The 72,089-nt window shown below is 36.4% G+C and overlaps 1 protein-coding gene and 2 non-coding genes across 3 annotated transcripts; 2 read left to right on the top strand and 1 right to left on the bottom strand.

The window, feature by feature from the left end:
* Positions 1-32,934: 32,934 nt before the first annotated feature.
* Positions 32,935-33,038, top strand: LOC122478068. The gene has a single exon (XR_006295835.1). It is a non-coding gene; the product is annotated as a U6 spliceosomal RNA (small nuclear RNA).
* Positions 33,039-38,621: 5,583 nt separating this feature from the next.
* LOC122477984 (GTP-binding protein 10-like) lies at positions 38,622-39,833 on the bottom strand. Its single transcript, XM_043571587.1, is given in 2 exon segments — positions 38,622-39,167; positions 39,170-39,833. Coding segments are annotated over 2 exon segments (1,149 nt in total). The 5' UTR covers positions 39,801-39,833; the 3' UTR covers positions 38,622-38,649.
* Positions 39,834-67,420: 27,587 nt separating this feature from the next.
* Positions 67,421-67,530, top strand: LOC122478090. The gene has a single exon (XR_006295854.1). It is a non-coding gene; the product is annotated as a U6 spliceosomal RNA (small nuclear RNA).
* The last annotated feature ends 4,559 nt before the right edge of the window (positions 67,531-72,089 follow it).

The following is a 72,089-nucleotide window of genomic DNA, read 5'->3' as shown; positions in this document are numbered from 1 at the left end:
GCAATCACACTACTGGGTATTTACCCAAAGAATATGAAAACACTAATTCATAGTGATACATGCACTATGCTTATGACAGCATTATCTACAATAGCCAAATTATGGAAGGTGACCAAGTGTCAATCAACTGACACATGGATAAAGAAGAGGTGGAATACACACACACACACACACACACACACACAGAGGAATATTATTCAGCCATAAAAAAGAAGGAAATCTTGCCATCACAACAACATAGATGGAGCTAGAGATTGTAATGCTAAGTGAAATAAGTCAGTCAAAGAAAGACAAATACCATGTGATTTCACACGTATGTAGAACTTGAGAAACAAAACAAATGAACAAAGGGAAAGAGAGAGAGAGAAATCAAGAAACATACTGTTCACTATAGAGAATGGACTGATGGTTACCAGAGGGGAGGGGATGGGGAGATGGGTTAAATAGGTGATGGGAATTAAGGAAGACGCTTGTCATAATGAGCACAGGGTGAAGTATGGAGTTGTTGAATCACAATATTGTACACCTGAAACTAATATAACACTGCATATGTTAACTAACTGGAATTAAAATAAAAAAACTTAAAAAAATAAATATTTAATTGCTAATGTGCAACTCTCCACCTCTCTTCTCTAGTTGCAGCAACTTGAGGAGACATTGTGTTGAGATGCTAGAGCTTCAAGTTTAAAGTAGCTTGATTATTCAGTCACCATATAGAGGGAAGATATTCTGGAGAGTTGCCTAAATTAACAGTGATGTAATTTCTGCAAGTCAGAAGCATGCTTTTGTTGTGTTAAACTACTGAGATTGTAGGACTGTTTGTTACTATAGCCTAGCTTAACCCACCTGATTAATAAAGAAGCTGGTATTAAAAGTGCATTATTGATATAATGAAAACCTGAAGTGTGACATCGGCTAAGTGGTTTTGTGGTAGGAGTTTTCAGTGATGAAAATTTGGTGAAATTATAACTTATAATAGACTTAGCACATATGATTGGGGAGTTTGCAGGTATAAGGGAAGTGTTTGGAAAACAATGCTAGTAGGGAAATATTATAGGGGAAGAGGCTAGAAAAAATGTAAGTACTGTTTATAGTAGTGATAGTGTTGGTTGATTGCTGCTGGTTTGACTGGTATGATGGCTCATTTTATGTGTCAACTGGACTGGGCTAAGGGATGCCCACTTAGCTGGTAAAACATTTTTTCTGGGTGTGTCTGTGAGGAAGTCTCCAGAAGAGATTAGCATTTGAATCAGTACACTGAGTAAATATTGCCCTCACCAATGTGGGTGGGAATCCATCAATCTGTTGAGGGCCTGAATGGAACGAAAAGGTGAAGAAAGGGTAATTCATTCTCTCTGCTTAGGCTGAGAGACACTCTTTTTCTCCTGTCCATGTATATCAGCCCACCTCGTTCCTGGGCTTTCAGATTCAGACTGGGAATTGCACCATCAGCCCCCGATTCTTAGGCCTTCAGATGCAGACTGAATTACACCACTGATTTTCCTGTTTTTCCAGCTTGCAGATGGCAGACTGAGGGACTTCTTGGCCTTCATAACAGCATGAGACAAGTCCTATAATAAGCCTCCTTTTATATATATATCTATAAATGCCCTATTGGCTTTGTTTCCCTGGTGAGCCTAGATTAGTATAATTGGCAAGAATAGTACAGGAAAGAGGTGAACTCAGTAAAGAATTAGGTGATTTGCAAACAGAAATAAAGGGGAATAGAAAGTATATGAATTTCAGATATTTTATGGTTGGAAAACTCAACTGGGTTTCAATGTCAAACTGTAAAGAAAAAAAGATTGAGAAAGCTTGTGATGGGCAATACCCATTAAGCGGTTTCAAATTATTAAAATGTACTGGGGGAAAATTAGACTAATGGTGTGACACCCTATAAAACTTTTCAAATAAATAAAATACTTAGGGTAAACATTATCTTAACGAGGTGGTCTTTTCACAGAAGACTGACAACCTCAAGTTAATCCACGTTAAAGAAACATGGAGATATGGGGGCAAGAAAGAAAAACACAAGCTATAGTAAATTGGAGAACTATGCCTGCAAAAGAAGTATGGGTGTAGTTACTGGTACATGTTGCTGACTGAAACGAAAGCTAAAGTTTTGAGACAATTGAACTGTTAAACAAATCATAATCCTGAATGAAGAAAGCCTGTGAAAAAGACTTAAACCAATCCTTGGGCCTTCAGAACTAAAACAGTCTAGGCCATCAAACTCAATTTAGGCCTTATGAATTAAAACAATCATTAGGCTACCAAAATTCTACAGACAAGAAGGCGGCTGAGGAAGATGCATACCCCCCAAGGAAGACATCTTCCGTAATGCTCACTTCAGATATAAAGGAGGAATAGAAAAGGAAGGTGAGGATGAATCATGTGGCCACAGAGAACAATTAACACAAAAACTGATACAGAGAAAAGAATCATGGCCTAATGAAGGAACACCTCCATTCTCCTGGGTAAGAGATATTCACAATACCTGCTATATATATGTGACTTCTTTTTGTCTCCCATTACTTGTCTCTGCAAAGGAGAGTATTTAGAATGGTTATTCTCTCCTTGTTCCACAATTGTATATTAGGATCAGGTAGAGGGCAGAAGACTTGACCTTTTAATTCATAGGTCTCAGGAGTAAGGGGAGCCACAGCTTGACCTGATGGAAGAAATACTGCAAATCATCTCCAGATTCTGGGCTTTCAAAATGTGCCTGAATGGGATTTGTAGTGTCTTCCTTGGAGAGGAGGTAAGTATGTTTTCCCCGTGGAAAGAAGAATGAAGCAAATATTTGGTAGACTGTGATGCAGATTATTAGTGCTTACCAATATCAATTTCTCCTCTACCTCTTGGGTACACAGAAGATCATATTTATCATCTTTTTGAATGTAAATAGGGCCATAAATAAATTTCAAAATAAATGTAGTAGATATTGTAGATTGTCCATTCTACCCTTCTAACTGCAATTAGAGCTCTGACAGTGAATTAGATTCTACTAATTAGATAGACTTGTTGGATTATTTGTGAGGTAGAAGTGAGGCTAGTAATGAGGACTAATGCTGGCCAATGGGCTATGAGGACAAGTGACATTCTCTTCTAGGCAGGAACATTTAATTGCTTTGTGTACTTTCCTCCCTTTTTGTGGCAAAAGAGAGGTCTTAGGTTGAGATAGCAGTGCCACAACTCAAAGACATTGAAGAGTTACCACTTGGAGGAGAACGGCCCTATGGAGCCATTTGATTATGTTGAGATGTTTGGGCTGTTTGTTACCATGGCCTATCCTATTCCTTTCACAGTTATGAAACAATTGTTATTATTATAAAAATATTAAGTATAGAAAGAAATTAGAAAGATTAAGTATCTCCCAAACATCTTCAAAGAATAGGTATCTCTTATGCTATACAAATAAATCCAGGCCCACACAAAGATATTAAATTAATTTTATGAAGACAGCAAAACCTTAACAAAAGCCTCGTAAAGATAACTAAAAATAATAGACTAATTGCACTTTTGAGTAGAAGTACATAAATTTTAAAATAAATGCAGTAGATAGTATGAATTGTCCATTCTACCCTTCTAATTGCAGTTAGAGTTCTGATAGTGATTTATTGCCTCATTCAAACAGAAAACAATCCTGTGTTGCAAAATGTATAATAATATTATACGACAAAGGACTATGAGAATAAACAAAATAAGTGATAAGTCTATATGCTGTATGCTGTTTGATAAGATCTTGCTCATATCTTGATATAGGTATCTAATATGTTATGCAGTCCAGATTATTTTTCTTTAGGGAATTCTGCCTCTTCTTAGATGTCTGGAAAGGATACAATGAGGTTATGCCTAGAAATTATAGTTTTGCTCCTGTTTTTATTATATTTATATTTTCACTGTGTGTGCTGGCTGATTTTTGTTTGTGGACAGGGGATCTATTGATTTTTGTGTATTTACTTTTTGCTATAATACCTTACTTCAATAGTCTTCTCATCATTTTCAGACTATTCTACTTGGATGATTACACTTACAGATTTTCTGAAATAGTTTTAAATAAACATTGTGCCCCATAATTTCATTGTTAAATGCTTTAAATCACAATACCAAAAAGATAAAATAGCACCCTCACTTTCAGACTTTGCCTTTCTAAGCAATACTCTACTCTCTTCTAACAGTTCATTTTATTCAGAGAACTGAGCTCCAAGAAGCATGATTTTGGAAGAACATTGTGTCCTTCTAATCCAGCTTTACCATGGGTTCTTCCAGAAGAACTAACATCTAGAAACCTTTGGGTATGGGAAAAAGGGAATTTTAACTCATATTAAAAATTCACAATTACTTACTTCTTTGCAGTTAGATAAGTAGGTTTCAAGTAGGAATTCAACCTATTCAAATGGAATTTAGTAGTTATGGAATTTATGGTTGTGATACTATGATTGCTTCTGCATTTCTATGGCTTTTCGGTTTCTAATGTATTTTCTACAAGCTTTCTCACTTAATTCTCATAAAAATATGAGCTGTAGAATTATTAGGTATCTCCTTGATGTTTTTGTTGTGAGTTTCAAATATGAAAATTCACATGAAATTCCAAAGTACAATATCTGGAAAGAAAATAATCACTCAGCAAAATTTCCTTTTTATTACTACTACTACTGCTGTATGACTAGATACCTATATCTAATTTTGTCTATCTTATTAAGTCTACAATGACTTTTTTTTAGTAATATAAAAAACATGTTTATCACTCCCAGGATATGATGGAAAACTTTTGTTTTACATATACATATATATATATACATATATATATATATGAGCATAATTTGCTTATTATTTTTCAATTTGCCTTTTTTTCTATGATACTTCATGGGTGCCCATGCAAAGATGGATGATTTTTTAATTATAATTCAAGCATCAGAGCCCTGCAGACACACGCAGGGAGAAAGTTAATGGTTGTCAATAATAAACTTTCTTGATTTTATTCATTTAGCATAATAAATAAATAAATAAATAAATAAGGGTATATCAGAATACAACCAAGTATGACATTGTTTTGGGATAACCTAGATTGAATGTGTACATATATGCATAGGTGCCTATACACATATGTGTATCAAAACAAGTCATCTTAAATTTCATTATTCTTTTTTTTAAATAATATAATTTGTCAAATTGGTTTCCATACAACACCCAGTGCTCATCCCAACAAGTGTCCTCCTCGATGCCCATCACCCACTGTCCCCTCTCCCCCATCCCCCATTAACCCGCAGTTTGTTCTCAGTATCCAAGAGTCTCTTATGGTTTACCTCCCTCTAAGAATTGCACAAGTGGTTGGTATTTTGCTTGTCAGGTGCCTCTGAAGTATGAGAATAACAAATGGGATGCAGAAGGTAAGAAATCTTCCAGGAATTTACAAACATGGCTTTGTGTTAAAGAATTACATCTTAGGGTGGGAGGTTGGGCAAAAGGGATGAAGGAGACAGGGAGATACAGTCTTCCAGTTATGGAATGAATAAGTCACAGGAGTAAAAGGCACAACATAAGAAATATAGTCAATGATATTGTAATATAGTGATGTAACAGGATAGATGGTAGCTACACTTGTGTTGAAAGACATTACACTTTATATTCTCTGTAAGTAACAAAGTGATTGTGATTGAATAAAATAGTGTTGCCCAGTGGGCATGCATTATGAAAGCTTTGGAAGATCTGAAGATACATCTGTGAATTTATTACATTCTATATCAAATAACTATAATTTGAACACCATAACTACTTATAACCCACCGTACCTATTAAAATTATACTCAAAACTGAATACAATTAACCATAAGTACAACCAACCATAATTACGTAATATCAAACATTACCTGTAACCAAAACTACCACCAATGATCTCCAGTGGTCACAACTAGTTACCACAAGTAGCTAGTAGTCATGTTTAATAGCCATGGCTAGGTAGCAGTCATGAATGGTGTCCATTGCTAATTGGTTGCCATAACTATTTACAATGAATAGTTAGCTATGGTGACTATGTTTGGCTAGAATTAACTAGAATTATTCACAACTAGGACCCACAACTATTTAGTAACTAAAAATAACTATATTAACTGCAATTACTTATAGATAACCATAAGTAGCTTAACTGTAACTATAACCATAACTTTATAACTATAGCTAACTATAGCAATAACTACAATGATAATAACAATGATAACTATTACTGACTATAATATAACCATATCTGAACAAAAAATGATGATATAGAAACTGACTACCAAAAGATCTCCTAAATTCTCTATAACTGCATTTGATATTGGGATGTAAGAATGCAGTAATGTGGGGAAGAAGGGAATGTTCGGTGCTTTGGGAAAGCTGGAGTGTGAAGAGAAAGTGTAGGTCCTGCTCTGAGGTTTATGCTCTTTTGGATGAGCTGCTGCCTGGATAAGACAAAAATAAGGTAGCCAACTTTGAGACTCTAATTGGCTGAGAGCTGTGGATTCCAACTGCCTAGTAGCATATAGGGCTAGAGGAGAATGAGTGACTGTCAATTCTAGGAATGAGGATTGGGATAGACGTTAGAACATGAATGCTAACTGACCAAGTGCATGAGTGTAATAGTTGTAAGGACTGGGTTGGTGAAGTAATACTATCAACTGAAAAGTATTTCCCAGTCCAAGAAGGCAGGAAAGGGTGCATAATTGAGAGTGTGTTGTTGAAAGGCTTTATTTAAATAATAATAATAATGATGATGGAAGAAGAGTGGTAAGTAAGAGTGAAGGGTTGATTGGATGTGAACATTATTTCTCTTTACGTAGAGCCACTTCTGATTTCACTGACTGTTCCTTTATTCTGGGAGCAGTTATGCAAACAGAAAAATGGCATATGACATCTTAATCATGCTGCAACAGAGATAATCAAAGACATTTTCTACCATTCAGTGAGGTCAAAGTGAGTTGGTGTCCACTCCAGGTTGATTGGTGTAGGGGTGACTTTGATAACTCCTCTAGAGAAGTTTTTCTGAATCTCTGGGAAGTCAGCTACCCAGTGACTTTTATCTGCATGACACTTCCTCTGTACCTTAGTTTTTCTGGAACATTCTCTCATCTATGTATATGGCTGGTAGGCTTAGTAACTTGGATAAAGTATTCTCATGCCCACTAACATGAGCTTGTAGCAGCAACTTTATTTTAGAGTGGGGTGGCAACTTTTTTTAAACCTCATGTCTTAATTCCATGTTATGGTGAGTTGGTATTGGACAATTGAATGGTATTTGGGGTGGTGCCAGATTTAGAGGTCACTAGTGGGTCACATGGGTAGTGGCTGGGTTATTCCAACTGTGCACCTGTAATAAGGGCTTGCAGACATGGTAAACCAATCATGAAACTGTAAACATTAGGCCTCTGATGGGTTTATCACAGGGACTTCCAACTGCTTGGTGACAGATGAAACATAGGAAAGATGAGTGACAGTCAATGATAAAACCGTGGTCTGGAGCAGGGGAACTATATTTGGAAGTGGGAGTGGGGAATATTTCTCAGTGATTACGTGTACTTAGTGGGGCTTTTTAAAAAAAAAACTATGTGTAATTGGGGATGGAGTGGTGAGATGGGACCAAAGCAGGGTCCTCCTAAACCTGGGTAGCTCCTGCCTGTGGGGGGATGTCATCATCCTTGCAGGTGCCACTCTTCAGAAGGCTCCAATATGGTAGAAGTTAAACAATGCAAGTTTTCCCAAAAATCAGAAGTATCTTTTGAATATCTGGCAGCATTTCTTTATATTGTGTGACCACAAAAGCAGAAATATGAATTAGGAGTAGGAATTTAGAGTGTACATGTATTCAACACAAGGCACTGTTAGGGCTTCTCTAGAAATGGAAATGACGGTTTTACACTGTGAGCTAACTGCCACTGCTAAGTGTTTAAGCAAAGACTAGACAAACCATTGTCAGGGATCCTGTAAATAGGATTAAGTGGTTGAATGGATGGCTTTTTCTATCCTTCTAACAAATAATCCTTAGGATGTATACCTGATGAAAAAAAATAAAGCAAAAGATCCACCAAAGCAGCCATATAACTAGCCACCAAACAGCATTCATATATCTACATCCCATAGTCCATTCTCATTATTCTGCTTACTTGATCTTTCATTAGCAGTGGACACAGTTGATCACACCCTGCTTCCTGACATACTATCTTCACCTGAATTCTTGGAAACCATACTTTCCTAGGTTTTCTCCTATCTTTCTGATGGCTCTTTCTTAGACCCCCTTGCTGGATTCTCCTCATCTCTACATCTTCTAAACACTGGAGGACAGCCTGTGGATGTCTTCTCTTTTCTACTTACAATCACTCCCTATATGATCTTGTCCTGGATTATGCTTTATGTATCACCTATCTTCTAGTGACCCCCAGGTTCATATATCCTGCCTAAACCCCTGTATTGAACTTTTAGTTTATATATCCAGTTGCCTTCTGAGCATCTCCAACTCTCTGTCCACTTCTGGGAAGATGGAGTAGATGTGATTTCCCATATTCCTTTCACTAGGTGCAACTAAAACCCCTTGACATTATATACAAAACACACACAAGAAGACTCTGAAATGTAGACAGAAACCAGATTGATTAGGGACCTCAGGACCCAAAGAACAACATAAGAGTGGGGTCTCTCTGGGTTTTCTTTTTGCTTTATGCATACCAGATATGGAAGCGAAGAAGCCAGCAACCCAGAAAATTCAACAGATGCAAACAGAAAAGCTCCAATAAAAGCCTGTTCTTTCCAGCCAAAGGAAAAAAAGAAAGAGACAGCCCAAAAGGACCAAATTGTTACACAATAACTGCTCTACTCCAGCCAAACATCATAGAAAAAAATTGTGCCCCATTTTCACCCATGCCAGCACCTAGATCTTCACTCTCCTGGGGCTATAACAAAACACCTCAAACCCCATTGGGATGGTGTCAAAGAAGACCAAGTAGAGAGCCTAGAATTTTCATCTTTGTTAGCCAGAAATTATCTAAATATACCAATTAAAAACGAATATTGGACAAATGGATTAGAAACATGACATAATTATATGTTGTCTGCAAGAAATTCACTTCACATATATAAGCATTCATCGGAGATATTGCAGTTATGGCTGTAGCTTGCTGTTGTCAGCGCAGAGCCCACTTCAGATCCTGTCCCCCGATCCCTCTCTCAAAAATAAATAAACATAAAAAAAATAAAAACAATATGTATACCTTAATTTATAAATACTTTATTGTTGAAAATTGCTAACTATGATTTGTGCTTTTGGTGAGATATAATCGTTTTGCTGGTAGAGGGTATTGCCTTGATGTTGATGGCTGCTGACTGATCAGGGTGGTGGTTGCTGAAATTGGGGTGGCTGTGGCAATTTTTAAAAATAGGACAATAAAGTCTGTCCCATTGATTGACTCTTCCTTTCACAAGTGATTTCTCTGTAGTATGTGATGTTGTTTGATAGCATTTTCCCCACAGTGGAACTTCTTTCAAATTGGAGGCAATCCTGTCAAGTCATGCACTGCTTTATCAACTAAGTTGATGCAATATTCTAAATCCTTTGTTGTCATTCCAACATTCTTCACAGCATCTTCGCTAGGAGTAGATTCCATTTCAAGAAGCCATTTTTTTTCCTCACTCATAAGAAGCAACTACTCATCCCTGGAAACTTTATCATGACATTGAAGAAATTCTATCACATCTTCAGGCTGTACTTCTAATTCTAGTTCTCTTGCTATTTCCCTTGCACATGGAGTTACTTCCTCCACTGAAGTTTTGAAACACTCAAAGTCATCCATGAAGGTTGGAATAAACTTCTTTTTAACTGTTAATGTTGATATTTTGACCTTTTCTCATGAATCACACATGTTCTTAATGTCATTTATAATGGTGAATCCTTTCCAGAAGGCTTTAAATTTATTTCACCCATTTCCATCAGAGGAATCACTATGTATGGCAGCTGTAACATTATGAAATGTATTTCTTCAATTGTAAGCCTTAAAAGTCAAAATTATTCCTTGATCCATGGGCTATGGAATGGATATTGTATTAGCAGACACGAAAACAACATTAATCTTTTACATCTCCATCAAGGCTCTGGGATGACCAGATGCATTGTCAATGAGCAGTAATATTATGAAAAAAACAAACAAACAACACAACACCTTTTTTTCTCTGAGCATTAGGTCCCAACAGTGAGGTTTAAATATTCAGTAAATCATGTTGTAAATAGATGAAATGTCATCCAGTCTTTGTTATTCCATTTATAGAGCACAAGCACAGTATATTTAGCATGATTCTTAAGGATCCCAGGATTTTTGGAATGGTAAATGAGCATTGGCTTCAACTTGAAGTCACCAGCTGCACTGGCCCCTAACAAGAGTGTGACCCTGCCCTTTGAAGCTTTGAAGTCAGGCATTGACTTTTCCTCTCTAGCTATGAAAGTCCTAGATGGCATCTTCTTCCAAAAGAAGATCATCTCATTTACATTGAAAATCTGTTGTTTAGGGGTGCCTGGGTGGCTCAGTTGGTTGAGCGTCCAACTCGGCTCAGGTCATGATCTTGCGGTGCGTGGGTTCGAGCCCCATGACAGGCTCTGTGCTGACAGCTTGGAACCTGGAGCCTGCTTCGGATTCTGTGTCTCTCCCTCTCTCTGCCCCTTCCATGCTCATGCTCTGTCTCTTTCTCTCGATAATAAATAAATGTTAAAAAATTAAAAAAAAGAAAATCTGTTGTTTAATGTAGCCACCTTCATTAATTATCTTAGCTAGATCTTCTGGACAACTTGCTACAGCTTCTACATCAGCACTTGTTGTTTCACCTTGCACTTTTACATCTTCTAGAGACGGTTTCTGTCTTTAAACCTCATGAACCAACCTCTCTCTGATAGCTTCTAACTCTTCTTCAGCAGCTTCCTCACCTCTCTCAGCCTTCACAGAATTGAAGAGACATAGGGCTCTGCTCTAGATTAGGCTTTGACTTAAGAGAATGTTGTAGCTGGTTTGATTGTCTATCTAGATGACTAAAACCTTCTCCATATCAGCAATAAGGGTGTTTTGCTTTCTTATCACTCATGTATTCACTGGAATAGCACTTTTAATTTCCTTAAAGAACTTTTACTTTGCATTCACAAATGCACTTCTTTGGTGCAAGAGGCCCAGCTTTTGGCTTATCTCAGCTTTTGTCATGCCTTCCTCACTAAGCTTAATCATTTTTAGCTTTTGATTTAAAGTGAGAGACATGTGACTCTTCCTTTCACTTGTACACTTAGAGGCCCTTGTAGGGTTATTAAGTGGCCTAATTTCAATATTTTTGTGTCTCAAGGAATAGGGAGGCCCAAGGGAAAAGAGAGAGATGAGGGAACAGTCAGTGGAGCAGTCAGAACATACACAACAGTTGGTGATTAAGTTCACTGTCTTATATGGTTGCAGTTTGTGGTGCCCCAAAACAATTACAAGAGTAACCTCAAAGGTCACTGGTCATAGATCACCATAACAAATATAATAATGAAAAATTTGAAATATTATGAGAATTACCAAAATATGATTTACAGACAGAAAGTGAGCAAATGTTGTTAGAAAAATGGTGCAACAGACTTGCTCAATGCAGTTGCCACAAACCTTCAGTTTGTAAAAAAAGGTGTCAATCTGCAAAGCACAATAAAGTGAAGTGCGATAAAATGGAAGTTTGCCTGTATATGTTTATAATCATTATATATCCTTGATGGATTGAACTTTTTATCCATATATAATGTCATTCTTTGTCTCTTGTAATAATATTGACCTAAATTCCCTTTTGTCTGATATTAATATAGCCATCTCAGCTCTTTTTTGGTTACCATTTGCATGGAATATCTTCTTCCATTCTTTTACTTTCAACTTATTTGCATCTTTGGATACAAAGTAAGTCTTATAAACAGTACACAGTGGGAGCATGTTATTTATTCATTCTGCCAATTTCTGACTTTTAGCTTAGAATTTAATCCTTTTACACTTAAAGTCATTATTTATAATGAATGAACTACTTTTGACATTTTGCTATTTGTTTTTTATATGTCATACTTATTTTATTCCTTAATTCCTTCATTTCTATCTTCATTTGTGTTTAACTGATTATAGTATATCACTTTAATTCTTTTCTCACTTATTTTCTTTATTTTTAAGTTATTTCTTAGTGGTTACTTTGGGGATTACAGTGGACATTTTAAACTAATAACAAACTAGTTGAATGAATATCAACTTTCCTTTAAAAGCATTAAAAAATATCTCCTTCTACAAATTGCTGTCACTCCTCCTTTATGTTATTTTCAGAAATTGCATTTTTCTATATTGTGTGCCCATTAATAATAGTTTATAATTTTAAATGCATTTGTTTTTTAAATCATATAGGAAAAATAGATGAGCTATGAACCAAAAACATAATAATACTGGCTTTTATATTTGCTTATGTTGTTACATTTTCTAGTGTTTATTTCTTTGTATGGAACTGAATTCATGTCTGCTGTCATTTCATTTCTATCTGAAAGACTCTTTAGCATTTCTTGTAGAGAAGATGCACTAGCAAGGAGCTTCCTCAGCTTTATTTTTTGTTTTTAATCTGGGAATGTTCTAATTTGTATTTAATTTTCAAAGGATAATTTTGCTGGTTATAGTGTACTTGGGAAACAATTTTTGTTTTTAATTTCAGCACTTAAAATATGTTATCCACTGCCTTTTGCCTTCCATGGTTTCTGATGAAATATTGGGTTACTGTGGTACCTGGGTGGCTCAGTTGGTTAAGCGTCTCTCGATTTTAGCTCAGGTCAAGATCTCACGGTTTGTGAGATCCAAGCCCTGCATTGGATTCTGTGCTGACAGTGCAGAGCCTTCTTGGGACTCTCTCTCTGCCCCTCCCCTGCTCATGCTCTCTCTGAAAAAACTAAATAAATTGGCTATTAATTTTATTGAGGATCCCCTGTGAACATTCCTTCTCTATTGCTGCTTTCATGTTTTTGTATTTGTCTTTTGACAGGCTGACTGAATGTGTCTTTATGTAGATCTCATTGAATGTATCCTGCTTAGAGGTATATGAAGTTTCCTGGATGTGTAGATTTGTGCCTTTTTTTCAAAGTTGAGAAGCTTTCAGTCTTTATATCTTCAGATACTCTTTCTGCTCTTATTTCTATCCCTTCTGAGGCCCCCATTTATAAATATGTTGGTCCACTTGATGATGTCACGCAAATCTCTTAGGTTCTGTTCATTTCTATCCTTTTAGTTTCTTTCTGCTCTTCAAACTTAATCTCAACTGACCTATTCAAATTTGCTGATATTTCTTCTGCCTGCTCAAATCTGATGTTGAACCTCTCTCATGAACTTTTCATTTTTTTTGTACCCTTGAGCTCCAGAAATTTTATTTTGTTCCATTTTATAATTTCCATCTTTTTATTAATATTCTCTATTTTGTAAGACTTCATTCTCTTAGTTTCCTTTATGCATTTGCCAATGTTTTCCCTTAGCTCTTTGAGCATATTTAAGACAGCTCATTTTTATAGTAAGTCTTAGCTCTAGTGAGTCCAATGTCTGTACTTCTGCACAGAAAATTTCTGTTAACTAATTTATTTTTTTTTCTCCTGTGATTGGGCCATACTTCTTGCTTCATTATACATCTCATAATTTTTTTGTTGAAAACTAGTCATTTTAAGTATTATGATGTGTTAACTTTGGAATTCAGATGCTTCATCCTCCTCAAGATTGTTGTTGCTTCTTGTGGGTTTTATTTGTTCACTATTAGTGTTTCTTCTGAGTGATTTTTTATAAAGACTGTACTTTGCCTTGTATTGTCTCTGAAGACTCTTGTTACTTTAGTGCTAAACTAAGCTAGTGGTTTGACAGAGATTTCCTTGAGTGCTGTGTTTCAGTGGCCTTTCTTCTAGTTAAATGTTTGTTTGCTGTTTAATATTTGACTATCTTATAGAGTTTAAAAAAGGTTGATTTTGACAGTTTTTGCCAGGTTATTAGGTATTTCTGGGAAGGAAAAGGCACCTGCAGTTCCTACTCTGCCATTTAAATGGATGTCAATGTAAAAAATCCATTTTTGAGTTTAAAAGGGAAAACGAGAAAAATCCATTTTTGAGTTTAAAAGGGAAAGCCTTTGCAAATAGTTCATTCAAATATGTATGTATGAAGAGAGTAAAAATTTTAAGTATATAAACCTAAGTGTTAACACAAAATGTCTGAGTATTTGTCTTACCTACAATTTTTATCATCTTTTAAAAATTTTCAGTTACCTTGGGGTGCCTGGGTGGCTTAGTCAGTTAAGCCTCCGACTTAGGCTCAGGTTATGATTTCACAGTTTGTGGGTTTGAGCCCCACATCAGGCTCTGTGCTGACAGCTCAGAGCCTGGAGCCTGCTTCAGATTCTGTGTCTCCCTCTCTCTATTTCCCTCCCCTGCTCGCACTCTGTGTTTCTCTCTCTCAAAGAGAAACATTAAGAAATTAAAAAAAATTTTTTCAGTTACCATTTTTATAACCAGAAAAATTGAGGTGAATATGGCATATCTCATTTTCTTACATTATGATCTCCCTTCCCCACTCCATGCACACATGAATGTGTCTTTAGGTAAGGATGGAATTTTCCACGGATCTGGAGGCTGTTAAATATGCACTTAATGTCACTAGCTGCCTGATTGCTTTGAGTGTTTTTCTCTTTCCATCTCACACCACAGTGCTGGCTCCTATAAGCAGGTAGCACTTATCTGTAGTTATATACAAGCTCAAAGGAGAGAGAGAAATTATTAAAATTTTTAAAAGAGGTAATGAATTATTATGTTGCATGATACATATGTCTGAATAATGGAATAGTAATGCAGCTGTTTAAAATAATGAGGTGGGAGAGGGGAAAGTGGGTGATGGGCACTGAGGAGGGCACTTGGGATGAGTACTGGGTGTTGTATGGAAACCAATTTGACAATAAATTATATTTAAAAAATAAAGTGGTGAAATTATTATGTGTACTACTTTAAAAAAATAAATAAAATAATGAGGTGGAACCTGAAGAAGTTACATACAATGATGTCAAGTTGTATGAAAATAGCAAATTGCAGAATAACATGAATGATCGAATTTCTAGAAAAAAAGAAACAATGTCTTTAGAAAATAAAGTAATCCCATATGTTACACCCCCATTCCCTTTTTCTTTATCTATAAAAGGTGAACTTTCTGTTCACATGGGAAATTTGTATACACACAGAGTCTATAGTTGGCAGGTGGTTCAGGTCTGCTTTTTTACAACCTTGAAATAAAGGCTGCAAGTATAGCTGGGATACTGATTTGTATTTTCTAACTTTTGAAGAGAATTAATATATTTTTTTTAGTTCTGAAATTTATTTACTTATTTTTAATTTTATTTTGTATTTTTTAAAATTTACATCCAAATGTCTATGGCCATACTACCCTGAACGCGCCCGATCTCATCTGATCTCGGAAGCTAAGCAGGGTTGGGCTTGGTTGGTACTTGGATGGGAGAATTAATATTTTGAAACACAGCTCATGAATTAGCCCTTAGCACAGTTAAGGGCCGTTTCCTGGACTCTACCACAAAAACTCAATTCTGTCTGTCTAGCCAGAAAAACCATACATGACAGAAAATGCTTTTATTTGAATACTCTGATGAAAAATTTATAGTTTTCATCAACTTTACTTAATTTTATTAAAAAAAAAATTTACTATAGGGGCGCCTGGGTGGCTCAGTCGGTTAAGCATCTGACTTCGGCTCAGGTCATGATCTCACAGTTTGTGAGTTCGAGACCCATGTCAGGCTCTGTGCTGACAGCTTAGAGCCTGGAACCTGCTTTGGATTATATGTCTCCTTCTCTCTCTGCCCCTCCCCCGCTTGCACTCTGTCTCTGTCTCTCTGTCAAAAATAAACATTAAAAAAATTTTTAAAAATTCACCATAATCTCTGAGCATCATTATCCATTGTCAAAGTGTAAGTTTCAGCATTTCGTGTGGAATTCACTTTCCTCAGTGAGACATACAAGATCTTGTCTCCCTTGGTCCCTATTACACAGGGCACTATGGGTGTTTCTCTTAAGGGAATCTCTCACAACAATTTTCATATACACTGGCCTAGATATTTGGAAGTGGTAAAGGTCAGGATTTTCTGCATATGATCTATACTAAAGGGGGGATTATTTTCCAACTGCCACTGAAGAAGAATTAGTAATTTCTGATTGCCACGAAAAGTTGGCTATGTCAGTGCTTGAGTGTCTGGACTGCCTTTCTCTGAACCCGGGGGACTCATTCTTTGTTCTCTGCTCCTTATATTATTCCAAAGTGGCCAAGAGTCCTTGGACATTCAACTTGTACAAACCTACCTGGCCTTATGACAGACCTAGAGACTGCTATGACCAGAGAAGAATAGCTCCTCCTCCCTCCTTCCTCCCTTCCTCTCTCTCCCTCCCTCTCTCCCTTTTTCTTTCTTTCTTTCTCTCTTTATTTCTCTCATTCTCCCTTTCTCTCCACTTTCTATATGACAAGAAAATCTGATTCCCACATATTGCTCAGGTTTGACTTTCTTATTAGATTAATTTCTATATGCAGTGTAGTGAGTTCAGTGGTAGCCCCCCAAAGATGTATTCATACTTTAATACTTGTATCCTGTGAATGTTACCTTATTTAGAAAAAAGGAGGTCTTTGCAAACATAATTAAGTTGAGGGTCTTGAGAAGAGATCATCCTGGATTACCTATATGGGTCTTAAATCCAATGATGTCCTTATGAGAGACATAAGAGGAGAAGGCCTTTGTGAAAATGGAAGCAGAGACTGAAGTTAGGCAGCCACAAGCCAAGTAATTCCTGGTGCCACCAGGAGCTTGAAGAAACAAGGAAGAATTCTCCCCTTGAGACTTTGGAGAAAATAGCCCTAGACACCTTTATTTTGGACTTCTGGCCTACAGAACCCTGGCAGAAAAATTGCTGTTGTTTTAAGCCACCAAGTTTGTGGTAATTTGTTATAGCAGCTACAAGAAACTATTGCATGCACATTTTGACATTTTCTGTCATAACTCATTCATTCCTTCATTCCTTCATTCAGTTTTAGCATTGTGAAACATATGTGAGCAATTGATGTGTTTTGTAAGGTTACACCTCTGAGGATAAATTTAGAACCCTAATGAAAGCACCCCAGTGACTAAAATTTGTGTCAACTTTAGTTGCAGTGGTTTTTTTTTTGTTTTGTTTTGTTTTTGCCTTGCAGTCAAAATACTGAGCAGAGTTATGCACTAAGAGGACCCACTGTATACCGGGATCTGGTATCAGAAATGTCAAGTAACCCAACCTTAGTAGAATTGTGTGTGTGTTTGTTGTTGGGTGGATTCAGGGAACCAGAACATTGTAGGCAGGGATTCAAACTTGAGGCACTCAGTTAAGGACATTAGACATGTCTCATACATGCTCTTATTCTATCTTTGAGTTTCAGAGTCATCTGTACCATGTAAATGGTGAAGGCTGTGTAGAATTTGAGATGCATTCCAGTCTGGCAGTGTATTACATCAGGCTGTAAGGTGTTCCTAAATTAGGACTGGACTTGATATCTCTGTCTCACATTAAAAATACCAACCTGTTAATCATCATGTACTCCATATCCCAGTGTTTAAAATGCCTCCTCTCTCTCCTATGCATATTCATTGGTGACTGATTTGCATTATCTCTAAGATTTTATATTTTCCTTCATTCATTATATTGGGATGGATTTGTATGGCTAAAGTACATATTAAGCTTTGGTCTTTGGGGATGAATTAGTACTTTCAGATTGCCATAGACAGCTGACATCCAACAAAACATTATGATGACATTTGGGACATGCCAATGTGTCTTGGAAGTAGGAACATTTAGCCGGTATATTTCAGTGCAATAAGGTTAGAACACCTATATCAATATCAGGCCTTTTTGGTATCTACTATAACTTTTGGGTTTTATTTTGTGTGTGTATATGTATTTACATATTGTGAGTATGTGTATGCATCTGTGTGTTTTGGGGACAAAGAATTCAACAGGTAAAAAAGATGTGTGCATAGTCCAGTTTTGTGACAGGTTTTTAGAACCTGCTGAGTGGAAACTGAAATGGTTGAGTCATCATTCATTATTTTTAACTTTCTGTGTCTTCAGATGACATTCATACATTTGTAGTCTCTGAGTTTTATAAATTAAAATCTCCAAACATTTCTCATCATGTGGCCCTGAAACACACACACACACACACACACACACACACACACACAGAAAGAAATAATATTCTCACATTATGAAGCACACCAAATTTGAAAATTATAAAGAAATGTGAACATAATTGAAAATTCTAATATTGTCTCTTTCGAAGTACAAATTTTGTATTCTCACACCACTTACTAAAATCTTTAAATGTTTCCCATTTCATCTCAAAGTTGTTAATATGAACTGCTTAATAAAGTTCCTGATCTGATTGGTTACTTTTCTTTGTTTTTATTGAAGTGAAATTCTTATAACAGAATTAATCATTTTAAAGTATACAACTCAGTGGCATTTAGTACATCCACAATTTGTGCCACCATTACTTCTATCTAGTTTCAATGTGTTTTCATCATCTCAAAAGGAAACCACATACAAATTAGTAGTCACTACACATTTTCCTCCCCCTCCAGCCCCTGGCAACCAGTGATCAGATTTCTGTCACTACAGGTTTACCTGTTACAGTATTTCATATAAATGGAATAACCTAATATGTGGCCTTTTGTGTCTTGCTTCTTTCACTTATTTTTGAGGCTCACCCATGTTGTATCAAGTATTAGTACTTCATTATTTTTTATGGCTGAATAACACTCCACAGTATGGATGTACTCTGTTAGGTCATTAAACCCTTAATGGACATTTGAACTGCTGACCACCTTTTGGCTATTGTAAATAGTGCTGCATGAACATTTATGTACAAGTTTTGTTTGAATACTTGTTTTCAATTCTTTTGAAATCAGGAGTGGAATCGCTGTGTCACATGGTAATTCTATATCTAGCTTTTTGAAGAACACCAAACTTCTTTTCCATAGACACTAAACCATTTTACATTCTGACCAGCAATATACAAGTATTCCAAATTCTATATATTCTGTCCAACACTTATTATTTTCCATGTTTTGATTATAGTCATCCTAGTGGTTATAAAATGATAACTCACTATGGTTTTGATTTTCATTTCCTTAATCACTAATGACATTGAGCATCTTTTCATGTGCTTGCTGGCCACGTGTATATCTTCTTTGGAGAAAATTCTCAATTTCCTTTTTGGATAGTTCTTGGCTAATATATAGAAACACAGCTGATAATTGTGCATTGATCTCATATCCTGAAAATTTGTTGAATTTGTTTACTGCTCTAATACTTTTTGTTGACTCTTTAGAATCTATGTATAAGATCATTTGAGATAATAGAAATAAATTTTATTCTTCCTTTTAAATTTAATTGCTTATTTCTTTTTATTGCCTAATTTCTCTGGCTAGAGTTTCTTATACAATGCTGAATAGAAGTGGTGAATGTGGTCATTCTTGTGTTGTTCCTATTGTAACCGAAACTCTTTCATTCTTTTACCAATGGATATAATGTTAGTTGTAGGGTTTCTTTAATAATAAATTTCATTTTTCATGTTGAGGTACTTGCCTTCTATTCCTAGCTTGTTGAGCACTTTTGCCATGGGATGGTGTTGGGTTTTGCCAAGTCCTTTTTCTACTTTAACTGAATCAATCCTATTTTTTCCCCTTCCTTTTATTACTGTGATATATTACATTGATTTATTTTCTTAAGTTGAACCACTATTTATTCCTGGGATTAATCCCACTTGATCATTTGTATAAAACTCTTAATATGCTCCTGGATTTGGTTTGCTAGTATATTGTTGAGGATTTTTGCATCTATATTTATAAAGGATATTGATCTCTATTTTTCTTTTAATGTGATGTTTTGATCTGGCTTTTGTAATAGGGTAATGCTGGCCTCATAGAATGTTAGATTGTACTCCTTCCTCTTTGACATTTTGGAATAATTTGAGAATGTATTAACTCTTCTTTAAATGTTTGGTAGAAGTTCACAATGAAGCCCATCTTGTCCTGGGTTTTTGTTGGGAGGTTTTTGACTATGGATTCAATCTCTTTATTTGTTATAGAACTATTCAGATTTTATATTTCTTCTTGAAGCAGTTTTGGTAATTTTTGTTTGTTTAGATATTTGTCTATTCCTCCAGTTTTTCTAATTTGTTGGTATATAGTTGTTCATACTATTCTATTATGATACTTTTTATTTCTGCAAGGTTTGTAGTAATGCTCTTTATTAGTTTGGTAGGCCTGCCATAACACAGACTAGGTAGGTTAAACAATAGAAACTTATTTCCTCACTCTTCTGGAGGCTAGAAATACAAGATCAGGATGTTGGCAAGATTAATTTCATTCCGAGGCCTCTCTTCGTGGCCTGTAGATGGCCATCTCCTTTTGTCTTCATATGGTCTTTAGTGCATGTGCAGCTGTGCCCTAATTTCCCCTTCTTATAAGGACACCAATTATATTGGATTAGGACCCACCCCAATGATTTCATTAAAATGAATTACCTCTTTAAAGGTTGTATCTCAAAATATAGTTACATTTTGAGCGAATAGGTGCTAGGACTAAAACATTAATTTTGGTGTGACACAATTCATCCCATAACATTTTCTAGTTCTAATGATTTGAGTCCTCTCTTTTGTCTTTGTCAGTTTAGATAAAGGCTTGTTATTTTTATCTTTTCAAAGAACCATCTATTGGTTCTGTCGGTTCCCTTTATTGTTTTTATATATCTATCATTTATCTCTGCTCTAATTTTTATTATTTCTTTCTTTCTTCTAGCTTTGGGTTTACTTGCTCTTCATTTTCTAGCTCATTAAGCTATAAAGTTAGGTGATTGATTTGGGATTTTTCTTATTAAAAAATTTTTTTTAATGTTTATTTTTTTCTTTTGAGGGAGGGAGGGAGAGAGAGTGAGCATGAGCACTTGAGCGGCAGAGAGAGAGACAGAGAGAGAGAGAGAATCAGAAGCAGGCTCTAGGCTCCGAGCTGTCAGCACAGAGCCCGACATGGGGCTTGAACCCATAAACTGTGAGATCATAACCTGAGCTGAAGTCAGAGGCTTAACTGACTGAGCCACCCAGGAGCCCTGAGATTTTTCTTGTTTTTAAATATAGGCATTTATAGCCATAAATTTCCTGTTGAGCACTTCTTTCACTGTACCTCATAAATCTTGGTGTGTTGTGTTCCATTTGCATTCATTTTAATGTTTTTTCTAATATCAATTGTGCTTTTTCCTTTTACCCATTATTTATTTTTTTTAGTATTTTAAAATTTGTATGCATTTGGGAATTTCCCAGTTTTTCTTGTTATTGATTCCTAGTTCTTTCCCATTGTGTTCAAAGAAAATACTTAACATAATTTCACTTTTATAATATATTAATCGTTCTGTGGCCTAACATATGGTCTATCCTGGAGAATGTTTCATGTGCATAGAATGGGTATTCTGACATTGTTGTTGAATGGGGTGCTCTGCATATTGACTAAATATAATTGGTTTATTGTGTTGCTCAAGGCCTCTGTTTCCCTTCTGATCTTCTACCTAACTGTTCTTTGCATTTTTGTAACTGGGATATTGAAGCCCCCAACTATTATTGTAGAATTCACTATTTCTCCCTTCAATTCTGTCAATTTTAGCTTCCTATATTTTGGGGCTTTGTTTTGCTTCCTATATTTTGGGGCTTTGTTTTTGATGTGGGTATATGTTTCTAATTGCTATAGCACTCTGATATTTTATGAATAGTGTCCTTTTCTTGTTTTTGACATCTTTTAAAGTCTTTTTTGTCTGATATTAGTATATCCACCCCCGCCCTCTTTGGATTACTATTTGCACAAAACACTTTTTTTCTATCCTTTTACTTTAAACATATCTATAGTATGTCTCTTCTAAACAGAATATAATTGGATCATGCTTTTTAAAAACCCACTTGTTAATTTCAGCCTTTTATTTAAGGGCTTAATCTGTTTACATTTAAACTAATTACTGACAAAAATAATTCCTGTCTTGTTTTTTATTGTGGTAAGAACACAAAATGATATCTACCCTCATCAAATTCTCTAAGTACAAAGTACAGTATTGTTAACCATAGGTACAATGTTGTACAGCACATCTCTATAACTTATTCACCTTGTTTAACTAAAACTTTACACCTGTTGAACAGCAATACCCCATTTCACCTTGCCCCAGACCCTGGGAACAACAATTTTACTCTGTTTCTATGAATTGATGATTTTAGATACTTCATATAAGTGGAATCATGTAGTATTTGTCCTTCTGTTATTGGCTTATTCACCTAGTATAATGCCCCCCAGGTCCATCTATATTGTCCTAAATGGTAGGATTTCCTTCCTTTTCTTTTAAGGCTGAATAGAATTTCATATTATGTATGTATATATCATATTTTCTTGATCTATTCTTCGGTAAATGGGCATTTATGCTGTTTCCATTTCTTGACTATTGTGAATAATGCTTCCATGAACATGTGAGAACAGATATATCTTTCAAATCCTGATTTCATTGCCTTCAGATAAATACACAGAAGTGGGATTTCTGGACCATATGGTAGTTCTATTTTTAATTTTTTGAGAAACCTTCATACTTTTTTACATAGTGGCATCATTTTACATTCCCACCAATAGTGTACAAGGGTTTCATTTCTTTACCTCCTTGCTAACACTTGTTATCTCTCTCTTTTTTTTTAAGATTGTCATCCTAACAGTAGTAAGATGATACTTAATTATGGTTTTGATTTGCATTTCCCTGATTAGTGATGGTGAGCATTTATTCACATACCTGTTGACCATTTGTATGTCTTCCTTAAAGAGATGTCTATTTAAATCCTTTTCCCATTTTTATTTTATTTTATTATTATATGAAATTTATTGTCAAATTAGTTTCCATACAACACCCAGTGCTCATCCCAAAAGATGCCCTCTTCAATGCCCATCACCTACCCTCCCCACCCTCCCACTCCCCATCAACCCTCAGTTTGTTCTCAGTTTTTAAGAGCCTCTTATGCTTTGGCTCTCTCTCCCACTCTAACCTCTTTTTTTTTTCTTTTTTTTTCCTTCCCCTCCCCCATGGTTTTCTGTTAAGTTTCTCAGGATCCACATAAGATTGAAAACATATGGTATCTGTTTTTCTGTATATGGCTTATTTCACTTAGCATAACATTCTCCAGTTCCATCCACGTTGCTACAAAGGGCCAGATTTCATTCTTTCTCATTGCCACATATTACTCCATCGTGTATATAAACCACAATTTCTTTATCCATTCATCAGTTGATGGACATTTAGACTTTTTCCATAATTTGGCTATTGTTGAGAGTGCTGCTATAAACATTGGGGTACAGATGCCCCTATGCATCAGTACTCCTGTATCCCTTGGGTAAATTCCTAGCAGTGCTATTGCTGGGTCATAGGGTATGTCTATTTTTAATTTTCTGAGGAACCTCCACACTGTTTTCCAGAGCGGCTGCACCAGTTTGCATTCCCACCAACAGTGCCAGAGGGTTCCCGTTTCTCCACATCCTCTCCAGCATCTATACTCTCCTGATTTGTTCATTTTGGCCACTCTGACTGGAGTGAGGTGGTATCTGAGTGTGGTTTTGATTTGTATTTCCCTGATGAGGAGTGACGTTGAGCATCTTTTCATGTGTCTGTTGGCCATCTCGATGTCTTCTTTAGCGAAGTGTCTATTCATGTTTTCTGCCCATTTCTTCACTGGATTATTTGTTTTTTGGGTGTGGAGTTTGGTGAGCTCTTTATAGATTTTGGATACTACCCCTTTGTCTGATATGTCATTTGCAAATATCTTTTCCCATTCCGTTGGTTGCCTTTTAGTTTTGTTGATTGTGTCCTTTGCTATGCAGAAGTTTTTTATCTTCATGAGGTCCCAATAGTTCCTTTTTGCTTTTAATTCCCTTGCCTTTGGGGATGTGTCAAATAATAAATTGCTGTGACTGAGGTCAGAGAGGTCTTTTCCTGCTTTCTCCTCTAGGGGTTTGATGGTTTTCTATCTCACATTGAAGTCCTTTATCCATTTTGAGCTAATTCTTGTGAATGGTGTAAGAAAGTGGTCTAGTTTCATTCTTGTGCCTGTTGCTGCCCAGTTCTCCCAGCACCATTTGTTAAAGAGACTGTCTTTTTTTCCATTGGATACTCTTTCCTGCTTTGTCGAAGATTAGTTGGCCATACTCTTGTGGGTCTAGTTATGGGGTTTCTATTCTATTCCATTGGTGTATGTGTCTGTTTTTATGCCAATACCATGCTGTCTTGATGATGACAGCTTTGCAGTAGAGGCTAAAGTCTGGGATTGTGATGCCTCCTGCTTTGGTCTTCTTCAAAATTCCTTTGGCTATTCGGGGCCTTTTGTGGTTCCATATGAATTTTAGGATTGTTTGTTCTACTTTCGAGAAGAATGCTGGTGCAATTCTGATTGGGATTGCATTGAATGTGTAGATAGCTTTGGGGAGTATTGACATTTTGACAATATTTATTCTTCCAATCCATGAGCAGGGAATGTCTTTCCATTTCTTTAAATCTTCTTCAATTACCTTCATAAGCTTTCTATAGTTTTCGGCATACAGATCTTGTACATCTTTGGTTAGATTTATTCTTAGGTATTTTATGCTTCTTGGTGCAATTGTGAATGGGATCAGTTTCTTTATTTGTCTTTCTACTGCTTCATTATTAGTGTATAAGAATGTAACTGATTTCTGTACATTGATTTTGTATCCTGTGACTTTGCTGAATTCATGTATCAGTTCTAGCAGACTTTTGGTGGAGTCTATCGGATTTTCCATGTATAATATCATGTCATCTGCAAAAAGTGAAAGCTTGACTTCATCTTTGCCAATTTTGATGCCTTGGATTTCCTTTTGTTGTCTGATTGCTGATGCTAGCACTTCCCACACTATGTTAAACAACAGTGGTGAGAGTGGACATCCCTGTCATGTTCCTGATCTCAGGGGGAAAGCTCTCAGTTTTTCCCCATTGAGGATGATATTAGCTGTAGGCTTTTCATAAATGGCTTTTATGATTTTTAAGTATGTTCCTTCTACCCCAACTTTCTCAAGGGTTTTTATTAAAGAAGGATGCTGAATTTTGTCAAATGCTTTTTCTGCATCGATTGACAGGATCATATGGTTCTTATTTTTTCTTTTATTAATGTGATGTATCAAGTTGATTGATTTGCGAGTGTTGAACCAGCCCTGCACCCAGGAATGAATCCCACTTGATCATGGTGAATAATTCTTTTATATGCTGTTGAATTCGACTTGCTAGTATCTTATTGAGAATTTTTGCATCCATATTCATCAGGGATATTGGCCTGTAGTTCTCTTTTTTTGCTGGGTCTCTGGTTTAGGAATCAAAGTAATACTTGCTTCGTAGAATGAGTCTGGAAGTTTCCCTTTCTATTTTTTGGAAGAGCTTGAGAAGGATAGGTATTATCTCTGCTTTAAATGTCTGGTAGAATTCCCCAGGGAAGCCATCTGGTCCTGGACTCTTATTTGTTGGGAGATTTTTGATAACCAATTCAATTTCTTCGCTGGTTATGGGTCTGTTCAAGCTTTCTATTTCCTCCTGATTGAGTTTTGGAAGTGTGTGGGTGTTTAAGAATTTGTCCATTTCTTCCAGGTTGTCCAGTTTGTTGGCATATAATTTTTCATAGTATTCCCTGATAATTGCTTGTATCTCTGAGGGATAGGTTATAATAATTCCATTTTCATTCATGATTTTATCTATTTGGGTCATCTCCCTTTTCTTTTTGAGAAGCTTGGCTAGAGGTTTATCAATTTTGTTTAGTTTTTCAAAAAACCAGCTCTTGGTTTCATTGATCTGCTCTCCAGTTTTTTTAGATTCTATATTGTTTATTTCTGCTCCGATCTTTATTATTTCTCTTCTTCTGCTGGGTTTGGGGTGTCTTTGCTGCTCTGCTTCTATTTCCTTTAGGTGTCCTGCTAGATTTTGTATTTGGGATTTTTCTTGTTTCTTGAGATAGGCCTGGATTGCAATATATTTTCCTCTCAGGACTGCATTCGCTGCATCCCAAAGCATTTGGATTGTTGTATTTTCATGTTCGTTTGTTTCCATATATTTTTTAATTTCTTCTCTAATTGCCTGGTTGACCCATTCATTCTTTAGTAGGGTGATCCTTAACCTCCATGTTTTTGGAGGTTTTCCAGACTTTTTCCTGTGGTTGATTTCAAGCTTCATAGCATTGTGGTCTGAAAGTATGCATGGTATGATCTTAATTCTTGTATACTTATGAAGGGCTATTTGGTGACCCAAAATGTGATCTATCTTGGAGAATGTTCCATGTGCACTCGAAAGTATATTCTGTTGCTTTGGGATGCAGAGTTCTAAATATATCTGTCAAGTCCCTCTGACCCAATGTATCATTCAGGGCCCTTGTTTCTTTATTGACCTGTGTCTAGATGATGTATCCATTGCTGTGAGTGGGGTGTTAAAGTCCCCTGCAATCACCACATTCTTATCAATAAGGTTGCTTATGTTTGTGAGTAATTGTTTTATATATTTGGGGGCTCCTGTATTTGGCGCATAGACATTTATAATTGCTAGCTCTTCCTGATGGATAGACCCTGCAATTATTATATAATGCCCTTCTTCATCTCTTGTTACAGCCTTTAATTTAAAGTCTAGTTTGTCTGATATAAGTATGGCTACTCTAGCTTTCTTTTGACTTCCAGTAGCATGATAGATAGTTCTCCATCCCCTCACTTTCAATCTGAAGGTGTCCTCAGGTCTAAGATGAGTTTTGTAGACACCAAATAGAAGGGTCTTGTTTTTTTATGCATTCTGATACCCTATGTCTTTTGGTTGGCGCATTTAGTCCATTTACGTTCAGTGTTATTATAGAAAGATATGGGTTTAGAGTCATTGTGATGTCTGTAGGTTTCATGCTTGTAGCGGTGTCTCCGGTACTTTGTCTCACAGGATCCCCCTTAGGATCTCTTGTAGGGCTGGTTTAGTGGCGACGAATTCCTTCAGTTTTTGTTTGGGAAGACCTTTATCTCTCCTTCTATTCTAAATGACAGACTTGCTGGATAAAGGATTCTCGGATGCATATTTTTTCTGTTCATCACATTGAAGATCTCCTGCCATTCCTTTCTGGCCTGCCAAGTTTCAGTAGAGAGATCGGTCACGAGTCTTATAGGTCTCCCTTTATATGTTAGAACACGTTTATCCCTAGCTGCTTTCAGAATTTTCTCTTTATCCTTGTGTTTTGCCAGTTTTAGTATGATATGTTGTGCAGAAGATTGGTTCAAGTATGTCTGAAGGGAGTTTTTGTGCCTCTTGGATTTCAATGCCTTTTTCCTTCCCCAGATCAGGGAAGTTCTCAGCTATGATTTGTTCAAGTACACCTTCAGCACCTTTCCCTCTCTCTTCCTCCTCTGGAATACCAACTATACGTAGATTATTTCTCTTTAGTGCATCACTTAGTTCTCTAATTCTCCCCTCATACTCCTGGATTTTTTTATCTCTCTTTTTCTCAGCTTCTTCTTTTTCCATTACTTTATCTTCTAGTTCACCTATTCTCTCCTCTGCCTCTTCAATCCGAGCTGTGGTCATCTCCATTTTATTTTGCAGCTCATTAGTAGCATTTTTTAGCTCCTCCTGACTGTTTCTTAGTGTCTTGATCTCTGTAGCATTAGATTCTCTGCTGTCCTTTATACTGTTCAAGCCCAGCGATTAATTTTATGTCTATTATTCTAAATTCACTTTCTGTTATATTGTTTAAATCGTTTTTGATCAGTTTGTTAGCTGTCATTATTTCCTGGAGTTTTTTTGAGGGGAATTCTTCCGTTTCGTCATTTTGGATAGTCCCTGGAGTGGTGTGGAACAGCGGGGCACTTCCCCTGTGTTGTCTTGAATAACTGGAGTTGGTGGGTGGGGCCGCAGTTCGACCTGATGTCTGCCCCCAGCCCACCGCTGGGGCCACAGTCAGACTGGTGTGTACTTTCTCTTCCCCTCCCCCAGGGGCAGGATTCACTGTGGGGTGGCATGGCCTGTCTGGGCTACTTGCACATTGCTAGGCTTGTGGTGCTGGGGATCTGGTGTATTAGCTGGGGCAGATCAGCAAGGTGCACAGGGGCAGGAGGGCCAGGCTCATCTCGTTTTCCTTTGGAGATCCACTTCGGGAGGGACCCTGCGGCACCGGGAGGGAGTCAGACCCACCGGAGGCATGGATCCGCAGAAGCACAGCGTTGGGTGTTTGTGCGGTGCCATCAAGTTCCCTGGGAGGAACTGGTTCCCTTTAGGATTTTGGCTGGGGGATGGGTGAGAGAGATGGCGCTGGCGAGCGCCTTTGTTCCCCACCAAGCTGCGCTCTGTCGTCCTCTCCCTCCCGTTGTCCTCCAGCCCTCCCGCTCTCTCAGCAGAGCTGTTAACTTATAACCTTCCAGATGTTAAGTCCCGCTTGCTGTCCAAACACACTCCATCCGACCCCTCTGCTTTTGCAAGCCAGACTGGGGGCTCTGCTTTGCCAGCGGGCTGCCCCTCTGCCCCGGCTCCCTCCTGCCAGTCCATGTAGCGCGCACCACCTCTCCGCCCTTCCTACCCTCTTCCATGGACCTCTCGTCTATGCTTGGCTCTGGATAATCTGTTCTGCTAGTCTTCTGGCGATTTTCTGGGTTATTTAGGCAGGTGTGGGTGGAATCTAAGTGATCCGCAGGACGTGGTGAGCTCAGCGTCCTACTACGCCACCATCTTCCCAGAAGCCCCCTTTTCCCATTTTTAAATTGTGTTATAGTGGTCTTCCCTTATCTGTAAGGATATACATTCCAAGACCCCCAGTGGATACCTGAAACTCCAGATAGTACTGCCTTATCTGTAAGGATATACATTCCAAGACCTCCAGTGGATACATGAAACTGCAGATAGTACTGAATCCTATATATACTATACCTTCCTATACATACATACTATTATTAAGTTTAATTTATAAATTAAGCACAGTGAGAGATTAATAACAACTAACAATAAAATAAAACAATTATAACAATATATTATAATAAATGTTATGGGACTGTATTCTCTCCCTTTCTCAAAATATCTTCTTGTGATGAGATGAGATGACAAAATGCCTCTGTGACAAGATGAAGTGAGGTGAACAGTATAGGTCTTGTGATGTAGTGTTAGGCTACTGCTGACCTTCTGACAAAGTGTCAGACAAAGGATCATCTGCGTCTGGACAGCAGTTGATTACAGGTAACTAAAATTGTGGAAAGTTAAACTGTGGGTAAGGGGGGACTACTGGATTTTTTTTTTGTTTTGCTATTGAGTTGTAGGACCTCCCTATATATTTTGGATATTAAGCTTTTACCAGATATATGGTATGCAAGTATCTCACATCCTGTAAGTTGCTTTTTTACTCATAGCAAAATTTGTGGGATGCAGCAAAAACAATATTAAGAGGAATTTTATAGTGATAAATGCCTACTAAAAAAGGAAAAGCTCCCAAATAAGTAACACAAATTCATACTTCAAGAAACTAGCAAAAGAAGAACAAAGTAAGCCAAAAGTTAGCAGAAGGAAATAACTAATAAAGATCAGAGGAGAAGTATAAAGATCAGAAGTAAATGAAATAGAGAATAGGAAAAAATCAACAATACTGAACTGTTTTTTTGAAGAGATAAACAAAATTGACAAACCCTTGACTAAGAAAAAAAGATGAGTCAAATAAATAAGATCAGAAATTCAAAAGAGGACATAACAACTGATGCCACAGAAATAAAAAGGATTATGAGAGATTATTATGAATAATTAAATGCCAACAAATTGGATAAACTATTAGAAATGGATAGGAATACACAACCTATCAAGAGTGAATCATGAATAAATAGAAATTTTGAAGAGAGCAATAATGAGTAAGGCGACTGATTCAATAATCAAAATCAAAGAAAATCCCAGGACCAGATGGCTTTACTGGTGAATTCTCCCAAACTGATAATTAATACCAAGCCTCCAATCCTTTTTAAATGCTTCTAAAATACTGCAAAGGAGGGAACACTTCCAAACTGATACTGGCAAAAGATGGGCAGAACACTATCTCCACCTCTTGTTACCTGCCCTTGTGTAGTCTTGCTGATGCTGCATGAGACTGCAGGATTAAGGGTGAAGGCCCAATTTCCTGCTGGGAGTAAAGTGGATTGCTAAATGGCTCCAGTTTGTATCACTTTGTTCAGTCTCATTGATGCTGTGTGGGGTGGAGGCTTAAAAGGCTGCTGGAACCTGCTGATACTACCATTGCCAGGGAATCAGGGCACTGCCACCTTCTGCAAGATGGGGAAGAGAAGATTAGCTTCCTGCTGTGCCCCTCCTATACTACCAGAGGCAGGTGTGGAAATTTGAGTGCTGATGCCTACTTCTGTGGGGACAAGGGCAGGATGGGATGAGAGATCAACTTCCTGTTCTGACCTACTGAAGCCATGCTGGGAGGGGTACTGTTTTACCATTGGTGTTTGGGTGGAATAGGGTAGATACTGCCAAAAAGGTTTTCTATTGTTATGTCACTCTTTCACTAAGGAGAACAGGCTTTTTTGGAATCTTTTTTAGAATCTGCCTTTTGGTGGGTTTGTTTTCAAGGCTTATGAAATGTTCTGTCCAGGATAGAGGAAAGGCAACAAAAACACCCTTATGAAATGTTCTGTCCAGGATAGAGGAAAGGCAACAAAGACACCCAGGGAACTCACTAATGTGTTCTTCTTCAAGTCTAAAGGTACCTTTGTAGTATGCCTTCTTTTTAATTCCTTTCAGAGTCTTCCTATGCTTTTTTGTGTGTTATATCCAGAGATTTTTTTCTTTTATGGGTAGGTCCTGGGAGGAGTAGGGCTACTTTACTTTGGCAGAACTGAAATTCTCTGCAATGGTTTATTTTTAATGAAAGGATGGCAAAATTGAACTCTCATTGTGAAAATATTTTTAATTGGAATAGTTACTTGTGTTTGTTCACAGATTTGTATTTAGAATGTAAGGGAAAAGTCTAAACTTTTCCATTTCTTTAAGAAATGAGAGAGAAATTTTATAACTTTCAAGGTTGTGATTACTGCCATTTAAGTATTATGAATAAACTATGAACACTACATTGGCGACATGAGGAAAAACTTATAAAGTTATATGTTCTCCTCAAAATAATCTATAAATTCAGTGAAATCCCAATAGACATCTCCACATCCGTATTAAAAGGAATGTTAGTGGATTACTGTCATCAAGATAGCAGAATAGAAAGCCCCAAATCCCCTTTACCCGATGGAGACATGACCATAACATTGCACAGATCAATTGCTTTCATGAAAACCAGTTAAGAAGCTCCTGACATATGAAGTATATGTCCAAGAAGAACTACATTGAAGACAGAAAATTGATGGTATTTACTCACTAAAGCTCCCACCTCTGGTACAGCACAGTGTGATAGTGAGAACATTTCCAATGTCTGGCTTCTTCTCAGGGAGGGAAAGAGAAGAGTGGAATATACATCCAACATTCTGACTTTTCAGGGGGTTGCATCAGGGACTAGAGTTCTCTTACATGAATCAAAACACTGACAAGAATTGGCACCAGGTTGGGGACTGCTGAGAACAAAGGAAATAACTTCATGGTCTAACACCAAATAATCCACAGTACTGAAGATAGACACTAGGTAGAGCTCATGTGCCACAGCTTGGTACAACACCAGAAAGGCTTTAGTACTGCAAACAGACATCAGAGGAAATTTCTGAGTAGAACCAAACAGGAAAACCTCTTCAACTACAACATTTTGCACACAAGCCCAGGAAAGATCCATCCCCAGAAAAGGCTTGAGAGGTCTCCAGAACTCAAGCTCGGCTTACTGGTGAAGATCTTCCTTATACAAAGCCAGACTATAAAGACTTTCACATGTGAAAGTCCCAATTTAAAATAAGAAGACATACAAAGAAACAGGAAAGTATGGCCAAATTAAAGGAACAAAATAAATTTCCAGAAACTTACACTAAAGAAATGGAGATATATGAGTTACCAGACAAAGAAATTTAAAACAACTGTCATAAGGATGCTCAGTGAACTAAAAGAGAGCACAATTTTTCTTGCATAAAATTTCTAAGTGATTTCTATAGATACTTTGCACTAAAAGGAGAGCATAAATCCCTACACCTAAAGTATAGGCTGCTGAGTGTAGTGAATTTCTTTTCCCAAATACAGTATGTCAAGGGGAATGGAGACAAAAACCAACTTTCCATTGGAGAAATCTCACAAATTCCACTTCAGCTAAGTGATCAATGTCAGTAGCAATAGTGATGTCATGTTGAGAGTATATTAACCTTTGATACAAAGTGATGAAAATGTGAATTTATCTGTTGTGTCCCCAAAAAAGAAAAACAATAATTCTAGTTTAATCATGATTTAAAAATTATGAAAAATTCCAATAGAAGGGTATTCTGAAAAACACTTGACCTATATGCTTTAAAACTGTCAAGGTCATCACCAATAAGAAAAATCTGAGGCATTTTCACAGCCAAGAGGGTCCTAAGGAGACATAACAAATAAATACAAGTATCCTGGATGAGATCTGGAAGCAGAAACACATCAGGTAAAATCCAAGGAAATTTGAATAAGGTATATACTTTAGTAAATAATAAAGTGATAATATTGGTTTATTAATTACAATGAATGTGCCATAATAACATAAGAAATTAATAATAGGAGAAACCATGTGAGGGGGTATATGGGAACTCTGCACTACCTTCTCAGTTCTAATGTGAATGTACAGCTATTCTCAAAGTCTATTTTCTTTCTTTCTTAAAAGTTTTTATTTAGTGTTCTCCTTGGCAGCTCATAAACTAAGATTGGAATGATACAGAGATTAGCATGGCCCCTGTGCAAGGATGACATGTAAATTTGTGAAGTATTTCATATTTTTGAAGACATAATGGTCAAAACATTTTGGATGCAGCAAAAGCAGTCCTAAGAGGGAAATATATAGCAATACAGGCGTATATCAAGAAGCAAGAAAAATATCAAATAAATAACCTAACCTTTCACCTGAAAGAGCTAGAAAAAGAACAAGTGAAGCCTAAAGCCAACAGAAGAAAGGAAATACTTAAGTTTAGGGCAAATAAACGATATAGAAGCTAAAAAAAATAGGAGAACAGATCAATGAAACCAGAAGCCAGTGCTTTGAAAAAATTAACAAGATTGATAAGCCCCTAGCCAGACTTATCAAAAAGAAAAGAAAAACAACTCAAATAAAATCACAAATGAGAGCGGGGCCATAACAACCAACGCCATAGAGATACATACAATTATAAGAGAATATTATGAAAAATTATATGCCAGTGAGTTAGACAAACTGGAAAAGTGGATAAATTCCTAGAGACATACAAAACTGAAACAGGAAGAAATGGAAAAATTAAACAGACCCAGAGCCAGCAAGGAAATTGAATCAGTAATCCAAAATCTCCCAACAAACAAAAGTCCAGGGCCAGATGGCTTCACAGGGGAATTATACCAAACATTTAAATAAGAGTTAACGCCTGTTCCAAAAAACTGAAATGAAAGGAAAACTTCCAAATTCATTCTATGATGCCAGTATTACCCTGATTCCAAAACCAGAAAAATACTCCACTTAAAAAGAGAACTACATGGATGTTAAGATTCTCAATAAAATACTAACAAATCAAATCCAACAGTACATTAAAAGAATCATTCACCACAGTCAAGTGGGATTTATTCCTGGGCTTCAAGAGTGGTTCAATCTTTGCAAATAAATTTAATACACCACATTAATAAAAGAAAGGATAAGTACCATATGATCCTTTTAATAGATACAGAAAAAGCATTTGACAAAGTATAACATCCATTCTTGATAAAAAAATCCTCAACAAAGTAGGGATAGAGGGAACATACCAAAACATCATAAAAGCCATATATGGAAAACCCACAGCTAATATCATCCTCAATGGGGAAAAACTGAGACCCTTTCCTCTACAGTCAGGAAGAAGATAGGGATGTCCACTTTCACCACTGTTTTTTAACATATTACTGGAAGTCCTAGCCTCAGCAATCAGACATCAAAAGGAAATAAAAGGCCAAACCTGCAAGGAAGAAGACAAACTTTCCCTATTTGCAGATGATATGACACTCTATATACAAAACCTACAGACCACCAAAAAATTGCTAGAACTATACGTGAATTCAGTAAAGTCACAGGATACAAAATCAACATACAGATATCTGTTGCATTTCTATACACCAATAATGAAGCAGCAGAAAGAGAAATCAAGGAAGTCATCCCATTTAAAATGGTACCCAAACCCATAAGATATCTAGGAATAAACCTAACCAAAGAGATGAAAGATCTGTACTCTGAAAACTATAAAACACGTATGAAAGAGATTGAAGATAACACAAAGAAATGGAAAGATATTCCATGCTCATGAACTGGAAGAACAAATATTGTTAACATGTCTATACTACCCAAAGCAATCTGCACATTTAATGCAATCCCTATCAAAATACCACCAGCATTTTTCACAGAGCTAGAACAAACAATGCTAAAATTTGTATGGAACTACAAAAGACACTAAATAGTCAAAACAATCTTGAAAAAGGAGGCATAAGAATTCCGGACTTCAAGTTATATTACAGAGCTGTAGTGATCAAGATAAGACAGTGTGGTACCAGCACAAAAATGGCCACATAGATCAATTAGAACATAACAGAAAACCCAGAAATAATCCCACAACTACATGGTCAACTAATATTCAACAAAGGAGGAAAGAATATCCAATGGGAAAGGGCAGTCTCCTCAACAAATGGTGTTGGGAACACTGGACAGCAACATGCAAAAGAATGAAACTGGACCACTTTCTTACACCATACACAATTCAAAATGGATGAAAGACTTAAATGTGGGACAGGAAACCATCAAAATCCTAGAGGATAATACAGGCAGTAACCTCTTTGACACTGGCTATAGCAACTTCTTTCTAGATATGTCTCCTGAAGTAAGGGAAACAAAACAAAAATAAACTATTGGGACTACATCAAAATTAAAAGCTTCTGCACAGTGAAGGAAACAGTCAATAAAACTAAAAGGCAGCCTATAGAATGGGAGAAGATATTTGCAAATGAAATATCTGACAAAGGGTTAGTATATAAAATATATAAAGAACTTATCAAACTCAACACCCAAAAACCAAATAATCCAGTTAAAAATGGGCAGAAGACAAGAATAGATATTTTTCTAAAAAAGACATACAGATGGCTAATATAGACACATTAAAAAATGCTCAACATCACTCATCAAGAGGGAAATACGAAACAAAACTAGAATGAGATTTTACCTCGTACCAGTCAGAATGGTTAAAATTAACAAGACAGGAGACAATAGGTGTTGGAGAGGATGTGGAAAAAGGGGAACCCTCTTACATTGTTGGTGGGAATGCAAAGTAGTGAAGCCACTCTGGAAAACAATATGGAGGTTCCTCAAAAAGTTACAAATAGAACTACCTTACCATCCAGCAATTGTACTACTAGGTATTTACCCAAACGATACAAAAATACTGAATTGAAGGGACACATGCATCCTGACATTTATAGCATCATTATCAATAATAGCTAAATTATGGAAAGAGCCCAAATGTCCACCAACTGATGAATAAAGAAGTTGTGTGTGTGTGTGTGTGTGTGTGTGTGTGTGTGTATAAAGGAATTATGTAATGTAATGGAATTATATAATGGAATATTACCCAGCCATAAAAAAGAATGAAATCTTGCTATTTGCAATGATGTGGATGGAACTAGAAAGTATCATGCTAGGCGAAATAGTCAAAGACAAAAATATGATTTCACTCATGTGGAATTTAAGAAACAAAAATGAACATAGGTGAAAAAAAAAGAGAGTCAAGCCAAGAAACAGACTTTTAACTATAGAGAACAAACCAATGGTTGCCAAAGGGGAGGTGGGTGGAGGGGAGGGGCTAAATAGGTGATGGGTATTAAGGAGTGCACTTGTTGTGATGAGCACTGGGTATTGTATGGAAGTGATGAATCACTGAATTCTACACCTGAAACTCCTATTACACTGGAACTTAAACAAAAATTTGGAGAAGGAAAAACAAAGTTTTTATTTAAATTCCCCTTAGTTAACATACGGTGTAATATTAGTTTCAGGAGTACAATAGAGTGATTAAACACTTCCTTCCATACAACACCTGGTGCTCATCACAATAAAGTCTATTTTAAAAACCTCTCAAATAAGAAATCTCCAGGCCAAGATAATTTCATTGAAGAATTCTGCTAAATGTTTAATGAAACATTAATACAAATTATATACAATCTTTTCCACAAAATAGAAATGGAGAGAACACTTCCTAATTTTTTATGAAGTTAATATTAGACTGATACAAAAGCTTAATGCAGAATAAAAAAGAAAACTATATACCAATATCCATCATGAATATTGATGAAAATTCCTTATAAAATGTCAGCAAATGTAATTCAGCAATGTAGGATAATAATTACATACAATGGGGTTTATTTCAGTGATGAAAGTCTGGTTCAATATGTAAAAATCTGTCATTTTAACCCATCATGCTAACAGGCTAAAAAATGAAAATTATATGATCCTATCAATCTATGCAGAATAAAAACAAAAAAATTCAACACTTGTACATGATAAAAAATAAAACAAGATCCACATATGAGTGACAACATATGATATCTGTCCTCTGACTGACTTATTTCTCTCAGCATAATACCTTCCAGTTCCATCCACATTGCTGCAAATGGCATGAATGAGCACTGGGTGTTGTATGTAAGCCAATTTGACAATAAATTATATTCATAAAAAAATAAAACATTCTGAATAAAACATTCAATTGGAAGAGAACTTTCTCAACTTTGTGAAGAGCATTGTATTAGTGTCCTATGACTGCTGTAACCACAAATGGAGTGGCTTAAAACCAGAAATTCATGGTCTCTAAGTTCTCAAGGCTAGAAGTCTGAAATCAAGGTGTTGTTAGTAGGGCCATGCTCCTTCTAAAGCCTAGAGAGAAAAATCTTTTCTTGCCTTTTCGGGCTTCTGGTATCCCTAGGCATTCCTTGGCCTGTGGCAGCATAAAGCCTGCCTTCATTGTTACTTGGTATTCTTCCTAAATATATCTCTGTATCTGTATCTCCTCTTCTTATAAGGGCATCAGTCATATTGGATTAGGGCCCACTCTAATGACTTCATCTTAACTTGATTATATTTGCAAAGACCCTATTTTAACACCTGCAGGTACCATGGGTTAAGACTTTATCTTTTTTTGGGGGACACAATTCAACCCAAATAGTCCACTCTCTGGCTCTCCATAACATATATATTAATCATTTCATTTTTAAGAGTCGTGTTTTAAAGTTTCCTACTGTATGTATGGATTTTTAATTTGTTGCAGTTCTAGCAGATTCTATCTATAAATTCAAATTTTTGCTTTGGGGTGCATAAAAGTTTGTTATGAGTGGTTCCTTTTATATTTTAAAACAGTCCTGTAAATCCGCGGAAATCTATTCACCATGAATTTTATTTTGTCTGATATTAAAATCGCTATACTTATTTGGTTCTTTCTTTCACATATGCCAGATTTATCTTTTCCTGCCTTTGTATAATGCTTTTAAAAGGACAGGCATATCCTTTCTGCCATGTGAGGTTACATTAAGAAGATGGCTGTCAATGAGGAATCAGGCTCTCATCAGACACTAAAGCTACTAGTGCCATAATCTTGAACTTCCCAACCTCCAGAACTGTGAGAAATAAATTTCCGTTGTTTATAAAATCAGTACAGGCATACCTTGGAGATATTGCAGGTTCCGCTCCAGGCCACGATAATAAAGTAAATATTACAATAAAGCAAGTCAAATGAATTTTTTGTTGTCTCGGTGCTTATAAAAGTTAATACTATACTGTAGTCTACTAAGTGTGCATTATGTCTAAAAAAATGGGCATAGCTTAATTAAAAAATACTTTATTGCTAAAAATGCTAATCATCTGAGCTTTCAGTGAGTCATAATCACTGATCACAGATCACCATAACAAATATGGTAATAATGAAGAAGTTTGAAATATTGTGAGAATTAACAAAATGTGACAGAGACACAAAGTGAGCGAATGCTGCTGGAAAAATGACAGACTTGCTTGATGCAGGGTTGCCACAAACCTTCAAATTGTATAAACTGCAGTATCTGAGAAGTGCAAAAGAGCCAGATGCAATAAAGTGAGGTATGCCTGTAATATACATACATTAAACATCAGCTGGTTTTCTTTGTGAAATATTTAATATTAAAGGAATTCTTAAGTTTCATCTCACTAAACCTCCCATAGTGCTACTCTCCTACCTTTATATGCAACTATTTCAACAGTTTAGTGTATACCTACCCTTCGAGTCCTTTAATCTGTGCATTTACCAGTAATCGCGTATTAAGAAGAAACATACAACATCCTTTTCTTTTTTTTCCCCCTTGATATCATTTTTAATAGATTTAAATTACATCTATCTGGGACTAGTAACACCATTATTTGGTGGTGGCTCATTATAAGATATTGTATTAGAAATCTGTAAATTAAGCAACTGTTTCTTATGATATGCACCATTTTTCTGATTGGCATGTTCATCCAGAGATTTTCTTATATGGTTCTTTAATTCTTCAATTCCTTCTCCTGTAATTGCAGAGATGGGGATGATGTGTTGGAACTCCACAGTCCTCTCTGGAATCATGTTTTTCTTAAATAAATGCAAAAAATCTTTAGGATTCTGGAGTTGATTCATCAGTACATGGAACATATCTTGGGCACCTGGCAAGTCCATTTTATTAACTGCCAGGAGTTCAGGTTTTGTCTGAAGTTCCTCTTTGTACAATTCTAACTCTTTTGTAAGAAGTATTATGGTTTCAAAGGCAGTTCTGTATTGAGTTTGGGAAGAAAGCTGAAATCCAGAAATATCGACAACAAAAAGTAGTTGTCTAGTTCTTTCTATATGCTTGAGGAATTAGTAGCCCATTCCTTTGTTATATGCGCTCCTTCTATTAAACCAGGAAGATCAGCTACTGATATCTGTCTGAAATCATTATACACAATCTTTCCAAGTTCAGGCTTTAATGTTGTAAATGCATAATCTGCGATTGCAGGTTTTGCATGAGAAACCTGACTTAGCAAAGGGGATTTTCCTGCATTTGGGAATCCTACTAGGCCTATATCAGCTATAAGTTTTAGATCAAGGTGAATGACTTGTTTCTGGCCTTTCAATGGTAAGAAATTTGTAAGTAATTTACCACCAAGACCTCCTTCAGCTACCAAAATTCTGTCCTTCTCTTTATTGAGTTCTTCTATAATTTTACCATTTTCATCAGTTACTGAAATACCCACAGGTACAGGAATTTCACAGTCTTTTCCTCTGGAGCCTTTCAGTGCATTAACACGACTATTTGCTCCTTCTCCAGCCACAAACCGTTTCTGAGGATATTTGTCTTCAAGTTGTTTTAAAGTCATTTTCTTATGGGCTACAACCCAGACATCACCACCTTTTCCACCTTCTCCACCTAAACGAGGGTAACCCATTCCACCACTTCCTCCCCTGGTGAAGAGTCTTAGGTTATCAATGAAGTTTCCATACTTTCTGAACCACACGCTACCGCACCACACCATGACTGCGACGTGCTAGGGCTGACTCCCTTGAAAGTGTACCTACAACATCTTTTTTAATGCATCACACATGTTTTCACCTGATTTTTAAAAAAAAATTTTTGAGTATAATTGACCCACAATATTACATTAGTTACAGGTGTACAACATAGTGATTCAACTTTTCTATATGTTATACTGTGCTCACCATAAGTATCACTACCATCTGTCACCATACAATGCTATTACAATACCACTGACTATATTCCCTGTGCTGTATCTTTTATTGTCATGACTTATTCATTCCATAACTGGAAGCCTGTATCTCCCACTCCCTTTCACCCACTGTGCTCACCTCCTCACCACCTCCTCTCTGGCAACCCTATTTGTCCTCTGTATTTATAGGTCTGCTTCTGCTTTTTATTTGCTTATTATTATTATTATTATTATTTGTATTCCACATATGAGTGAAATCACATGGTATTTCTCAGTCTGACTTATCGCACTTAGTGTAATATCCTCTAGGTCCATCCATGTCATTGCAAATGGCATGATCTCATCCTTTTTATGGCTGCATAATAGTCCATGCTCTTCATTCCAATATATATACCAAATCTTCCTTACCCTTTTGTCTATTGATGGACACTTAGGTTGCCTCAATATTTTGACTACTGTAAACAATGCTGCAATAAACATAGAGGTGCATATATCTTTTCAGATTAGTGTTTTGATTTTCTTTGGGTAAATGCCAACCAGTAGTGGAGTTATTGGATCATACAGTATTTCTATTTTTGACTTTTTGAGGAATCTCTATACTGTTTTCAACAGCAGATGTGACCTGATTTTATTTTACTATTTTTCTGTGTTAGTACATTTAGATTGGCCTCATCTTTGTAATAGATGCATAGAATTTAATTTCTGAATATACCATCATTTACTTTGTTATTCCTCCTTTTGTGGCAGGTTTGATTTTATCAGTTTTTATTTGTCATGACATAATTTAATACAGACAAATCCTGTAAATATTTCTTTTCCTTAAACATACAGGTATTTTGAGTGACAAGGTTATGGTTCTAGGCTCTGGCTCTAAAGATAATTTAGGATGTCAGAGGATGGAGAATTTAATCTTATGACTTATATGACAATCTAATTTCTACAATAACTGAGATGCAGTACATATTACACAGGGGCAGAGATCTTCAGCAAAGGCATGTGCTGGCAGGGATGTCTGAAAACCAGCTTCTGGTATTTGGAGTTCCCAGTAACCCTTGTCTGTGTGTTTATGAGTAAGGGTTCTAGCTGCAGGTAGACGGAAGTGTTCTGATCCCTTCTGCCATGTGATTCATACCTGAGGCACTTACTATAGGGATACAAAAATGTCTCAGATATGCTTGGATTCTCCCCCTTGTTGAGAACTGGCATCATTAGGTGCCATGTGAAAATGAGAGTGGAATTAGGATTGGGTGATTCTGAGATCCCCTTTAGACCCAGCATATGTTATAAACATCTTGTATGAGTATGCTGAGCTGGGGCTGGAACACAGGTGTGTGCCTGACAGGAAAGCTAAACTTGTCAACTTTTCTATTTAAATGGATTCCCTGATTCCCTAAACCATTGTATAGAAATATGTTCCCTTCAATGCATATCCCTACAGTATGTTGCTGGTGTTTACTGTAATATTTATTCATTCATTTATTGGATGGGGAGGCTCAAGTATCTGAGGTAGAGATTAAAATTTTGCCTCTGAAGATGAACTTGTACTATCCAGTTGCCATAGGAAACTGATGTCAACCGTAGAAACATGATGTACTTTTTGGTTTCTATGACACCTGAACTATGTTATCTTATCCTGTGAGGAAAAATATTTAAATTGGATGTTTACAGGCAAAAAGCGTGTGATACTTGCATCAAAACAAGATAATTTGGGTGTCTCCCATCACCATGAGTGTGTGCATATGTGAGGGTGTTGCAGGGACAGTAATTAAATATATGATTGCAAATGTAAAGGCTGATTACTCCTGTTTTGAAAGGAGGCTGGCAGCCACTGCAGAGAACAGACTGAAGAGGTTGAGTCACTAGTTATTCCATTTCCTCCCTTGTTTTTGTGTCCTTGGATGACACCCCATAGTATGAGGGCTCTGTGATCTTGGACTCTATAAGCCAAAGTCTGTAAACTGTTTTTGACTATGCACCACTCTCCATGAAATATTTTTGCAGTAGCTCTGAAAGATGTATCTTCATTTATATCTTTGTATATTAAGGAAATTTGGGGAAGGTAAGTTATGAATACCCAAATTTTGAAACAAATGAATTGTGAAATACAATGAATATAATAGAAATTCGAACACATTTTTCCCTGTACTTTAGTGGATCATTTGCACATCCCCTAGTTACCTGAACACCATTTGGAAATTATGGCTATAAACTTTTATTACGTAACTAAAATCTGCAAATGGCTTTCCATTATCTATGCGTAAAGTACAAGCCCTTTAATAAAGCTTTTGGTTTCTGTGGTTGAATTTTTATTGTGATTTTGTTGATGTAATAGTTTTTTTTTCTATTTATGGACCATGTTTCAAAAGAAAGGCAGATTATTTAAACTACTTATTGTTGTTTCCTTTATATTAGCTATGCTTCAGTAAGCAGTTGGTATAATGTCTATTTAAATCTTTCAGCTTTACATTTCTGACTCTGCTCTGTGACACTGAAGCATGGTCTCTGCTAACCCTGTTTCTAATCTGCTACCTGGTTCATTGTTAGGCTCTGCTCATGAGTGCCACCTGGAGACATGTGTCTGGAGGAAGGGAAGCAAGTTAACCACAATTCTGTTTCTAGGATGAACTCTACTTGATCATAGTGTATTATTCTTGTTTTATATTGTGGTTTAATCTGCTAAAAACACATTTAAATTAAAAAGGCATATTGAGCTATAGTTTCTGTTTCATGTCATGACTTTTCTTCTTTGATTTCTAGGTAATGCTGACTTCATGTAATGAGGTAGGAATTGTTCTGCCTCTTCTATTTCCACATATGATAGATTAACAGGGACAAAATTTACCTTCTGTATTAATGTACTATTGTTGCAGTAACACATTACCACAACACACATTTATCATCTTACAGTTTGGGAGGTCAGAAGTCTGAAATAGGTTTCATCAGGATGAAACCAAGGTGTTGGAAGGCCATGCTCCTCCAGAGGCTCTAGGGAAGAATTTGTTTACCTGTTTTTATAGCTTCTAGAGCTGTATATATTTCCTTCCTTAGATTATGACCCTTTCCTCTATCTTCCAAGGCAGCAGGGTGGCATCTTCAAATCTCTCTCTATTTCCATCTTCACATCTCCTTCTCTCTTATAAGGACACTTATAATTACATTGGGCCAACCCAAATATTGCAGGATAATCTCTCTGTTCAAGAACCTTAAGTCAATCACACCTGTAAAGACTTTTCTGCAATATAAGGTAATATATTCACAGATCCTGGGGGTTAGGATGTGGAGATATTTGGGGATCCCTAATTTAGACTACCGCAAATTCCTATGAAGGAACAAAAATAATCAGAAAAAAAGTGAAACAATGGTTTTCAACATACTGGACAAAAAGCAAAAATGGAGAGTGATAAATGAGAGACTGGAAACAAGTTACAGTTAGCATCATACTTATTGGTGAAAGACTGAAAGCTTTTGTCTTACGATCAAGAGTAGACAAGGATGCCTGCTCTTGCCATTTCTGTTTAAAAATATACTGGAAGTCCTAGCCAAGGCAATTAGCCAAGGAAAAGAAGAAAAAGGCATGCATATTGAAAAGGAAAGAACAAACCTATTTCTATTTGCAGCAGACATGGTCTTAAGCATAAAAAATCCTAAATAATCCACAAAAAATCATCAGGGTTGAGTTCATCAAGATTGAAGGATATAAGATCAATATACAAAAATCTGTTGTTTTTTATATTGAGCTCAATATATAAAAATCTGTTTTTTTTATATTAGCAATTAAAAATCCAAAAACAAAATGAAGACATGAGTTCCCTATATAATAACGTGATATAAATAAAATACTTAGGAGTAAATTTAACAATACAAATGTCCCTCAATTGATGAATGGGTAAATAAAATGTGTTCTATCTCTACAGTGAAATATTATTTGACCATATAAAAAGAATGAAGTACAGATTCATGCTATAATTTGGATGAATTTTGAACACATTTTGCTAAGTTAAAAAATCCAGTGAAAAAGGCCATATTGTATGTTTCAAATGATATGAAATGTCCAGAAAAGGCAAATTCATAGAAATGGAAGGTGAGTTAATGTTTGCCTGGGTCTGGGATAGGAAGCAAGGATAGACTGCAAATGGGCACAGAGGATCTTTTTGAGGTGTTGCAAAATTTCTAAAATTGAATAGAATGTATAAATTGTGGTAATAGTTGCATAACTTTCTAATTTTTATCTAAAATTATTGAATTTTACACTTAAGTAAATTTTGTGTTATCCTATTTTACATTTATGTTATTTTATGACTCAATCCCATGACCATGAGATCATGACCTGAGCCGAAATCATGAGTCTGAGTCTGGGGGTGCCTGGGTGGCTCAGTTGGTTAAGCGTCTGACTCTTGATTTCAGCTCAGGTCATGATTTCACACTTTTTTGGTTCGAGCTCTGTGTTGGGCTCTGTGCTGACAGTGAGGAGCCTGTTTGGGATATTCTCTCTCTCTCTCTCTCTCTCTCTCTCTCTCTCTTTCTGCCCCTACCCTGTGTTTACTCTGTCTCTCTCTCAAAATAAATAAACTTAAAAAAATTTAAAAAGAATGAAAAAAAAAGAAGAAATCAAGAGTCAGACTCTTAATCGTCTGAGTCACCCAGCACCCTCTGGTTTGTTTCTAATGTATCAGTATCTTTCTTGAGATTGAAAGACAGAGAAAAAGAGAGTTTTTTCTTTCCTATTGGCACAAAACATAAAACAAACAATCCATACAAGAATTTGTGCAACATATTTTTAAAATGTTGTCTTGGGAAGGCTTTAAAGAATGAGAAGACATGACAATTTAAAATTCTCATTTTATCATTTCCCTGCTTTTATATCTTGAAAATTTATTATCTTTTAATCAGAAAAACAACTGTAACTTATAAGCTTAAAAGATGAACATATATTCTTTCAAAATGACACTCAAATTATGACGAATCTATAAAATAGACTGTTAAGTTTAAAATAAAAATTTTCCTATAAAATTAAAATTGAGAAGTTTTTAGATCCAAATATTATCTTAATTATGTGACCATTGATGATGTATATTTTCTTAAATTTAAAAAAAATTTTTTTTAAGTTTATTTATTTTTGAAACAGAGACAGACAGAGCGCAAGCAGGGGAGGGTCAGAGAGAGAGGGAGACACAGAATCAGAAGCAGGCTCCAGGCTCTGAGCTGTCAGCACAGAGCCCGACGCGGGGCTCGAACTCACAGACTGTGAGATCATGACCTGAGCCGACGTCTGACACTCAACCGACTGAGCCACCCAGGCGCCCCTATTTTAGCATCTTTTAAAATTATTATTGACCATTTTTTTTTAAGTAAAATGGTTCTGAAAAGAGCCTATTCCATTTTATTGTGCATGCACACACGTACACACGTTTAGGAGAGGGCAATTTTCCATAGGCTGGAGAACGTTCTTTAGCCAAGGTTGGTGGAACTTTCTGTGCACTCAAGAATGTCTGCATACAGGCATGGTGGCTATAGCTGGGTGATGATCTAGGATCTAATTCCTTTCCAACTAGCAATGCTGGCTGCAGTTCTACCCTGAACACATGGTTGTATTTTCTACTTTTTTGGAGGTAAATTGTGACAGAGAGGTTTAATGTTTAAAATTCTTCTTACTGAAAAATATGGAGCATGGTTAAGACCTACCAGTCTTCTACAAGAAAGACCAGATTCTAGTCCCTGAGGCAATAATGACTGGTAAAGACAGTATGTTCACCTGCTGTGATTGCAGAAAAATCAGGGTTCCCATTTTGGGTTCACAACTTCCTAGTCATGTGACTAATTTCATATACTGGATAAGCTGTTTTTTTTTAAAGTTTATTTATTTTTAGAGAGAGGGCAGGGGAAGGGCAGAGGGAGAGGGAGAAAGAGTGAATTCCAAGCAGGCTCTGCAGTGTCAGTGCAGAGCCCAACACATGGCTTAAACTCATGAACTGAGAAATCATGACCTGAGCGGAAATCAAGGGTCAGACACTTAACTGACTGAGCCACCCAGGCAACCCTGGATAAACTGTTTTATACTACATCTCTTTTCTCTGACTTTATTAATCTGAGAATAGAATGTAGTAATGTGGTTGGGAAGTCTTCATTACTCTTATTTAAAGTTCATTTTCTTATAAAAGCCATTTATGAAAAGCCCACAGCTAACATCATCCTCAAAGGGGAAAAACTGAGAGCTTTTTCCCTGAGATCAGGGACACGACAGGGATGCCCACTCTCACTGCTGTTGTTTAACATAGTGCTGGAAGTTCTAGCATCAGCAATCAGACAACAAAAGGAAATCAAAGGCATCAAAATTGGCAAAGATGAAGTCAAGCTTTCGCTTTTTGCAGATGACATGATATTATACATGGAAAATCCGATAGACTCCACCAAAAGTCTGCTAGAACTGATACATGAATTCAGCAAAGTTGCAGGACACAAAATCAATGTACAGAAATCAGTTGCATTCTTATACACTAACAATGAAGCAACAGAAAGACAAATAAAGAAACTGATCCCATTCACAATTGCACCAAGAAGCATAAAATACCTAGGAATAAATCTAACCAAAGATGTAAAGGATCTGTATGCTGAAAACTATAGAAAGCTTATGAAGGAAATTGAAGAAGATTTAAAGAAATGTAAAGACATTCCCTGCTCATGGATTGGAAAAATAAATATTGTCAAAATGTCAATACTACCCAAAGCTCTCTACACATTCAATGCAATCCCAATCAAAATTGCACCAGCATTCTTCTCGAAACTAGAACAAGCCATCCTAAAATTCATATGGAACCACAAAAGGCCCCGAATAGCCAAAGGAATTTTGAAGAAGAAGACCAAAGCAGGAGGCATCACAATCCCAGACTTTAGCCTCTACTACAAAGCTGTCATCATCAAGACAGCATGGTATTGGCACAAAAACAGACACAGAGACCAATGGAATAGAATAGAAACCCCAGAACTAGACCCACAAACGTATGGCCAACTCATCTTTGACAAAGCAGGAAAGAACATCCAATGGAAAAAAGACAGCCTCTTTAACAAATGGTGCTGGGAGAACTGGACAGCCACATGCAGAAGGTTGAAACTAGACCACTTTCTCACACCATTCACAAAAATAAACTCAAAATGGATAAAGGACCTAAATGTGAGACAGGAAACCATCAAAACCTTAGAGGAGAAAGCAGGAAAAGACCTCTCTGACCTCAGCCGTAGCAATCTCTTACTCGACACATCCCCAAAGGCAAGGGAATTAAAAGCAAAAGTGAATTACTGGGACCTTATGAAGATCAAAAGCTTCTGCACAGCAAAGGAAACAACCAACAAAACTAAAAGGCAACCAACGGAATGGGAAAAGATATTTGCAAATGACATATCGGACAAAGGGCTAGTATCCAAAATCTATAAAGAGCTCACCAAACTCCACACCCGAAAACAAATAACCCAGTGAAGAAATGGGCAGAAAACATGAATAGACACTTCTCTAAAGAACACATCCAGATGGCCAACAGGCACATGAAAAGATGTTCAGCGTCGCTCCTTATCAGGGAAATACAAATCAAAACCACACTCAGGTATCACCTCACGCCAGTCAGAGTGGCCAAAGTGAACAAATCAGGAGACTATAGATGCTGGAGAGGATGTGGAGAAACGGGAACCCTCTTGCACTGTTGGTGGGAATGCAAACTGGTGCAGCCGCTCTGGAAAGCAGTGTGGAGGTTCCTCAGAAAATTAAAAATAGACCTACCCTATGACCCAGCAATAGCACTGCTAGGAATTTAGCCAAGGGATACAGGAGTACTGATGCATAGGGGCACTTGTACCCCAATGTTCATAGCAGCACTCTCAACAATAGCCAAATTATGGAAAGAGCCTAAATGTCCATCAACTGATGAATGGATAAAGAAATTGTGGTTTATATACACAATGGAATATTACATGGCAATGAGAAAAAATGAAATATGGCCTTTTGTAGCAACGTGGATGGAACTGGAGAGTGTGATGCTAAGTGAAATAAGCCATACAGAGAAAGACAGATACCATATGGTTTCACTCTTATGTGGATCCTGAGAAACTTAACAGGAATCCATGGGGGAGGGGAAGGAAAAAAAAAAAAGAGGTTAGAGTGGGAGAGAGCCAAAGCATAAGAGACTGTTAAAAACTGAGAACAAACTGAGGGTTGATGGGGGGTGGGAGGGAGGAGAGGGTGGGTGATGGGTATTGAGGAGGGCACCTTTTGGGATGAGCACTGGGTGTTGTATGGAAACCAATTGGTCAATAAATTTCATATATATAAAAAAAATAAAAATAAAAATAAAATAAAAATAAAATAAATAAATAAAGTTCATTTTCTTAATCTTAGCTTCACATTATCCTAAGAGACCTAACTCCTAGCATCATTTTTTAAAGGTTTATGAATTTTAGCATTACATTCCATATCAGTTATCTATTGTCATAATAATGCTGCTTTAAAAAAAACCTAACAGACCTCAGTGACATCAGTAACCATTTAGAATATGAGTGTGCAGGTGAGCATTTTAGTGTGGATTCAACTGGGCAGTTTTCCTGATTATGGCTGGGTTCACTTGCATGTATGTGTGTTGTCTGGCTGTTGGCTGATTTGGACAGTCCTCATTTCAGAAACCTAGGATTTTCTGGCTCTGGTGCATTTGTCTTTTATAGTCCATCAACTTAGCCTTGGCATATTCTCATGGTGATGCCAAAGTGCAAGTATTAAGGCTGAAATGCAAAAGTGCTTTTTTAGATCTCTGATTGTGCCAATACAATGAAATGGATAATCTTAGGGGCGCCTGGGTGGCTCGGTCGGTTAAGCGTCCGACTTCGGCTCAGGTCGTGATCTCACGGTCTGTGAGTTCGAGCCCCGCTTCGGGCTCTGTGCTGACAGCTCAGAGCCTGGAGCCTGTTTCAGATTCTGTGTCTCCCTCTCTCTCTGCCCCTCCCTTGTTCACCTTCTGTCTTTCTCTGTCTCAAAAATAAATAAACGTTAAAAAAAATTAAAAAAGGAGAAAGAAATGGATAATCTTAAAATCAATGGATGAGAAAATATAGTTCATCTTTCAATGGGAACTTCTATCATTAGGCAAAGGATGTAGAAACAAGACTATAATCAGGATATCTATAGGAACAAGCAGTTATCTTGTACTAGATGCAATACATAGGAGAAGGTCTGGGTTAGACTAGAATTAAATGTGTAGCCAAACTGAATTCAGAAAAGGATCAGTAGTAATCAGATATACAGGCTCATTGTCTAGCTGCTACTGTTTTCCAAGAATGAAATATAGTGGTGTGGTTGCATGTCTGAGCTTTTTATTAGAAAATGTAAACATAAATTTACCATATGACTCACTAATTCCACACTTTTAGAAATTCTTTTAGAGTTTTAGAAAATATAAACTACTCTATAGTAACCGAAATCGTAACACCGGTTGCCTAAAGTGGGTAGAGGCAGTATTGACTGCATAGGGGCAAAAGGGAACTTTTGGGGTTGATGGAAATTTTCTCTATCTTAAATTTGGTGGTAGTTACATGGAGGTATATGCTTTCCAAAACTCAGTGAACTCTACACTTTGAATTCGTGCAGTTTATTATACATAAATTCCACCTCAAAAACTGATAAAAATTTATCTCTATCCCCTTTCTATTTTTCTTTCTCTTTGTCCAGAGAAAATAGTGATATACAGATAAGCATTACCTCCTAACTGAAGTTAGCTTTGTGACTTACATATCCAGGGATTGAAAACAATCCAGTCAGTCAGGAAAGTAGTCACAACAGGTACATAGGAAGTACTCTCCAGCCCATGAAAAATTTCACCCTCATGTAAAGACAAGGCTATATGTGCATGTGTGTGTTAACAAAAACATGCTATTTTCAAATTTTTTTTCTGATTATAAAATTGCTTACTAAATAGTCAAATAATATATTGAAAACTATCATGGAAATATATACTGTATCATTAGAAATTCCATCACAGAGAGATGGTCAGTGTTAAAATTCAGGTTTATATACTTGCAAATTTTTATTTTATTCAGGTACATATTCACATACTGTTTAAAAATGGTTCTTCTAGGGGTGCCTGGGTGGCTCAGTCGGTTAACTGTCCGACTTTGGCTCAGGTCATGATCTCGCAGTTGACAAGATTGAGCCCTGTGTCTGGCTCTGTGCTGACACCTCGGAGCCTGGAGCCTGCTTTAGATTCTGTGTCTCCCTTTCTCTCTGCCCCTCTGCTGCTTGCACTCTGTCTCTGTCTCTCTCAAAAATAAATAAGCATCAAAAAAATTTTAAAAATGGTTTTTCTAGAGAGGTAAACAGAATTTTTAAACATCTTCCCTTGTTCATATGGGTCTAAATAATCTTTGGAAATTAGTTCAAAGGAATATAACCCCATATTTAAAAATTTTAATTTCAGTTATTTTTATGATTACAAAAGTAATACATGTACAGAAAATACTAGAAACATCTGTAAGATAAAAAGATTGAATTGTCCTATCCTCTTACTCCATTACTGCTTCCTTTTTAAGCAGATTTGCCTATAGTCTTCCAAATATGTTTCATTTTATATTCTATGGCAGTAGGCCATATGGCCTATTGGCATTTTCTTTATACATGGATAGATATTTAGATAGATGTTATAGATAGATAAGCAGATAATGATACCAATATTTATCATCTTTTGCTAAACAGTAAAATATCTTATTGTGGGCTATAACCTTTAGAAAGCCTTCCACAAGGCAAATATTTCACAAAAATAAGAATAAACAAATACCTATATTGTAAGAAAGTCCAAGTTTATATTCTTTTAAAAATACACAATAACTTTGCAACTTTCCTCCTCTACATGAATGAGCAGCCTTGTCAAGTTTAGATTAAAAATATTTCAGAATGTATTCAGATGACACTAAATGAAAGATTAAGTTGTAGCTATACAAGATACAACTATACTAACTTATAATATAATTTATAGCTATACATTTAAAATTTATAACTATACAAATTTTCTCTTATGTTCTTCAGCAAATTTTCATAGTTATCTTCAAAGAGGTCTTGCCCATTTGGGAGTGTTATAAATATATAATAATTAAATGGCAAAGTGCCTTAAAATCATGAAATTTCCACAGATTAAAAGGAAAAGGAAAAGTTTAGACTTGTTTCACTTGCCCCAATTTTATAATATGTCCCAAATACAAAAACTTATTCCCATGTGGAGGGCCATCTCTCAATTCTTCATTGAACAAATAAATAATTTAGAAAACTTTTGCATCCATAAAGAAACCTTCAGGGCACTTTCCAAGAAACAAGAAAAGTTATAGAAAACAACATTTGTACTTGATAAAAAGCCTCATACACTAATTTTATTTTTATTTGGATGGATTTTTTAAAATTCTGATGTGAACCCTTACCCATTCACAGACCATTTCCCCAGAACTCATACTCCTGCCTACAATGCAGCAATAAATTTTAATGAAAGATGCTTAAATATTCAGAAAACCACAATAGATTAGACTTCCACAAAGATCCCATAATTGTAATTATTTCAGTAATGGTGTATTGGATTAAAATGTAAGAGTATTTTCCATAATTATCAACCTTGAGGTAAAGGTACTAGGCAAGTAATTGTTTCATCACATGAGATCCCTTAATTGTGTTCAAAAACAAGGTATTGCCCATGCTTCCAGGAGGCTCTTCCATTATTATTTGCACTATCTTTTGTCATTTAAAAAATCTGGAAAGAAGCAAGAAATCCATAAAGAGGGAATGAATACATCTATGGTCTATTCCAAAAATAGAATAGTATGTATCCATCAAAAAGAATGAGTAGCCAAAGTATGGAAAGAGCCCAAATGTCCATCGATGGATCAATGGTTGAAGAAGATGTGGTATATATATATACAATGGAGTATCACTCGGCAATCAAAAAAAGTGAAATCTTGCCATTTGCAACTATGTGGGTGGAACTAGAGGGTATTATGCTAAGCAAAATTAGTCAGAGAAAGACAAATATCATATGACTTCATTCATATGAAGACTTTAAGACACAGAACAGATGAACACAAGGGAAGGGAAGCAAAAATATAAAAACTGGGAGGAGGACAAAACATAAGAGACTCTTAAATATGGAGAACAAACAGAGGGTTACTGGAGGGGTGGTGGGAGGGGGGATGGGCTAAATAGGTAAGGGGCATTAAGGAACCTACTCCTGAAATCATATTTGCACTATATGCTAACTTGGAAGTAAGTTAAAAAATAAAATTAAATTAAAAAAAAAAAGAATGAGTAGGATCTAAATGCATTACAATGGATTGGAAAAAAATAATTTATAGGCCTAAATTTCTGTAATAATATAATTGTTTAACATCTACTTTTATGTGGCAAATGATATTAATTTTTTTCTATTAAGATATAACTATAAATACATGCATAGGAGGGTATGCACAAATCTAACAAAAGAGTTACAAATAAAGGCAGTTGAGGACTAGCATGGATGCAAGTAGTGAATTGGGACATTATTATCATATAATATTGTAAATTTTCAGAAGTCATTTATGTTTTAACTATGTAATTAAATATTAATTCTTAAAAGAGGATAAAATTACAAATCATTGATATTAGGAATGAAACTATGCATATAATTATAGAGTCAGAAACCATAGAGAGGATGACTTCTGTTTTTAACCTTAACAAATAAAGAGATTGGAAGACATCACTCCCATCCTTACAGTAAGAAAAAACTGGACAAACTGAAAATCAGTAATTTTCCTTGACTCATCAGATAACTGGTGTCATAGGAGAAAATACCACACTAGGAGAAAGCCACATTCTGAGATAAATAGCATCTAAGATACGCTTACTTGGAACAGAAGCATCTGGATGCTATAAGCAGTAAGACCACTTATTCACCAGTAAATTTAGTGAATTGCTGGAGGCTGAATGTGAACTAACATGAGTGAGAAAATCCTTGGGGCTGCAGTCATAGAAGGTTCCACACATTTTCATGAGTTTTTCTTTCAGGAACCCTACCAGGTTCCCTATCATGTTCTCGTGTGTGGAGCCTTAGCTGTAGCAGGCAGAAGGAAAAAGTTAACAATTAAGAAAACCTCCCAGGTTTTTCTCCATAACATAAGCTTGCTTTCCAGCAGAATGACGCACCAGAGTGAATTAGAAGTTTATTCCACCTGGTGGAAGGGAATTCTCTGTTCTAAACCTCTTCAGCCTTTCTGTCTTCCTTTTTAACCTAAGGGGGAGAAAAACATAGTCAATAGAAAACAGGGCTCTATGGAAGTAGATTGGAGCCATTGAGCCAAGGAAGACAGCAGAAACAAGGGCAAAAACAAAACAAAACAAAACCCCCAAAAAACAAAACACAAAACAAAATAAAAAAGCCATATCCCCGAAGGAAAGACAGAAACACGTGTGCAAACCATACCTCTGAGACACAGGCCTACTAAAAGAATGAGACTTTATCACAGCAGCACTTTTAAAAGACACAAACTACCAAAACTCACTTAAGGAGAAATAGATAACTCTAAAAACCCTATATCTATTAAAATATTGAATTACTACTTAGAAAACTTTAAAGAAATTTTTTAATGTTTATTTATTTTTGAGAAAGAGAGACACAGAGTGTAAGCAGGGAAGGGGCAGAGAGAGAGGGAGACACAGAATCGGAAGCAGGCTCCAGTCTCTGAGCTATCAGCACAGAGCTCAATGCAGGGCTTGAACTCATGAACTGCTAGATCATGACCTGAGCGAAGTCAGATGCTTAACCAACTGGGCCACCCAGGCGCCCCAGAACCTTTAAAAAAAGAGAAATCACCATTCTTATCTCAGATGGTTTTACTGGTAAATTCTACCAAACAGTTAAGAAAGAAACAATACTCATTTTTCACAATCAATTCCAGAAAATAGAAGAGGGAACACTTTCCAACATATCTTATAAGTATCACCATAATACCAAAAATAAGTACATTTAAAGAAAAACATAACAGACCAATATTTCATGGGATGCAAACAAATATCAACAATAACAGATTAGTAATTAAATCCAGCTAACTATCAAAAGGATAATGTGTCATAACCAAGTGGGATTCATTCCAGAAACACAAAGCAGATTTGACATTTGTAAGTCAGTCAGTAATGAATTAATAGATTGAGAAAAAAAGTATATGATTACTTTAATAGATGCAGAAAAGGCATTTGACAAAACATAACACTCCAAAAACCAGGAATAGAGGAAACTTCCTCATGCTAATAAAAGGTATATTTTTAAAAACTCCAGTATTTGACATCATATTTAACAGAAAAGACTGAAGTCTTTCCCCCAATGATTGGGAACAAGACAAGGATGTCTTCTCTCACCACTCATATTCAAAATCATACAGGAAGTCCTAGATAGTCCTAGATAGTCCTAGATAGTAAAATAAGATAAGAAAAAAAATAAAATTATGTAGACTGGAAAAGAAGAAAACTGTTCTTATTTACAGATGACATTAATGTCTATGTAGAAAACCAAAAGAATCTACAAAAAGACTCCTGGAACTAATCACGTATAGCAGCAGTCACTGCTTACAAGTCAATACACAAAAGTCAACACAAAACACAACTAGCAACAATTACACCAAGAAATTTGAAAAAAAAAATAATCATTTTCAATAGCACTCAAAAGTTAAAAATGTATATATTTTACAAAATATGTATATGATTTATATGTGGAAAACTATAAAACACCGGTAAAAGAAATCAAAGAGATGAATAAATGGAGATATTTCATGTTTATAGATGGGAAGACTCAATATTGTTAAGAAGTCAATTCTTTCCATTTTGATCCACAGATTTAATGTGATCCCAATAGGCAAGAAGTGAAGGCTAGGATAAAGCATGTGATTATATATCAGAGTTGGAAACATCAGTACAAACTCATGTTTAGCTAAATATAGAGATGGGTAAATATAGAACTAACTATAGATATGTGTGTATACTTAGGTTAGCATATACACATATACTTCTAAGCCCTAACTGCTGAGAAGGCTTAGAAGCAATGAGAATCCAGTAATAATGAGCACATCCAGAGGTGCCTGAGTGGCTCAGGGCATAATTGAGCCTTGCATCATGCTCTCTGCTGTCAGTGCAGAGCCCACTTCAGATCCTCTGTATCCCTCTCTCTCTGCCCCTCACCTGTGCACGCTCTCTCAAAAAGAAATAAACATCAAAAAAAAATGAGCACATCCAACACCCATATCTTCACTTCTAATGCCACTCTAATAAAAGAAACCAAGAGTCCTTAGAGAAATGGCTAATTGAGGGGATGGGTCAGGGAATGCAAAGATGAGCCTGTAATACCTTGTACCACCAAAAAGTTAAAAAGTGCTAAAAAAACAAACCTATGGGGATATGTCAAAGGGACACAGGAGCTGACTGAAAGAGCTCCCAATGGCCAGATCTGGAACAATCTGATTAACAATATTAAAGATTAATATATAGGTAGAATAATCTAGACAATGTGATAGGTAGAGAGATCTGTGGAGAATAGAGAACCCAGAAATAGACTCATACAAATATGCCTGATTCCTAACAAAGGTACAAAAATATTTCAATCGAAGGATGTCTTCTCAACAGATGATGTTGGAGCAATTGGACACACATATGCAACAACAACAATAATAAAAACCTCAAATTAAAATTTATACCTTGTACACAAATTAACTCCATGTAAAATGCAAAACTACAAAACCTTAAACAAAGGAGAGAGTTTTTGGGATATAGTTCTAGGCAAAGAGGCCTTAGAGTAGGTACCACAAGCAAAGGAAAAATGAATTAGCAGAACCTAATTAAAATGTAAAACTATTGCTCTGCAAAAGACCTTGTTCAGAAGATGAAATATAAGCTACAGACAGGGATAAATTATTTGCAACCTCATATTTAACAAAGGACTAGTATTAAGACTATATAAAGAACTCTCAAAACAGCAAATACACTAAAAAGTATAGCTAGAAAATGGACAAAAGACATGAAGAGGCATTTCACCAAAAGGTTTGTACAGATGGCAAATAAGTACTTGAAAAGATGTTAAACATCATTGGCTAATCAGGAATTGCAAATTAAAACCACAATGAGATATCACTGCACATCTATAAGTACAGTTAAAATGAAAAAAAAAACTGTGATATCATGAAATACTGGTGGTAATGCAGAGAGAAACTTCATCACTGAGATACTGCTAGTAGGAATGTAAAATGGTTCAGCCACTCTAGAAAAAAATTTGGCAGCTTCTTATCAAACTAAACATGCAACTGCCATATGATCCAGTAGGTGTACTCCTAAGCATTTATGTCATAGAAATGTAAATCTAAGTTTACACAAAAATTTGTACATCAATGTCCATTATAACTTTATTTTTAATAGCCCCAAATTAGAAGCAACCCAGATGTTCCTTGGTGGGTGAATGGTTTAACAAACTGATACTATTCAGTAATGAATAGTACCAAACTTATTGATACATGTAATAATCTAGATGAATCTTCAGAGAATTATGATGAGTGAAAAAAGTTAATCCTAAAAAGTTACATATATACAGTTCTGCCTGTGTAACTTTAACATCACATATCAAAGACTGTGAAACCCTAGTTTTACTGGAGAAAAATATCCCTCTTAAATTTTCGCATTGTGTTAGCAGAATGGTAAGTACAATATTTGTAAATCTATTTGACACTATAACAAATTGAACTGAAATTTTCAAATTCAAAAAAAAAGAGAAAACACTTGAAGGAATTCTAGAAATGGAGAGCTGGTTAGTAGTTGTCAGGGGTTAAGGGTAACAGTGGAGTAGGGAGAGGGTAGTAGATGTGGCTATGAAAGGACAGCTTCGGGGATCCTTGTGATAACAAAACTGTTCTGCATCTTGACTATAATAGTAGATACATCAATCCAAGCCTGTGATATAGTGTATTGAACTAAATACACACAATTGGATATATGTAAAACTGGTGAATTTTGATAACTTAATAAATTGCATCAATGTAAATTTCCTGGTTGTGATATTCTTCTACAGTTGTGCAAATTGTTACCATTGAGGGAAACTGGGTGAAGGGTACAGGGGATCTTACTGTGTTATTTCTTATAACTATACATAAATTTACAATTACCTCAAAAATTAATTGAAAATATTCAAAAAACCATGATAAACAGATAAAGATATATTGGCAGTTGCAAACAAAAGTAAATAAAGTGTTAACTAACTTAATACCAGAAGGTAGCACATTTGTAAAGAGATTAGTCTTGCAAAGGACTTGGAAGGACATTTCATTATGATAAAAGGAAAGTATTCATTCTGAAATGTTGACGTACCTAAGTTTTAAATCTATAAAACGAATCTGATAGAACTACAGAGGTTATTTTTAAATTACAAATGGAATTGTAGAACTGAAACCAAAGGTTAATAAAATTAAGGACTTTTTAAATGGGTAAAATGGTGGATTAAACACAGGAAATATAAATGACCGAACTGGATGTTAAGCCACAGTAGAATATATGCAGATAAATCAAAAAGAGAAAAACTTAAAAAAAAGCAACAAAGAGCAAATGAGACTTGTGGGACACAGTGAAAACAGTTAACAGATGTGAAACTGGAGTTATAATATAAAAAGGAAGAAAGAATTGGCAACAGTTGAGGATAAAATGGACTAGAATTTTCTGTAAGTAATGAAAATAAAAAAAGTCACAGATTCAAGAAGAGATACAAACCCCAAGCTAAATAAATACAAAGAAAACTGCAACTAGGTACATCATAGTGAAAATGCAGAAAACCAAACAAAAAACTGTAAAAGTGATTAGAATAAAAAACTACATGTATATCATGTCCAGTCAGGAAATAAAAAAACACAACAGTTACTTAAACATATTTTAATAGTTACCTCATTTAATAATTACTATAAGATTAAAAATGCTAAAAGGGAACAATGAGGTAACACAGATATAAGAACAGTAGGAGAGAGATGGCAGAGTATGAGCACCCTACGCTCACCTCGTCCCATGGATACAACTAGGTAACACCCATATCAGTGTAAATAACTCAGGAAATGACCTGAAGACTGGAAGAACAAACTCCACAACTAAAGGCAGGGAAGAGGACACCTTGAAGAATGTAGAAGGGGTGAAGGAGTGATCTGGGAGCAAAATGGACTCCTTTGATCCCTCCCCACCTTAGTAGCCATCCAAGGTGGGGAGGGAGTTGGTGGTACAAAGAAGGGCAGAAAACAGACTTTCACACCAGGGAGCCCAGGAACAGGGAAGATGAATCTCTGTAATATTTGCCTTTGAAAGTGAGAGTGGCTGAATTTCATGAGTTCCTAAAACCAGCAAGAGTTAAAGCCTGGGATTTAAAAACTGGAAGGTTTGGCTCTGGGAGAACCCCAAAGCTTTAGGAACTGTACCCTGCCCTTAAAGAGATAGTGCAACAAACAGCTTATCCAAATACTGTGTAGAGCCAGCAGTTTGAAAAACAATGGGGACAGACATGAAGGTAAGTGATTTGCTCATCTCAGAGCATGGCTCAGAGACACAGGGATCATGGGAAGACCCTTCCAGGAATGAAGGAGCTGGCAAGCACCATTTCCCTCCCCAGCTCCCCAACATAAACAAAGGCCACCTGTGAGAACCATCATAGCACCAAAACTCTTTACCTAACTTGCTTACAACAATCCCCAACCCCTGTGCTTCCACGGATCCACTCTTCATAGTCATACTCATATGAGTCTCTACACTGTGGGTCCCCTCCCTCAGAAGACCAGGGAAAACCTCAGAAGCACCACGTCTCCTGATCCACACCTATTGTGGGATCTCAGTTCTGTCAGCAGTGGCAGTGGGTCTCATTTTGTAAGTAGACCATCACACACCTTGTTTAAAACGTGCCCGACCACTACTGGGAACCAAACACTGCACACATTAGGCAAAGAGAGCCTCTACAGAATTGAACTGAAGGAAAAAGATGTTAAGAGTCAACAGCAGAGTACTTGCAATGTGCATAGGAGATACTTACTGAAGCACCAGTGGGAACGGAAGGCAATGCACTGCAGGGCACTCCAGGACCTCTTCTTCATAAGACTTATCATTAAGAGCAAGAGAAGTAGCTGACTTTCTCAGAACGCATATAAAGACACAGAAAATCAGACAAAATGAGGAGATTAGAAACACCTCCCAAATGAAAGAACAGGACCAAACCACAGCAAGAGACAAAAGTGAAAGAGACATAAATGATATGTTGCATAGAGAATTTAAAGTAGTGATCATAAAGATACTCCCTGGACTAGAGAAAAGAATGGAAGACATCAGTGAAACCCTTAACACAGAAATAAAATAGAACCAATCAGAGATTAAGAACACAATAAATAAAATAAAAAATATATTTAATGTAATAAGTAACAGGTTAGATGAAACAGAGGAATGAATTAATGACTTGGAAGACAGAGTAATTGAAAGTAACCAAGCTGAGCAAAGGAGAGGAAAGAGAATTATGCAGATTGAAAATAGTCTTACAGAAAACAGTGACTTCATCGAGCATAATAACATCCACAATATAAGGATCTCAGAAGAAGAACAGAGAGATAAGAGGGCAGAAAATTTATTGAAGAAATAAATTTGAAAACTTCCCTAATGTGGGAAAGGAAGTAGAGATCGATTTCTAGGAGGCAGAGAAAGTCCCCCCCAAAATTCAACCCAAGGAAGTCCACACCAAGATACATAGTAATTAAAATGACAAATGCAGCAATAAAGAGAAAAAATCAAAAGCAGCAAAAGAAGACAGTTAGTACAGCAAGAGAGGACTATTACATACAAGAAACCCTATAAGGATGGAGTTTTGGAGGAAGATGGCGGCATAGGAGGACGCTGGGCTCACCGTGTCCTGCTAACCACTTAGATTCCACCCACATCTGCCTAAATAACCCAGAAAACTGCCAGAAGACTAGCAGAATGGACTCTCTGGAGCCAAGTGTAGATGAGAGGCACAGAAGACGGTAGGAAGGGCAGCGAGGCGGTGCGCGCTACAGGGACTGGCAGGAGGGAGCCAGGGCGGTGGAGGGGCAGCCCGCCAGGCAAGGCAGAGCCCCCGAGTCTGGCTTGCAAAAGCGGAGGGGCAGACGGAGTGTGTTCTGACAGCCAGCGAGACTTGACATCTGGAATGTTATAAGTCAACAGCTCTGCTCTGAGAGCAGGAGGGCTGGAGGACAACGGGAGGGAGAGTTGTTGAGCCCTGGAGGACAGAGCTCAGCTTGGTGGGGAACAAAGGCACTCGCCAGCGCCGTCTCCCTCGCCCATCCCCCAGCCAAAATCACAAAGGGAACCAGTTCACATCAGGGAATTTGCTTGCATATCACAAATACCCAACACCGTGAGTCTGCCCCTCCCGCCCCTGTGCACCTGGCAGATCCACCCCAGCTAATACGCCAGATCCCATCAAAACAGCACCACAAGCCTGGCAGTGCGCAAGTAGCCCAGACAGGGGCCACACCACTCCACAGTGAGTCCTGCCCCTCAGAGAGGGGAAGAAAAGGTACACACCAGTCTGACTGTGGCCCCAGTGGTAGGCTGGGGGCAGACATCAGGTCTGACTGTGGCCCCGCCCACCAATGCAAGTTACTCCAGACAGCACAGAGGAAGAGCCCTGCAGTTCTGTGCCACTCCAGGGACTATCCAAGATGACAAAACAGAAGAATTCTCCTCAAAAGAAACTCCAGGAAGTAGCGACATCTAATGAACTGATCAAAACCGATTTAAGCAATGTAACAGAAAATGAATTTAAAATAATAGTCATAAAATTAATCACTGGGCTTGAAAAAAGTATAGAGGACAGCAGAGAATCTATTACTACAGAGATCAAGGGACTAAGAAACAGTCAGGAGGAGCTAAAAAATGCTATAAATGAGCTGCAAAATAAAATGGAGGCAACCACAGCTCAGACTGAAGAGGCAGAGGAGAGAATAGGTGAATTAGAAGATAAAATTATGGAAAAAGAGGAAACTGAGAGAAAGAGAGATAAAAAAATCCAAGAGTATGAGGGGACAAATAGAGAACTAAGTGACACAAATAAACGTAATAACATACGCATAATTGGTATCCCAGAGGAGGAAGAGAGAGGGAAAAGTGCTGAAGGTATACTTGAAAAAATCATGGCTGAGAACTTCCATGAGCTGGGGAAGGAAAAAGGCATTGAAATCCAAGAGACACAGAGAACTCCCTTCAGACGTAACTTGAATCAATCTTCTGCACAACATAGCATAGTCATACTGGCAAAATACAAGGATAAAGAGAAAATTCTGAAAGCAGCTAGGGGTAAACAGGCTCTAACATATAAAGGGAGACCAATAAGACTAGTGACGGATCTATCTACTAAAACTTGGCAGGCCAGAAAGGAATGGCAGGAAATCTTCAATGTGATGAACAGAAAAAAATATGCAGCCCAGAATCCTTTATCCAGCAAGTCTATCATTTAGAATAGAAGGAGAGATAAAGGTCTTCCCAAACAAACAAAAACTGAAGGAATTTGTCACCACTAAACCAGCCCTACAAGAGGTCCTAAGGGGGATCCTGTGAGACAAGGTACCAGAGACATCGCTACAAGCAGGAAACCTACAGACATCACAAAGACTCTAAACCCATATCTTTCTATAATAACACTGAACGTAAATGGACTAAATGCTCCAACCAAAAGACATAGGGTATCAGAATGGATAAAAAAACAAGACCCATCTATTTGCTGTCTACAAGAGACTCATTTTAGACCTGAGGACACCTTCAGACTGAAAGTGAGGGGATGGAGAAATATCTATCATGCTACTGGAAGTCACAAGAAAGCTGGAGTGGCCATACTTATATCAGACAAACTAGACTTTAAATTAAAGACTGTAACAAGAGATGAAGAAGGGCATTATATAATAATTGCAGGGTCTACCCATCAGGAAGAGCTAACAATTATAAATGTCTATGTGCCAAATATGGGAGCTCCTAAATATATAAAACAATCACAAACGTAAGCAACCTTATTGATAAGAATGTGGTAACTGCAGGGGACTTTAACACCCCACTTACAGAAATGGATAGATCATCTAGACACACGGTCAATAAAGAAACAAAGGCCCTGAATGATACATTGGGTCAGATGGACTTGACAGATATATTTAGAACTCTGCATCCCAAAGCAACAGAATATACTTTCTTCTCGAGTGCACATGGAACCTTCTCCAAGATAGATCACATACTGGGTCACAAAACAGCCCTTCATAAGTATACAAGAATTGAGATCATACCATGCATACTTTCAGACCACAATGCTATGAAGCTTGAAATCAACCACAGGAAAAAGTCTGGAAAACCTCCCAAAGCATGGAGGTTAAAGAACACCGCTACTAAAGAATGAATGGGTCAACCAGGCAGTTAGAAAAGAAATTTAAAAAATACATGGAGGGGCGCCTGGGTGGCTTGGTCGGTTAAGCGTCCGACTTCAGCTCAGGTCATAATCTCACGGTCCGTGGGTTCGAGCCCCGCGTCCGGCTCTGTGCTGACAGCTCAGAGCCTGGAGCCTGTTTCGGATTCTGTGTCTCCCTCTCTCTCTGTCCCTCCCCTGTTCATGCTCTGTCTCTCTGTCTGTCTCAAAAATAAACGTTAAAAAAAATTAAAAAATACATGGAAACAAATGAAAATGAAAATACAACAATCCAAATGCTTTGGGATGCAGCAAAGGCAGAACTGAGAGGAAAATACATAGCAATCCAGGCCTATCTCAAGAAATAAGAAAAATCCCACATAAAAAATCTAATGGGACACCTAAAGGAAGTAGAAGCAGAACAGAAAAGACACCCCAAACCCAGCAGAAGAAGAGAAATAATAAAGATCAGAGCAGAAGTAAACAATATAGAATCTAAAAAAAAAAAAAAAAACAACTGTAGAGCAGATCAATGAAACCAAGAGCTAGTTTTTTGAAAAAATAAACAAAATTGATAAACCTCTAGCCAGGCCTCTCAAAAAGAAAAGGGAGATGAGCCAAATAGATAAAATCATGAATGAAAATGGAATTATTATAACCTATCCCTCAGAAATACAAGCAATTATCAGGGAATACTATGAAAAATTATATGCCAACAAACTGGACAACTTGGAAGAAATGGACAAATTCCTAAACACCCAACACTCCCAAAACTCAAACAGGAAGAAATAGAAAGCTTGAACAGACCCATAACCAGCAAAGAAATTGAATCAATTATCAAAAATCTCCCAACAAATATGAGTCCAGGACCAGATGGCTTCCCAGGGGGAATTCTACCAGACATTTAAAGCAGAAATAATACTTATCCTTCTCAAGGTCTTCCAAAAAATAGAAAGGGAAGGAAAACTTCCAGACTCATTCTATGAAGCCAGAATTACTTTGATTCCTAAACCAGACAGAGACCAGCCAAAAAAGAGAACTACAGGCCAATATCCCTGATGAATATGGATGCAAAAATTCTCAATAAGATACTAGCAAATCGAATTCAACAGCATAAAAAAAGAATTATTCACCATGATCAAGTGGGATTCATTCCTGGGTGCAGGGCTGGTTCAACACTCGCAAATCAATCAGTGCGATACATCACATTAATAAAAGAAAAGATAAGAACCATATGATCCTGTCAATCGATGCAGAAAAAGCATTTGACAAAATTCAGCATCCTTTCTTAATAAACACCCTCGAGAAAGTCGGGATAGAAGGAACATGCTTAAACATCATAAAAGCCATTTATGAAAAGCCACAGCTAATATCATCCTCAATGGGGAAAAACTGAGAGCTTTCCCCCCTGAGATCAGGAACATGACAGGGATGTCCACTCTCACCACTGTTGTTTCACATAGTGTTGGAAGTGCTAGCATCAGCAATCAGACAACAAAAGGAAATCCAAGGCATCAAATTGGCAAAGATGGAGTCAAGCTTTCACTTTTTACAGATGACATGATGTTATATGTGGAAAATCTGATAGACTCCACCAAAAGTCTGCTAGAACTGATACATGAATTCAGCAAAGTCGCAGGATATAAAATTAATATAGTGAAATCAGTTGCATTCTTATACACTAACAATGAAGCAACAGAAAGACAAATAAAGAAACTGATTCCATTCACAGTTGCACCACGAAGCATAAAATACCTAGGAATAAATCTAACCAAAGATGTAAAAGATCTGTATGCTGAAAACTATAGAAAGCTTATGAAGGAAATTGAAGAAGATATAAAGAAACGGAAAAACATTCCGTGCTGAAGGAGTGGAAGATTAAATATTGTTAAAATGTTGATACTACCCAAAGCTATCTACACATTCAATGCAATCCCAATCAAAATTACACTAGCATTCTTCTCAAAGCTAGAACAAGCAATCCTAAAATTCATATGGAACCACAAAAGGCCCCAAATAGCCAAAGTCATTTTGAAGAAGAAGACCAAAGCAGGAGGCATCACAATCCCAGACTTTAGCCTTTACTACAAAGCTGTAATCATCAAGACAGCATGGTATTGGCACAAAAACAGACACATAGACCAATGGAATAGAATAGAAACCCCAGAACTAGACCCACAAAAGTATGGCCAACCAATCTTTGACAAAGAAGGAAAGAGTATCCAATGGAAAAAAAGACAGTCTCTTTAACAAATGGTGCTGGGAGAACTGGACAGCAACATGTAGAATGATGAGACTAGACCACTTCCTTACACCATTCACAAAAACAAACTCAAAATGGATGAAAGATCTGAATGTGAGACAGGAAACCATCAAAACCCTAGAGGAGAAAGCAGGAAAAGACCTCTGACCTCAGCCGCAGCAATTTCTTACTTGACACATCCCCAAAGGCAAGGGAATTAAAAGAAAAATGAACTACTGGGACCTCATGAAGATAAAAAGCTTCTGCGCAGCAAAGGAAACAACCAACAAAACTATAAGACAACCAACAGAATGGGAAAAGATATTTGCAAATGACATATAGGACAAAGGGCTAGTATCCAAAATCTATAAAGAGCTCACCAAACTCCACACCCAAAAACCAAATAATCTAGTGAAGAAATGGGCAGAAAACATGAGTAGACACTTCTCTAAAGAAGACATCCAGATGGCCAACAGACACATGAAAAGGTGCTCAACGTCGCTCTTCATCAGGGAAATACAAATCAAAACCACACTCAGATATCACCTCACGCCAGTCAGAGTGGCCAAAATGAACAAATTAGGAGACTATAGATGCTGGAGAGGATGTGGAGAAAGGGAACCCTCTTGCACTGTTGGTGGGAATGCTAACTGGTACAGCCGTTCTCGAAAACAGTGTGGAGGGTCCTCAAAAAATTAAAAATAGACCTACCCTATGACCCAGCAATGGCACTGCTAGGAATTTACCCAAGGGATACAGGAGTGCTAATGCATAGGGGCACTTGTACCCCAATGTTTATAGCAGCACTCTCAACAATAGCCAAATTATGGAAAGAGCCTAAATGTCCATCAACTGATGAATGGATAAAGAAATTGTGGTTTATATACACAAGGCAATACTATTTGGCAATGAGAAAGAATGAAATACGACCCTTTGTAGCAGTGTGGATGGAACTGGAGAGTGTTATATTAAGTGAAATAAGTCATACAGAGAAAGACAGATACCATATGTTTTCGCTCTTACGTGGATCCTGAGAAACTTAACAGAAGTCTATGGGGGAGGGGAAGGAAAAAAAAAGAGGTTAGAGTGGGAGAGAGAGCCAAAGCATAAGAGACTCTTAAAAACTGAGAACAAAATGAGGGTTGATTGGAGGTGGGAGGGAGAGAAGGGTGGGTGATGGGTATTGAGGAGGGCACCTTTTGGGATGAGCACTGGGTGTTGTATGGAAACCAATTTAACAAAAATTCCATATCAAAAAATAATAAAAACATAAATAAATAAATAAAAACAACAAGAAACCCTATGAGGCCATCAGGAGATTTTTCAGGAGAAACTTTGCCGGTCAGAAGGGAGTGGCATGATATGTTCAAAGTGTTGAAAGGGAAAAATCTGCAGCCAAGAATACTCTATCTAGCAAGACCATCATTCGGAATAGAAGGAGAGAGATTTTCTCAAAGAAAAACTAAAGGTGTTCATGACCACTTAACCAGCCCTATAAGAAATATTAAAGGAGATTCTTTGAGTGGAAAGGAAGCTCATATATTAGAGTATGAAAAGTAAAAAAAAAATCAGTAAAAATAAATATTTCTGTAAAAATCAGGCAAAGGATTCATAAAATAAGAAAATGTAAAATATGACACCGTATACCTAAAACATTAGAGGGAGAAGAGTAAAGAATGGGTTTAAACGTAAGCAACCATAATCTTAATAAAGACTGCTATATGCAGAAGATATTATATATAAACCCCATGGTAACCACAAATCAAAAACCAGTAATAGATATGAAAAGAATTAAGAGAAAGGGATCTAAGCAGACCACTAAAGAAAGCCAACAAATCATGGAAGACAGCAAGAGGATCAGAGAAAATCTATAGAAACAGCCACAAAACAAGTCACAAAATGGTAATAAATACACATCTATTGATAATCACTTTGAGTGTAAGTGGACTAAATACTCCAATCAAAAGACATAGAATGACAAAGTGGATTCAAAACAAGACCCATCTATATGCCGCCTACAAGAGACTCATTTCAGACCAAAAGCAACCTGCAGACTGAAAGTGAGTTGATTGGGAAACATCTATCATGCAAATGGATATCAAAAAAAAAAGCAGGGTAGCAATACTTATATTGGACAAAGTTGACCTTAAAAAAGACTATAACAAGAGACCAATAAGGGCACTATAAAGTAATACAGGGAAAAATACAACAAGAAGATATAACAATTATAAATATTTATGCACCCAACATGAAGCACCAAATACATAAAACAGTTAATAACAAATATAAAAGAAATATGAACAAATAATTGATAGTAATACAATAATAGTAGAGAATTTTAACATCCTACTTACATTGGCATACAGAACATCCAAACAGAAAATCAACAAGGAAACAGTGACTTTGAATGACACATGAGACGAGATGGATTTAACAGACATATTCAGAACATTCCATCCTAAAACAATAATACACACTCTTTTCAAGAATATTTTCCAGAATAGATCACATATTAGCCCACAAAACAAGTCTTAACAAATTAGAAAAAAATAAAATTCATACTGTGAATCTTTTCTAATCACATGTTATGAAACTAGAAATCAACCACAAGAATAAATCTTGAAAGAGCAAAAATAAATGGAGGTTAAATAACATGCTACTCAACAATGAATGGGTGAACCAAGAAACCAAAAAAGAAATCAAATAGTACATGGAAACAAATGAAAATGAAAACAGTGCTCGCTTTAGCAGCACGTATACTAGAAGTGTAATAATACAGAAAAGATTTGCATGGCCCCTGTGCAAAGATGACATGAAAATGAAAACACAATGGTCCAAAATCTTTGGGATGCAGCAAAAGTGGTTCTAAGAGGGAACTTTATAACAATACAGCTCTACCTCAAGAAGCAAGAAAAGTCTGAAAAAAACAACCTAATCTTACATCTAAAGGAGCCAGAAAAAGAAAAAAAACAAAACCAAGACCCAGAGAAAGGAAGGACATAATAAAGATTAGATCAGAAATAAGTGATATAGAAAATAAAAGACAAGAGAATAGATCAATGAAAACATGAGTTGGTTCTTTGAAAGATCAAAAAAATTGGTAAACCTCTAGCAAGACTCATTAAAAAAAGACAGGTAAGACCAAATAAACAAAATTACTAATGAAAGAGGAGAAATAATAACCAACACTACAGAAATACAAACAATTGCAACACAGTATTATGAAAACCTATATGGCAGCAGACTGAACAATATAGAAGAAATGGATAAATTCCTAGAGACATATAACCTACCAAAACTAAAGCAGGAAGAGATGGAAATTTGAACATGCCAATAACCAGCAAAGAAATTAGATCAATAATCAAAAAACTCCCCCAAAACAAAAGTTCAGGACCAGATGGGTTCACAGGTGAATTTTACCAAATATTTAAAGTAGAGTTAATACCTATTCTTAAGCTATTCCAAAAAATACAAGAGGAAGGAAAATTTCCAAATTCATTCTAATGAGACCAGTATCACCCTGATACCTAAACCAGATAAAGACACCACAAAAACACAGAACTAAAGGCCAATAACTCTCATAAATATTGATGCAAAAATCCTCAACAAACTATTAGCAAACTGAATCCAAAAATATATTAAAAAAATAATACACCATGATCAAGAGGAATTTATTCCTGGGATGCAAGGGTGGTTTAATATTCACAAAACAATTGGGGTGCCTGAGTGGCTCAGTTGGTTAAGCATCTGGCTTCGGCTCAGGTCATGATCTCACAGTTCGTGGGTTCAAGCTCCACATTGGGCTCTGTGCTGACAGCTCGGAGCCTGGAGCCTACTTCGGATTCTGTGTCTCCCTCTCTCTCTGACCCTCCCCCGCTCATGCTCTGTCTCTCACTCTCTCAAAAATAAATAAAACATTAAAAAAATTAAAAATAATATTCACAAAACAATCAACGTGATATGTCACATCAGTAAGAGAAAGGATAAAAACCATATGATCATTTCAGTAGATGCAGAAAAAGCATCTGACAAATTAAAGTATTCATTCATGATAAAATCCCTCTGCAAAGTAGATCTAGAGGGAACATATCTCAACATAATAAAGGTATATATGAAAAACCCACAGCCAACACCATACTCAGTGGTGAAAAATTGAGAGCTTTTCCCTTAACATCAGGAACAAGACAAGGATGTCCACTTTCACCACTTTTATTCAACATAGTACTGAAAGTCCTGGACACAGGAAATCAGACAAGAAAAAGAAATAAAATTCTTCTTAATTGCTAAGGAAGAAGTAAAAGTTTCACTATTTTTAGATGACATGATACTATATGTAGAAAACCCTCATGAGTCTACCAAAAAACTACTAGAACTGATAAATGAATTCAGTAAAATCATAGGATATAAAATCAATGTACAGAAATCTGTTGCATTCCTATACACTTATAATGAAACAGCAGAAAGTGATATTAACAAAACAATTCCATTTACAATCAAACCAAAACCAATAAAATATCTCACAATAAAGTTAACCAAAGAGGTGAAAGACCTATACTCTGAAACCTATAAAACTCTGATGAAAGAAATTCAAGATGATGTAAAGAAACGGAAAGACATTCCATGCTCATGGGTTGGAAAAACAAGTATTGTTAAAATGTCTAGACTACCTAAAGCAATCTTCACATTTAATGCAATCCCTATCAAAATACCAACAGCATTTTTCACAGAACTAGAACAAACAATCCTAAAATTTGTATGGAACCACAAAAGACCATGAGTAGCCAAAGCAATCTGAAAAAGAAAATCAAAACTGAAGGTATCACCATTCCAGACCTCAAGTTATATCACAAAGAGGTAGTAATTAAAACAGTATGGTACTGACATAAAAACACATAGATCAATAGAATGAAATAGAACAAAACAAAACAAGAAATGCTCAGTTATATGGTCAATCTTTGATGCAATCTTTGATGAAGGAAGAACGAATACACAATGGGAAAAAGAGAGTCTCTTCAACAAATGGTACTGGGAAAACTGGACAGCCACATGCAAAATAATGAAACTAGCCCGCTTTCTTATACCATACAAAAAAATGAACTCAAAATGGTTAAAGACCTAATTTTGTGAGACCTGAATCCATTAAAATCCTTGAAGAGGGCATAGACAGTAATCTCTCTGACATCAACCATAGCAACATTTTTCTAGATATATCTTTTGAGGCAAGGGAAATAAAAGCAAAAATAAACTATTAGAACTACATCAAAATAAAGTTTCCACATAACAAAGGAAACAATCAACAAAACTAAAATGCAACCTACTGAATGGTAAAAAATATTTTCAAATGACATATCTGATAAAGGGTTAGTATCCAAAACATACAAAGAACTGTTATAATTCAATACCAAAATCACATAATCCAATTAAAAACTGGGAAGAAGACATGAACAGACATTTCTCCAAAGAAGACATACAGAGGGCCAACAGACACATAAAAGATGCTCAACATCACTCATCACCAGGGAAGTGCAAATCAAAACTACAGTGAGATATCACCTCACCCCTGTCAGAATGGCTAAAATCAACATGAAAAAATAAGTGTTGGTAAGGAGATGGAGAAAAAGGAATCCTCTTGAACTGTGGTTGGGAATGCAAACTGGTGCAGCCATTGTGGGGAAGGGAATGGAGGTTCCTCAAAAAATTAAAAATAGAACTACCCTATAATCCAGGAATCACACTACTGGGTATTTACCCCCAAAGCACAAAAACACTAACTCAAAATAATACATGCACCCTTATGTTTAGACAGCATTATTTACATTAGCCAAATTATGAAGTAGCCCATGTGTCCATTCACTGATGAATGGATAATGAACGACCATGAATATATATATATTATCATTATCCATATATATCCATATCTATATATAGGGGCTATATATATCTATATATCTATATATCTATCTATATATATAGGGGCTATATATATCTATATATATATCTATATATATCTACATATATATAGATAGATAGATATAGGGGCTGTATATATATAGGGGTTCAAACTCATGAACTGTGAGATCATGACCTGAGCTGACGTCAGATGCTTAACTGACTGAGCCACCCAGGTGCCCCTAAAAAAATAAACTATTTCTTGTAGGCAGCATGTAGCTGAGTCTTGCTTTTTTGTCCAACCTGACAATCTTTGCATTTTAAATTGGGGTGTTTAGACTATTAACATTTATGTAGTTATCGATATAGTTACATTTAAGTCTATCATCTTGTTATTGGTTTCTATTTGTCCAGTCCATTCCTTGTTCCCATTTTACTTTTATTCTGCCTTTTTCCAGGTTATATTTATGTTTTCATTTTAACTCTTTTGTTGCCTTCTTAGCTATAACTGTTTTGTTATTGTAGTTGTTGCTTTAGGGATTATAATATGTACCTTTAACTTATAATGGTGTACATTCAAGTGATATTATACTATATCATATACATCATAAGAATCTTACAATAGTATACTTTCATCTCTCCCCTCCCAGCCTTAATGCTATTTGTTGTCATACATTTATTTATACATATTTTATAAACCCTCAAGACAATGTTATTATTTTTTTAAATATTTATTTACTTTTGAGAAAATATTTATTTACTATTTAAATATTTTTTTTAAAAAATTTATTTACTTTTGAGAAAGAGAGACATAGTATGAGTAGGGGAGGCACAGAGAGAGAGGGAGACACAGAATCCGAAGCAGGCCTGCCGCGGGACTCCAACTCACAAACTGTGAGATCATGGCCTGAGCTGAAATCAGACACTTAACTGACTGAGCCACCCAGGGGCCCCTGTTATTATTTTTGATTAAACAGTTATCCTTTACATAATGATATATAAAAGAAAAATTACATATTACCCAGGTCATTATCATTTCTGGTGCTCTTTAATTCTTTGTGTGGATCTAGATTTCCATTTGTTATCAATTTCTTTTGACCTGAAGACTTCCTTTAACATTTCTTACAGTGTGGGTTTCCTGGTGATAAATTCTCTTCCTGTTAAAAGGATTTTTGTTGTGTATAAAATGCTTGGTTGAAAAATTTTAAAGTACTTTAAAGGTATTACTACACCATTTTATCACTTGCACTGTTTCCAATGAAAGATTTGATGGCATCTTCTCCTTGTTCCTCTGTATACAATATGTTTTCGCCCCCTCTATTTTAAGATTATTCTTTATCACTTAATGTGAGCAACTACATTATTATATACCTTGTTGAAATTTACTCTATGTTTCTTGTGCTTTGGGTTTGTTGAGACTATAAATCCATGAATCCAAGAGTCTCAACAAACCCAAAGCACAAGAAACAGTAAATAGGATTCATGGATTTATAGTTTACATAAAATTTGCAAAAA

Source organism: Prionailurus bengalensis, chromosome X (assembly GCF_016509475.1).
Source record: "Prionailurus bengalensis isolate Pbe53 chromosome X, Fcat_Pben_1.1_paternal_pri, whole genome shotgun sequence".
NCBI classification, from domain to species: Eukaryota; Metazoa; Chordata; class Mammalia; order Carnivora; family Felidae; genus Prionailurus; species Prionailurus bengalensis.
This window is presented reverse-complemented; position numbering and strand designations above follow the sequence as displayed.